General features: G+C 34.0%; 2 protein-coding genes across 2 annotated transcripts; both read right to left on the bottom strand.

Annotated features, from left to right (window-relative positions):
- Nucleotides 1-9262: 9262 nt before the first annotated feature.
- Nucleotides 9263-16062, bottom strand: LOC123541177 (tripartite motif-containing protein 66-like). Its single transcript, XM_045326581.2, has 4 exons — nt 15574-16062; nt 13848-14377; nt 13029-13217; nt 9263-11533 (listed from the first exon to the last, which is right to left on the bottom strand). The coding sequence occupies exons 1-3, from the start codon at nt 15930-15932 to the stop codon at nt 13123-13125; spliced, it is 984 nt and encodes a 327-aa protein (XP_045182516.2). The 5' UTR covers nt 15933-16062; the 3' UTR covers nt 9263-11533; nt 13029-13122.
- A 10890-nt stretch (nt 16063-26952) lies between these two features.
- LOC123541501 (uncharacterized) lies at nt 26953-33837 on the bottom strand. The gene is made up of 9 exons (XM_053526890.1): nt 33770-33837; nt 33461-33521; nt 32229-32308; nt 31822-31893; nt 31031-31136; nt 30262-30356; nt 29361-29435; nt 28471-28558; nt 26953-27072 (listed from the first exon to the last, which is right to left on the bottom strand). The coding sequence occupies exons 2-9, from the start codon at nt 33519-33521 to the stop codon at nt 26984-26986; spliced, it is 666 nt and encodes a 221-aa protein (XP_053382865.1). The 5' UTR covers nt 33770-33837; the 3' UTR covers nt 26953-26983.
- Between the last annotated feature and the right edge of the window lie 26922 nt (nt 33838-60759).

The raw sequence follows: 60759 nt of genomic DNA, 5'->3' as shown, positions 1-60759 counted from the left end.
GAATTTCTATGTAAGGTTGTGAACCCGTTATTACATTTGACAAATTACTTATTCTCCGAGTATGCGATCTCACCATTCCCCAATTCAAAGGACAGTCATGTTCACCTGGTTCTATAGTTAGGTCTGATCGTAAAGAGTACTGCATTGACGAACGGGAATCTGTAATTACATGGAAAGAGCCAAGTTTTTGACTTATTACCAGATTTGTTAAAGTTTTTCTTTTTTCTTGTTAATGGGGTTGCAGATTAGCAAAATTATGAATTAGAATGATATGTTTTGGTATGGCTGTTTGGCAGTTGTTGTAGGAAGCATACAAGACCAAAGTTTCCAAAAATTGATGAAAATTAATTATTCTTATGTTCCATTTTTGAAAACTTTGTTGCTGAACACTTTGTTAAAAATGAAAATATCTGGTTAGACCAGCTGCATAATGCTTCGAAATTACACTTTAAATGCACAATATCATTGTGTCTCTTCTGCAAGATTGACCCTTTTACAGTACATGTATTGCCTATATGTACATGATATTTGAGGCATTATATTTATGAAAACGAATTATCCCATGTTGGGTTGAAGCATAATATTTTTAGTGCTTTACATAGTATAGCTTTTGTGCTGTTTGATATTTTTAGAATTTTACCTTACTCTTTTTAACAGTCTCATTTTATTTCTAATATCATTTACATTTTTATCTATTTACATGTTTACTCCTTAACCTCTTTTTATGGCAATACAAAAAGTACTTTGTCGTTTTTGCTGAACCTTAGAATACTCCTTTATAAGCAAGCATACATCTTACTCTACACATTGCATATAAATATGTTGTGTTGTGCATTAATTAATTAAGAAGTATATTTGTTAATAGAAAGTCAGTTGCAATATTGTGTAAAATCAGTTTTTTGTGTTTTTGGGAAAAGAGAAAAAGAAAATTTTATTGCAGATAATTCAAAAGTGTGGAAGGTGACCAAAGTATTTACAAATTCATTTGATTTGCTTGAAGCACTATTTTAGGAAAATTATCCCACTATGTTTTGTTGCATGTAAATAAATTGTATTTAATGAAACCAAATGATAATTTGCAAAACTTTCTGATTGTAATTCAAATGTATTAACAGTTTGATCCGTCCATTTCATGTTTTTGATTGTTAATAAATGTTGTTTAGACGTTAATGACCCCGTTTTTATGCATTTTATTTATGTATTGAGAGTATTATACATGAAGGTATTTGCGTTACCAGTTAAAGAGAGATTTTAGATATATTTTAATGTAATACTGTATAAGTCATTAATTTTGTGAAATGGAAGTGCTAGCGATAATTGTAAACTTGGATTTTTTAACATACTTCAGATACGCTTAGGTTTATGGAATTTTGTGTGTATCAGGCGAAACAGTATTAATTATGTATGTTGGCCATGAATTAGTATTTATTAGTATTAACTTTTCTAAACATCCAAGCAGCATAAAAGGGATTTTTTAAATTTTTGACTCGCTTATTGGTTTACTGTGCCAGGTAGGCAGTACCTGTTAAGTGAATTCACTTAATAGACCATTTAATTGTGAAATATTAAAAACATCATATATCAAGCTATAATTTTACTTGTTAAATTATAAATGGGTTACATGCAACGTTTTGACCTTCTAATTAGCGCTATGTTACTGCAGTACTTAATTTCGGGAGAATGTCAATAAATGATGTATCACCTATACTACACGTGAAGGGTCTTCTGTCGAGCCTTTGTACATTTTTTGTAACACAAAAATATTGACTTATACAATAGATCTGTAATGTATATTTATTGTTCTACTTGGTTATATTTTTAGACGGAAGTATTTTATCAAAAGGAATTCTTGCCATGAAAAGCACACAGACAATAATAGAAATCGTAAAATTTGTGAAAAGTTCTCCATTCAGAAATCTGGTTTTCAAAATGTCATATTATCTTATTAAATTAGTTGCAAAAAAAATTTATTCAAAAAAAGAAAATTATGTATTTCAATGTAACATATTGCGGGTTGATCACAGTACTTTTATTACACCTTTGCTGTATTTAATATAACTAACAAACCAAAATCCAGATAATTGTGCATGCAGAAACAATAGCTGTATGAGCATGTCAGTACAAATGTAAAAGTAATAGTCACAAGAATTTCATTTTCCGTCCACTCTCTAGTCGATCGAAATCTGTCTTTAAATATTTAAGAAACTGTGATAAAAGTTCTGATATTTGTAGATGTATTACATGTTTTCAGGGCTTAGCGAGAAACTGTTGTAACTGTATATAAATATTGAATACGATACAATAGTTTTGCGCTCAGCCGTCGGTGTATAGTTTAACTTTAAGTATAGTCGTGCAGAAACTGCTCTCTCACAGATTGGGAAATACCTAAGATTGTAAAGAAGATTGTCACCAAATATTTTTAAAATATTATTTGTTACGTATAACTTCTTGTTTTGACATTTGTCACATTATGTTATCTCAACAGCATAGTTTTGAAATATGTGATTATAACGCTGATATGCGCTTTGCAAAAACATTGCATTGCAAAAAGGTACTACTTCCGGTAGGGGTAACGAAAGTAAGTGAGCTTTATTTGATGAAACAACACAACATATTTAGCTCATACAAGCTTTTTAACATAATTGATTATGTACAACATTAGCCTTATTATTACTCGGACTTCACCGTAACAAACGTGTTTAAATTTTCTGAATTTGATTTATTCATTCTTATTAAAAGAAACAAATAGAGTCCGAGAGGTCGAATTAAATATTGCTACTATTGTCACCCTGCGGCTGTGAAATTGCGAAATTTAGACAAATCCAGATTTTGGCTATATAACTAGAAGTATTTTACTTTGTCCATGGTACAATTGAGTGAAATTAAGAAAAATATGTGTAATATTACATTTTATAGCCATTTTCAGATGTTACTTGGACATGGCATACATAAGTCAGGTTAACAAAATCATGGAAATTACACAAAGTGAGATAGAAAACTTTTAACTCAGCATGTCAGTAAAATATGTGAATTATAGTATCTACAGTATATGAAAGGATCTTAAATTGTTGTACGCTATTCTATCTGCACAGCCCTTTACGCCGTAGATGAGGTTACACACTTTATACGAATTTTATACGTTTTAGATTCGAGAGTGACTGAAATGTAAATAAGGATGTTTTAATTGCTTGAATATTTTGGAAGTACAAAAAAAATGAAAAAAAGTTTGAAAAAATGTTGATGACTTGTATGTGTGAATCTTGAATAACAACGTACTGTAACTATGGCACTGAAAATGGTGAGGTTAGTATTTTTCAACCATACAATCTGTGAGAGAGCAATTTCTATTTTATCGATGTTTCTAATTACATTATGCTTTTAGACTGTTCTCATATTTATCACTAGACAAAATATTATAAAACCTGAAAATCCTATACAGTCATTTATAATTCTTTAGCAGTTTTCTGACAATGCCAGAAAAGTTGAAGAACTTTCGTCCCAATCTCTTGTTATATAGAATATTAATTTTGTATATCAAAATAAGTCTTGTATTTTTATGAAAAGTTCTATTGGCAGAAATGAATTAATTGCAAATGCTATTGTCTATGATGAATAAAATGACGACCGCCAATATTCAGAAATTACATACACTCACAGACTTTAAAAAATGCCTCATCCATATGTCAGTTATTTTATTCTTGAAACTTGCATTCAAGTATTATGGTATTCAGTAGTTATTATTCCTAAACCTGGTCCAGGGTCATGGTTTCTTGAAGCATGACCGTTGAAGCATATTAATTCATATCGTAAAAGATTCACTGCGAGCAATTGCAAGAAATAAATGTTATCACATATTGAAGCCGATTACAAACTCATGAGCAAGTTTTTTCTCTCAAAATTTTCTAACTTTAATTGAATTAAAGATATATTAAGTAACACCAGTATTGATATTTATTCTTCTCAAAACTAGGCGTTTCTCAAAATCTTTTATTGAAATGCTTCAAAGCAACAGTATCAAGCACCATCCAGGTTATTTTGTCATGGGAGATACTGAAAAGGCTGCTGCTCTATGGTTACACGTTTGACACTACCACCGCGTGAAATACATCAGAGTCATATATTTTGATGTTTAGTAAAACAGTTAACTTACTATCATTGGACAGACTGGTCAATCTTTTAAATGGTGTAATGACTTAAACATATCTGACGGCGACGCGACAGCCGTTTTTCCGTATATCCGAATAAAACATCCGAATATGATCTTCATGAGAGTTAGTCGCGCTTCGTTTACAACAGACAATTTACCTGAATACACTTATTTATAATGTATGTTTTCATAACTTTATGCAGTGCGAAATTCTTCAAAGATCAAATTTTCCTAATGTTTAGTTGGAGCGTTTTTAATGTCATTGAGTGTATGCAAAAATAAGTCGTAAAATTTGTACTTTGTCCAATACTTTGTCATATATCTTTGCATAGTTGCCTGTAGGTTTGCTTTGGGTAGTAATACTCTTTTTGACACAGATTCAACCTTTACTTTGATCGGATACATACGTACATATGTAAATTAGAAAATACATATAAAGCTTTTCGGGCCATCCAGTGCCAGTCGTGCATTGAGGAAATTTGTATATGTGTTAACTTGACAATAAACACTTGTATCCCGATATCTAGCCTGGCTCCCTGGCTGCACGGTTATTTAGATATATATAAATACTGCAAATATTTTGTTAGTAAATTTTAAGCCGCTAAAATAACTCATTTCTACCTGATTGCTGAACCATCACCTATGTTTGGAGCCGGGGGGAATAAAAATGTCATTATATAGAAACAACCTGCTGGAGTTACTTCCACTGTTAATGAAGAAAACTTATATCTGAACAAACATAGGGACGATAGCCAGTCTACCAGATATATATTTGAATAAAGTTGTAATTACGTTATATGCAAGCTGCATTAATGTGGGTTCAATTGTTCGAAACCTTAACCGGCTGTCAAACTAACCGCTGGTTAAATTTTGATTCAAATTATTAGTCTTGTCAGGAAACACTGGTATGATGTTCTGATTTTACTGTAAAAACTTCCTGATGTTCATAATTCTTAAGTCATACATTTGTTTTCTAAAATGTCGAACTAACTCTTAACGTTAATTAACTTTTAGCAAAATCGCCTGTTAAAGTTTCAAACAACTGGGTCCTGTCGTCAGCGAGACTACCTCAGTCGAAAGGAAATAAAGTACTCTTTATTTATGTTCAATATTCGATTTCATTTGAAAGTACTGCACATTGTCTTTTTTTGTTAGAAAGGTTTTCATAGATATATGTTTAATGCATTCATAGGCAGTTAGATAAATAAATAGAGTATTACCAATTTCCATGTTTCTGTTTTCGTCATTCCTTTTATTTGCTGGCATGAACCGATGTTGAACATTCCGCCGCAGCACCTATGTGCTGACCCCGTGTGCCTTCTTTCATGGGGTCAAACGCTTTTGCGAGCTGTATCTTCGACCATAGCCATTGCGTAGGGAAACTGTCTTGCTCATTATGATTCTCCAGTGCAAAAACTATAATTTAGCAAACACATAAAATGTTATTATGGTTATTAAAATGTTACGAGTTTGCGTCCATATACGATTTGAGCACATTCTGTGAAAATACACGTGTTCAGTTGATGACTGCTTTGTAAATATGCATCTGCCAACAAAGACACAGTCACATTGTTATAACATTTGATTTAATCATTCAGTGGTAGCTGTATAGCAACTGTCATTTCATCTTGCACTGTGAATTTAACGTTGATTAGAAAACTGTGTGCAAGTTAGCAAACACTGGAATATTAAAGACTGCGTACATTTCCATTTAGCTGCCATTTTTGCAACGTAATTATATCATTATAGTATATTTTCATAATTATTTACATATAACATAAATTATACAACTACGCCATTGGTAACAGCGTCACTGGTATCAGAATGAGATCATAATTATATATGAAGTAGAAAGCTGCTAACTTTGACAGTTACAGAAACCGTATTGATTGAAGTCAGTCTAAGCACTGCTATATTTTCATATTCTGAAAATTAAGTACAAACATCGGAGTTTGTGCTATACCAGATCATGAACTTTGATGTAGGCAACTATTGTTGTTAGTATTAATTTCGTTTCTGTTTTTTTATGAGTGATGTTAATTTATCCATAAAATGCCCCTATTTCCTTATTTCAAGCTGATGTTTGTTGAAGGAATTAAAGTAGCCCCAGGTTATCAAATCACACCTTTATCATTTCATTGCTCCCTGAACAGCTTCAAAAAGGCAAAGAGATGGTATAAAGTGCGCCCGTTAATTCTTTCGTCTACATTCAGCTGACTGCGAAGAATATGCAGAACTACCAGCGTTCATGGCAAAGCTTTTACTATTTTTCACTCATTTTTCAAACCTAAAACATTTGATACTGATCATCATCCGCATTATATGATATAAGGTTAATAACTCTTGCACATGTTTTTATTATTCATGTCCCTCTCAATTTTAATCGCACTGTTATAATTAAATGGATACATTTCAAGTGTGATTTAAAAATGTATTTCAAAATGACGCCACGAACATCTCTTTATTTTTTATGCCCCCGAAGGGAGACATATTAGTTGGCAACTGTCCGTCCGTTCGTTAGTTCGTTCGTTCTTTCGTCACAACATTAACTTTTTGCATGAAGGTACTTTACTCGCGAACCACTGCACCCAGGACCTTCAATCTTCACGTGCTGATAGTACTTACTGAGCACACCACCCCTACTGATTTTGGGGTTACCAGGTCAAAGGTCAAGGTCACAGGGGCCAACGTTAACTTTTTTCATGAAGGCACTTTACTCGCGAACCACTGCACCCAGGACCTTCAAACTTCACAAGCTGATAGTACTTATTAAGTACACAACCCCTACTGACTTTGGTGTCACCAGGTCAAAGGTCAAGGTCACAGGGGCCAACGTTAACTTTTTGCATGAAGGCACTTTACTCGCAAACCACTTCACCTAGGACCTTCAAACTTCACATGCTGATAGTACTTATTGAGTACACCACCCCTACTGACTTTGGGGGTCACCAGGTCAAAGGTCAAGGTCACAGGGGCCAATGTTGACATTTTGCATGAAGGCACTTTACTCGCGAACCACTGCACCCAGGACCTTCAAACTTCACATGCTGATAGTACTTATTGAGTACACCACCCCTACTGACTTTGGGGTCACCAGTCAAAGGTCAAGGTCACTGGGGCCAATGTTAACTTTTTGCATGAAGGCACTTTACTAGCGAACCACTGCACCCGGGACTTTCAAACTTCATATGCTTATAGTACTTATTGAGTACACCACCCCTACTGACTTTGGGGGTCACCAGGTCAAAGGTCAAGGTCACAGGGGCCAACGTTAACTTTTTGCATGAAGGCACTACTCGCGAACCACTTCACCCAGGACCTTCAAACTTCACATGCTGCTAGTTCGTAATGAGTACACCACCCCTACTGACTTTGGGGTCACCAGGTCAAGGTCACTGGGGCCAACGTTAAGTTTTTGCATGAAGGCACTTTACTCGCGAACCACTGCATCCAGGACCTCCAAACTTCACATGCTGATAGTACTTACTGAGTACACCACCCCTACTGACTTTTGGGGTCACCAGGTCAAAGGTCACGGTCACAGGGGCCAACGTTAACTTTTTGCATGAAGGCAGTTTATTCGCGAACCACTTCACCCAGGACCTTCAACCTTCACATGCTGATAGTACTTATTGAGTACACCACCCCTACTGACTTTGGGGTCAAAGGTCACCAGGTCAAAGGTCAAGGTGCTGCGGGGGCATTTGTCTCTGTGGCCATGCTTTGCATGTTTCACCGTAGGAGTTACTTATTAGTTTCGTGGACACCTAGTAGTGTTAAAGGATCTATTTTGGAGCTTTTTCTGTAAGACTTCTTTTTCTAAAACATATTACACAAAATGTATATCTACCAACAGAGTGGTATACAAAATAAAAGTATAGAGTATATGACAGTTAAACACTACAACATGTGTTTAGAAAGTACAGATATTCGACATGATATCAGATATTATGTAGCATGGCTAATTTGTAACTACGAATAGTTTTGTAAAATCCGGTACATGTTTACATGGTTGTGTAAGAACAAAATGACATCTGCTGAAGTACTTATGACAAAACGTCGACAAACTGAAGATATAAGATAATGGAACACATGGATGTTCGCATAACTTGTATTATTCTATACCTATTTTATCTATCCAATCGCGGACGTTCATTTGCAACACGTGACCGTACAATATATTACGGTATTTGGATGCGCGTGCGTACAAAAATTCTGTATTTTCTGTATTTGGACGCACGCGCGTACAAAAAAATCCTGTATTTTCTGTATTTGGACGGTTCAACAGTCCCATGTTAAACATACGATAAAGCCCGAAACGCGTGAAAATGTTCCGAATGTAAATCGGATGAAGTAGCCGCTCTATGTGCGTGTTGAAAGCTGGATTTAATTTGAGTTTTTTAGTTTACAACACACACAAACGATTCAAGGGATAACAATGCTTTCTGATTTAGATATTAAAACATTCGTTAATAATCAAAAACTTAAAAATACAGTTAAAAGGATCATCAGATGTTGGAATATTTGAAAAGTCGCTAAAAGAAGCCGTTCCGAACGAAACCTAGAAATTGTTATCAGCCCTGACTGTCTGAATAGCTACCTCAGCAGTTTTTATTAAACGGTTAAGAAACAAAATGGAGAAGATTATGAATGTCAGCGGACGGGCGGTCAGCATCCAAAACATGTCTGCTCTATAATTCAGTTTTCGTCGGATCTTCACCAAACCTGCTGACAATGTTTGTAGGCATTACATCTCGGCCAATTTCGATAACCAGCCAAATTGTACCAGGTACTCTTTGATTATAGTCCTTGAATTACTCGAAAACGGGGAATTTAGCCTTGTACGCTCTTTTAAGTCGAACAGTTTTCATCCGATCTTCACCAAACTTGCTGACAATGTTTGTGGGCCTAATATCTCAGCCAAGTATTATTACCACCCAAATCGTCAAATGGCTGTTGTACGGAGGTTGTACCATATACTTTTTTTAATGATAATACGCAGAAAAAACAACATTCAATGAATTACGTATATTACGTATGAAGTGAAATAAATATAGAATAAGAATGTTATTTAAGGTCTAGCATTGTTCTGTATAATATATATTTGCACTCATACCAAGCTGGGAAAAACTAGAAAAGGCAGGAATACAATATTCAGTGAAACATTTTTAATTTCAATTATTATTATAGTAAGATAAAATAGATATAGAATAAAAAGGTTATTTAACATTGTACTGTACAATACGAGATATATCTGGACTCGTACCCAGCTGAGAAAACCATATTGAACTCGCCTAGCGGCTCGTCCAATATGGTTTTCTCAGCTGGGTACTCGTCCAAATATATCTCCGTATTGTACAGAACAATGTTAAATAACCTAATAGTATGATATCTGGCTATGGATAAAGCAGTAAGATGCGAAAATGTAGTAAACGGGGACGACTCCTGCAAAAAAAGCTTGTAAATTACATAGTTCGAATGTGAAGTTGCAAAAAGTAGAAAACTTCTGTGTATTTACAATAATATGCATTAGATTAAAAATGGAACACACTGTAAACACAGAATAAATGTGTAACACCTCTACAAATCTTGATTTTTTACAATATGGCATTTAATTATGGATGTAACTCAATATGCTTAACTTAATTCATAAATTTAACTTAATTCATAAATGTAGCAAACTGATATACATTTGATGAAGACCTAATACAAAAGAAATTTGAAGTAAATATGAAAAGATAAAATGTACATATACATGAAAGATGGCCATTATAATATATCTTTAAGCTTCAAGCCGTAAATGATCAAAGTGAAAAAAACAATGATGCAGATGGCAAGGGCAATGGAACTAGCCAGTCATATATTTTATCATGTTGCCATACATAACTCTCGTACTATCAGTGCTTTAGGCAAATCATATAGTATTATATTGTCAGCATTGCCGCTACTACTTTTTTGATGTTCATCGATATCAGAAATTAATTTTAAATGTGTTCAGTACATTAATGGTAAAGTCGCTCCATTACGGCATATGATTTTCTGTTGCTATTTCATTCTTCAAAAGGCAAAGGAATGTATCTATAGAACGTTTTAACGGGCATATGATTTTTTTTTTGTTAAAAAGATTTTTTTCAGTATCTCACCAACTTGCATAAATGTTCTTTAGTTATCATCCGTTTGGAACAATTTGTAAATCTTCAAACGTTTAGGCCATATAGTGTCTTATCAAAACGTAACTTTTTAGGGTTATCTTATTACAAAGTTCCTAAATTTCTAAGTCAGTGAATATTAAAAGTTTTATAAAAGACGTTAGGACCAAATGTTTTTGAGACATACTGCACGTTTGTTGTTAATTACTTTTACAGCTGGATGCTTCGCTTTTCTTTTGTTTGTGTTTGACAAGACAGGTAGAACATTCTATGATAGGCAGTTTGTAAAACAAACTGGCTCCGAGCTGCTTTGATATTTGACCTTTGACCCGTTTAGTCGGGCCCTTAATGGCGTTTCTTGTACTGCTCTGCTTACTGCAAATGCACCGAGTACATGCATATTTGGTATTAAAGTTTTTGAATATTTTCACTCCAGCATATTTGTGTTTTACATATAGTGCCTTTAGTTACAAATAGTATAGTTAAAATACGTTTGTTAGGGAGATACTTTACTTGTCATACACTGTCTTGTAACAATGGAACGTGATGGGGATAAAGAGAGATAAATAGTTTGCAAACAAATAATCAGTTTGATCTCCCCATTGGTGTATTCCCACTGTCCGTTCCAAGGCAGTGCCCAACTATGTGCCCTCGTTTGTTTGTTTTGTCCATGGTGTCTTTAAATCCGCTGCCATTGGGTTCAATTTTGAGAGGAGGCTGTGTTCTGGGAACGTACATATAACTATGTAATCATCTTTTTTTAACAAGTTTTGCCTAGCGTAATCATGTCTTTAATTCTTAGTTTTCTTTTAATTTCTTTCTGCCAACCTCTGAACGTTATGCCTATACATAGAGGAGGAAGGAAGTAGAAAATTCGTTTGACTATTCAATCCGAGGCAGTAAAGAAAAAAAGTGAGTGCAAAATTTAAAGCTTTACAATATGCACATGTCCTTCCATATTTGTATGAGATTGCATATCACACTGACAATTTGGTATCTTGGATACGGATTGTTTATACACGTAAAAACATTGATAATGTTTCAAATGTTCGTCGATTTAATTCCGCTGGAAACCAAACTATTGGCGAACGAGAATGAATCTTGTCAGTTTTGTAATAGACTTCACATATTGAATCGTCTATCCAATCGTCCACAATACAGTCTACATGTGCCGATGCCAGACTGCTCATATTTGTAAGTTCCAAGACAACCACATTGTTTGTACGACTACATATACCTGCGATAGATAAATGTTTATTAACAACCCACATTATGATGATGTAAAATAAAAACACAAACAAACAGGTTTTAAAATTTAAATAATATTTTCAAACGTCATAAAATACTTAATCCAGCGTTTAATGTTTAAAGTAGCAAAGAAGGTTTAATAAAATATTTTAATACGACTGAGTAATAACGTCTTCAGGCTAGAGGGCGTGGACGGTAACATGCATTTCCACTACCGTCCATGAACAGGTTCAATCAAACCGAGCCTGCAACATTTTCGTTTTTGTCGTGTTGAGCAACCTGTGAAGTTTCCACTTTTTCTATTCAATTATTGGAACTAAGAAACACGTAACAGAATAACTATGTACACATATCGCCAAAATGCATATCAACGCCAATATATAAATAAGTAACTAATATTTGCCATTCATTTTAACAGCCCTTTAAAACGAAAGACCTGGTGTATAATATACACTTACTGAATGGCTTGCCATTCAATAATCACAACTATTGCCCGAAGACCAAAGGAATTAATTTCCAAGTTCTGATTTTAGCCCAACAAACCTGTGTTGAACTATAGACCGGTCCATAGGATAAACTATGGACCTGTGATTGATATAAGGGGTCATGAAATAACAAATTTTAAGCACAATTAATTCAAGCTTGAAATAAAACATGACATTTTATTTTCCCGGAACGCTTTTTGATGGCGATATATGTCTCTTATTTAGCGCTTTTAAAATGCAGTGTACATCCCATTTAGATATGATTCTTAATTCATGTTCTAAATTTCAAAATTTTTGAAGATCAACTTACCTAGAGTTTGATATGAAATCGTTTTAGCAGGTAAAATCTTCTAAAAATTTGGTTTAAATTTAATAGAAAGAGAAGTGCAATGGAAAACATGGATACTTGTTTACAATTAAGAAGAGCTGTCCGTAAGAGAGCGCAATGCACTTGGGTATAATGGGTCCAGCCCCTGCACATACTTTGTATGTATGCTGGACACTGTTTATGTGAAGCTACAGTAAGATTATAAACAATAGTAACAAAGACTGGATACCCATGATTTTTATGTTTTCGTTTCGTTCTAAGCCACTTATATATGTAGTAAAAAAGGAAAAGGTGTCCGTAGGAAAAAAGTGATATTAAAAGACGTGGTTTTCATTACATTTTAGTATAAATCATTAGGATTGTTCTAGGAAATAAAAAAAAAGTATTTAATCTTTATCTAATATCTTTAAAATTATTTTTAATTTATTTTTATTTATCCTGTCTATACCTTAAAGGTGAACATGGTGACATACTCTAATGATTGCTGAAATTTATGGAGTAAATATTGAAGTAGAAATGTGTATTTTGTTTTTTTATTCTGTCCTTGGAAATAAATTCTAGGAAATGTCCTTTATAGATCAAAGTACTATATATCCCTTTCCATTCTTCCAGTCCTAGGTTCTTTTCCAATATCTGAAATGAATATCCTAAAATGACATTTTACTGCTTACGTTTTATGTTCTTTTTCAGGTCCAAATGTGCATTCTTTTCACATACTACGATAGTGTAACGTCCCTTAACTACTTCCTTTGGTTGAATACATTTTCATTTTATCTTACTTCGTTTGAGCTCATCTTGCAGACTGCCAAGGAATGCACGTGTTACTTCCGTTTCCTCAGGAACCAGAACATCTACGTAACCTAAATAATGAAAATAAATAATAACTTATTATAAAGATATACTTTTCACTACTCACATTGCTTGTTTATAAATTGTGTCTATCTCATCTAACTTCCATCACAAGCGTACTATACCTTTACTTTTACTTGGATCTTATCATTTTTCGCACACATATGAATCAGTTATTCGTCGCGCTTGGAGGTTCTTAATCAGTTACAGTTATTGTAGACTGAACTTCACATACCGCTTTAATAATTGTAACAATGCATTATCAAATACGATATCAGAATTTATTTCAGAAATGATTTATAGCAAAGAGTGTTTTCACAGTATTTATGTACGATGGGCTGTTACGTCTGACATAATAATTTCACGAGGGTGCATCCCTTGTGAAATTATTTGTACGTCGTATTACCGCCCGAGTGTATAGTGTTAAAACACCGTTTTGCTATGAATTATTTCGATTCTAATATGCCCTTAATCTAAAACAGTATATGAAATATAGTAGCGCTCTTTCTTGTTCGCAATAAAAGCATTGACTTCACCGCACGTTAATGTGATGTCATTCTAGCGTAAGCGTGCTTTAACAGAGAAAAGCATATATGAATTTGTAGTGAAAAGATTAAAGAAATAAATAAAATAAATTATACCTGTTAACATTCCAAATGCCTGTGTGTCGTGCAAAATACTCAATATTTTAGTACTTGGCTCGAACTCAATTTGCTCAAACGACTTCTTGCTAGTTTGTTTTATGCAGTCTTGTCCCTGCTGTGCCTGTAAATTTCCAAACTTTATGTCTACGAACAGCTGGGCTTCAGTGATGATTTGATTTCCTTTTAGCTTATCCAGACGGGTCTCTACAGCTTTGAGCATGTTTTCAACTTTTTTACTTTGGTGATTTATTTCTCCTGATATTTCTTCATGTTTGGTTTCTAGTTCTGTGATTGACATCCTTTCCAGCTGTTCAACTCTTGCAATAATTCGTTTCTTGATATGGCGTATCTCAGTAATTGAATTATCCCGTTGCTTGTTTAAGGTCTGTCGGTCTTTCTGTAATTTGTACATCTGTCTTTGGAGATCACTTCTAACTTTCTCTAATGTCGCTGTAGTTTCACCTTTTTCAGATCCTTTCAACAATCCCTTTGCTATTTTTGGTATATAGTCGACGCCGTAGCAATTTCTGAAATAAGTATTGCGCTATTATATTCAGTAGACTCTTTCCAGGTGACTTACATTTATCTATGAACGTGTTTAGATAGTAAAGGTGTACTTTGTGGTTCTTAACACGAGGAAATGTGTCTTAATTTAGCTCCTCCGCTCCGCGCCTTAGCCCTCTCAGACACACATTTCCAATGGACAAGTTTCTTATTTTCATACCATATGTTTCGATGCCAAAATTATGATGCAATTTGCACAAATAAATATATGTATTGAATACATTGTCCTGCAATTACGAGATGACTTATTACGAGGAAGATCTCGTTGATACGAGAAAATATCTCATTGATACGAGAAAATATCTCATACTGACGAGAAAAGATCTCAAAATAACGGAAGATCTTGTAATTACGAGAAAGTAATCTCTTAATAACGATATATAAATTTCGTCAGAAAATATCTTTTATTTACGAGTTAATCATCTCGATATATTGAGAAAAGATATAAACTACGAGATAATGGATCTGATAAACTGAAGTTTTAATTTGACACAAATTTACTATAGGGCAACTTAGCTTACAGCTTAACGAACGTCATGTAAATTACTTGGATGCTGTTTCTAGAAATGACTTTGATAATCAATAAGCGGACTACTTTGTTACGCAGAATGCTAACAATCCTATCATCGTTGTTAAAGTTTTAACACATTTCAAATGTGATATTTGATAAATAAAAAAGAAACTCACATCAGTCTGTTCGGGATATATCCGAATTAAATCATTAAAAACTGTGTAGAGGATATTTCATTACTACATTGTAAGGTAAAAATATTTTACACCGAGAAAACACTATTGGTGCAATATTATAAGTATACAGGTCATCAGGAGTGCTGCAACAATCTTTACAATGTAATGATTATTGTTTAAAACAAAACACCTGGTGTTCGATATAAAATTCAGTTGAAATAGAGAATTTTGCGTAGGATATTTGCTTTTAGAGTGAGAAACAAATGTATTATTTTCACTAATAAAATACAAATTCTAGTATTCAAAATTATTCATATATAAATAAAAGGCAAACACATTTTAAAAAGGTTAATACATTTTTCACTCATAACTTAAAGCGAACCACCGTGAAACTTAATTGTATTAAGCTTGAACAATAACATAAATAAATTCAAACAGTCAAATCTTTTGACTATATTTCTTTAAAACTTACCTGTGTTGAACAGCTATGCAGACTGTACAACAGACAATATTATGTTGTCCGCAATACATTTTTATCACTTCCCCATGGTGTTGCTGGCAAACATCCTTCGGCATCTCACTTGAATCATAAACTGGTGTTTCTTTCCGACCAGCTCTGAATTTCTCCGACTTTCTATCAACAACATGGTGGTTTACCGTGAATTTGTTGTGGCCTGCCACACATCTTACACAATAGAACACTTGACACTCGATACACTTGTATAAAGCCTCTGTGTTTTTACTGTCTGCTGCACACGTAACACATGTATACTCGTAAAATGCGTCCGATGCATCGATTTGTGATCTACCTAAACTTCTTGCAGCTGCCATTTAAATAATGTAATCAAATACGATGTAATTATCCTTATCTGAACAGGAATTTACATTGAAACAGTCCTTTATTAAAGATATGTACTGACTGATATTCCTACATCGATGTATTTACACCTGAAAAATTGATCGATAATGGTAGCTTAAAGCGGGTAAATGAAAATAAACTACAATTTTTAAAGTGTCACGCTTTAACGACGATACTTTACAAGACCTATTCAAAATATATTTGTGTATATATCAAGTCAATAAAAATGTCTTACCCTAAATCCTCTGTCACAACAAGGGAAACAATTACTATATAGTGTAAAATTATTGAGGGAACACCGTTTCTCAATACTAGTCCTATTTAATCTTTCTAATGCTATTTGCTGGACACGGTGATACAGTCATGCACCTAACAGTCCTGAAATTGTTTTGTTTCATTTTCTCATAGTTTTAGATACTTTACCAATTTTTTTACGCATATATTTGGATAGCAGAGGTTGCACTCCTTCCAGCAAAAATTTTCTCACCATACTTTACCTTGTGAAATTCTGTGGACTTTAACTTTAAAATAGTCGTCTATTTATGGCAATGTTCACTAAGGACAATTCTTTACATATTTTCATTCTATTGAAATTACTAGCCACTGTACTACATATGCATGTTTTTTTTTTTCATGCCCAGTGGTAAAAAGTGCATGGTTTGCAGGAGGTAACTTGTATCTAGTATTTTACCCATTTTTTCAGTTCAAATAACTCTTTTTCAGAAAATGATACTTTAGTATATTTTTCAGACTGTTCATTTTGTTGCAGTTAACTACATGCACAACTAAGATATTTGTTTGTTTTTGTTGGGTTTAAAGTCACACCGAATTACAGGTCATATGACAACTTTTCAGCTTGTTGTGTTGGAGGAAGATCCTACATGACCCACTAGGCATTATTTCATCACGCGCGGGCGCTTGAATAGAACCACCGACTTTCCGTAAGCCAGCTGGGTGAGTTACTAAAATGAAAATTTATACGCCCCGAGTGAGGTTCAAACCCACATCCGTGAGGAGTAAGTTATTTGAAGTCAGCGACCTTAACTACTCGGCGTTTGTGATAAATAATACAAGATATAATTTTTTTCAAATTTAAATTATACAGAAACGTATAACACAACGATTAAACCTACCCTAAAAGGAACTGTTGGTAAAAGAATATGTAAATTATACGAAACAGCATTTAAAACGCTTTACCTACAATGAGAAGAGGAAAAGCAATCATTTGATTATTTCATGACGATATCCGATCTCTTCAAGGCAGATCACTACCAAATCAAATGTAAGCCTCCGTTGGTCTAGTCACAAGTAGTCCAAATATAAATAGTGCTAATCTTTCTCCCTTTCCTCGTGCCCTTTCTCAATAGCATCGTCTTCTCTTTTACTCTACCGCGTTTCAGTATGTATCACTTAGCATTCTGTCGAAATCGGCATGTTCCTATCGCACGCTAGGTAGAAATGGCAGCGTAAGAATTTAATGTTTTGAAATTAAAAGAGAAATTGAAAGAAGCGAAAAGGAGTTATTTCAGCGGGTTGTATTTAACGAACTGTAGTTTTCTTATATAAAACTTAACACTTCCTTTTCTTTTTGTTTTTCTAAAGTAACGATATAGCTCTTTGTGGGAATATAAGTCTTTGAAAATCTGATATGCTAAAAAATGTCGAAAACCCGTTATGAAGTGAGTGGTTTTTTATGAAATAAAGAACAGTCGGATTTAGTGGTGTTTAGCCTTCAATGTAAACCGAGAGTTAGATAAGTTGATAAGTAATATAAGCCGTCTGGTCATGCTTATCAATTCAGCCGGCCGCATTTGGTTTGCAAAAATAATATGACTTCTTATTAAAAAAGAGTATCAAAAGTGATCCTCATGTTGGCATATTTCTACCAACTATACTTTCACTTGTATATGAAGATAGTTTCTCTTAAAATGTCAAATATCCAGTTATTATCTGGCAAGTGGAAAAGTTAAGTTTCATGTTACTCAAATAAATATCTTAACAGGACAAAACTGCACGTGCTCACTGCGGCCGCCGCCTAAATAAATAGATAATTATTATGAATGTTTTTCTAAAAGCCAGTTGATTTGAAAACGGTATATAGGGATGAACTAGTGAGAGCATTCAATTATTTATTATCAATACCAGTAAGTAAGGTTACAATTAATTCTCTTTAAATACATGTCATATGCTTGATATATATTTATTTAAATAAATATTGAGACAACTCAAAGTGTATCCAGAAAGGCAGTGGTCATAGACCGCCGGCAGATGGGGTTTAGGAAATTTTGTATTTTCATGAAAACCTACTTAAAATGTTTTCTTCCTTTGGGATGATGCACAGTACTGCATTACCCAAAGCAAATGCCTTCTGTTTCAGAACATAATACTAGGGGAGGTGTTATTGGTGGCCGGCAAACAACCGGTGTCATAGTATGGGACTGTAGACGGATGCTTAGACTAGTTTTATAGTTAAAATGATGTTATGCTTATAAAAAAAAACTCAGTATATAGCCAGCTATTATATAAATTATGTGAAAGAAATAATGGCATCCAAACGAGCGTATTTGGCGACAGTGACAAACGTGCAGTTGTGCGAGATGTACACTTCTCTGGAACCACCTAGACTGATATCAGCGGTAGTCAACTCTCTAACAATGTTGTGAGAGGTAGTGGTTATTACATCTGGAATGTGTCCGCTTTTGCTTTAAGTTAACAAGGTTTTTTCCAGATGTTTGAAATAGTTGAACATTCATCGTGTTCGCCAAAGCAGCGGTATTGAATGTCCAGCAACAGGAAAACCTGATGCGTTGTTCTTTCAGCCAGAAATATTTGTCGGTAGAGATCCCGCTGACAAGTTAGAGTAGATGCTGTCCGCGACCACGTGTTCGAAGTATCCGAAAGATTCTTGATACTGGAAAATGCATTTGTGAGCCAGATGAATGTGCGCTGTACAAATAAAAGACAGTAAACGTTTTTTATCATACTGTTTGATTATCATTGAACAGCTGGTATTAAGTAATTCCTTCAACGCATTACAAATTTTATCATTAGCAGAACATTGAATGGATTTCCTTACAAGCACTAAGAAATGAATGCTCAAACTAATGAATGTCGAGTAGTAACGGTTTACTTAACAGAGTTCATGTATCCCAGCAACACAAAATTTGAAATAGTACCTGGTATACGAAACGCGTACTTCAAATACTTTTCTGTTAAAACATTATGCGATGATCCAGGTTAAATGGGTTGTTTGTTATTGAAATCAACAATACTGACATTCTGTAAAATCTGACAGTAAAAAGATAATTATGATAGTGTTGGTCTTGGAGAGTTTTACTTGACTGAATCTTCTGTTTGTTTGTTTGTTTGTTTGTTTGTTTTGGGTTTAACGCTGTTTTTCAACAGTATTTCAGTCATGTAACGGCGGGCAGTTAACCTAACCAGTGATCCTGGATTCTGTACCAGTACAAACCTGTTCTCCGCAAGTAACTGCCAACTTCCCCACATGAATCAAAGGTGGAGGACTAATGATTTCAGACACAATGTCGTTTATCAAATAATACGTCACAAAGAACATACGCCCCGCCTGAGGATCTAACTCACGACCCTTCGATCCTTAGACCAACGCTCTACCTACTGAGCTAAGCGGGCGGGCGACTGAATCTTCTGTCATAACTAAATAATTGTCACTGTTTAGGAGTTGATTAGTAAAAGTGGGAGAACTTATATTTAGGCAGTCGTTAGTTCGCTCGGTAGAGCACTCGCCCTTTGTGCGAGGGGTCCCAGATTCTAGCTCCAGACTGACTGCACCCATTGTCAATTTGAGTACAACGTCATGGGGCGGTGGCGGTAACTGTATATATTCACCTTGCTCTCTGAAAACGAATTTCTCATCTTGCTCTTTGAAGACGAATTTCAAAATAGCGGATGAGAATGACACGGTATAGGATTTGAATACTACAAAGGGTAGAATTTGTGAAGGCATCCAGTAAATTCGGTCGATAGAACACACGCCCTTCAAGCAATGGTCCCGAGTTCGAGCCGAGAACTGACTGCAAGTTGTGCTCACTCTGTGGCATAATCATTTAACAAAAATACCATCAGTACCTCTTTATGCAAGGAGTAAATTGGACTATTTTAATATTTATTAAAATATTTAATTGACGACGACAGCATTTCCAGTTTATTTGATTCGTAAGTTCTTTACCTGTCCTGTATTTATCTGTCGGCCATATTTATTGGTTTAATTTAAAACGTGAATTCCAATTGGTCGGAATAGTTTATTTAACGACGCGCAAGGGTTTTCGCGCCACTTCTTGAAAATTCTTGAGATCGTGTCACAATCTCGTACAAAATTATTCCCACCCGCCCTTCAATTAAGCCCACACTTAAAGTTTGAAAAGAGGATGTTACCTTTGTATTTAGTAAGTTATGAGCTACTGCATTTATTATTGACAAGCATGCTGCATTGTGTTAAGTTATTACTTATTTGTTTTATTTGAATTACATGTTAAATGACAAAGTTTATGTCTTATTATCATGCAATATTTCATCTTTATTCATCATTATTTTCTTTAAGTTTTTCCCATTTACACATTGTTCCATTTATTCTCATTGTTCCATATATTCTTCTGACACTACTTTGTCATTTACATTGTAATACACTTACATTGCTTTTTTTTACTATTGATAAGAATTTGTTATGTAGTATATTGTAACCTTAAAGGTTTTGAATTGGAAATGTGTATGGATTACATTTATGATATACATGATTCATTCACATGATGGACATTGGTGAAATTGCGCGTTACTCAAAGTTGAGGTGTTATAACCGTGTTTAAGTGTACATATATTAAGTGATGGATAGTTCTTTAACAGTGATGTAACGGATCATGTTACATACATAAATAATGACAGTGATTAGAAGTGTAATGATTGTGGAAATAGTGCTTGATACCACGAACTGAATAAAAGTGATGTGTGAATCATAGACACTAATATATGTGAATTATAATGAGATCAGAGACATGGCGGGTTGTGATGATTATTTGTAAGTGTGTTTGTTTTATTACTAAGGTTCAAATTATTTGATTGACTTTTGAACTTGAGTTTACTAATGTGACACGTCATTCATTCATTAAATTTAATAATATAATTGGCGTCTTTCTTATTCTCTTTATGCAAGGAGTAAAATGACGGGCACCTGGAAAGAGCCGCCTACCTTCCGTAAATCAGCAACATGACTTCATTGAACCCACAACGGCAAGTAATTTGAAGTCTATGACCTTAGCTACGTGGTCGCGGAGTCCCCTTCAATAACAAGAGGTATCTTTAATACATGTATATAAACTCACCCAGCTTGCTACGCGCTAATCTTCATATTTTTAACTTCATTTTAGACGTTTTATGTGCAAAGTCTAGCATGTGTTAAAATGCTAGTAAACAGAAGCGGTCAAAATAGCTGCATAAGACAAGTAACCACCTAACACATATGTAGGATTTTTCTAGCCTCTTATATATATTGTGATATGATTCTGCATATATCTTATAACTACAAGTACAGAAGGAATTTGGGAATTTTATTGAACTCCGAGGCTTATGTTAATGAAATTCTACGCGCATCCGTACAAGTATGAATTTAAAAAATAAATGCACGCTGTTTCCTAAATGCATACTTTCAAGCCTTTTGTTTTTACACTATAGGTAGATTGCTGAACGTCTGGTTAACAGAAAGAAATATTTCTGTAGAAATGTATAACATCTCCATATTGTTCAGCAAGCAGATCTTTTAGTGAAACGAAAACAACCAATTTATGAAATCTTTCGCCCGTGCATTTCTGTTATCATTTTCTAGGAAAAAAACAAGGACATTTATCAAACAGGGAATGCCATGTGCCAAAAACAAAGCCTCCGCAAAACGAAATCCACAGTATGCAGACGTGCACACTACAAACACACACACGCACACGCATACAAAGCAAACACACGAGGACAAAACGAACAAATAAAGGAACACAGTGGGGCACAGCCTTGGAACGGTCAGTGGCAAAACACCACTGGGGAGCTTAAACCGTTTTATGGTGCGCACCCAACCTCACTCTTACCCCCACCATGTTCCAAACAGTGTACATAAAAGTAATCCCCGCCAGGTGAATTTCTAACACACGTAATAGAAACAAAAAGGTATAGCATGTAAAACACAAAAATGCTCCTGTATAAATATATAAAAACAAACCTTAAAAACCAAAAACGTATGTACTCAGTGCCTTTACAGAAGACAGAGCAACAAGAGAAACACCCTTAAGGGCCGACGAAACAGGTCAGAAGACAGATATCAAAACAGTTCAGTCCTGGTTGGATTTAAAAACTGCTTATCATAGAGTTCTCCCCCACTTCCGTCGAGTTTAACATTGCTATCTTTAGAAGCATTCCACATTCTTACATAAAAACTACTTTTTTCACTGGATCCGCAAATGTATTAACGGGAGAAAATTCGTGTGCAAACAAAGCAATTAATGTGCTGTTAATACCCGATTTTTATTTTTGAAATGCTTTCCCAGAGACGTGTGTATTTCTGCGCAGACTGACATCTGGTATCTGCGTCTTGTTTCTATCATAAAAACCTCTGCTTGTAGCATAAAAGATGCAATCTAATCCATAGAATGTTTTTCTGTATCAGTTACCAAAGCCAAATGACTGCCCCCAACAGTGTTCGTACTCGCTTCTCCCCTTGTTTACTCCGATCCCCTTTTAGAAGTCGGCGTTGATTCAGTTTTTGTATGTAGCCGTGGTAGTTTCAGAATCGCGTGTAACTTGTGCGATTGTTTGTTTTTAGAAATGATATAAATGATTTTGGTAAGTATCAGTCGGTATGTTTTAATCTAATTTCTCGAAGAACTTACATAAAAAGCTTGAAAGTTTGTCACTATGTTCGTACTCTTCCGTACTCAAAGTGTGTTCGTACTCAAAATAACACGATTGTAAAGTTATTATTCTCGGAATTGTGCTCCTGTTTACCAAATGTTAAGTTATATGAACAAGTATTCGTAATGTCACGTTTGTAATAACAAGAGATTTAAAAATCGTTTAAAAACATTCATTGTTTGTAATTTTGTTGATTTCTGAACTCTGGTTATGGATAATTAGTTTAAGAATATTTTATTGCAAATGTTACACAAGATACATTCATACACATACAGACAGACATAACAACACAAGCAATAGGATATTGACGGAAGTATTGAAATACTTATCGAGTCAACCTCCGGAAAGATAATATTTACAATACTATGGATGGCTGTTAAACTAATGTGTAACACATTCTTAGTTATTCATGAAAAGGAAAAAAAGCAAAATGAAAAACCAAAAAGAAAAAGGAAAAACAACAAAATGCTCAGAAATGGAAGGTAAAGATGAAATAAAAGTATTAGTACATCGCCTTTTTAGTATTTAGAATATTTTAGCAAAATTAGGTAACCATAATGGTTAAAGTATGAAATAGTACATAGAAGAACTATATTCTCTAGAATGAAAAGGGAAGGAAGAAAATATGTAGAGAAAATGTTCAGCTGCCCCAAACCACTCCTAGCTTTATATACTTAACAGTCTTGTTGTCTGGAGATAATGACAGTGTGAAACAGTATAGGGGTCAGATCACAAGTCAAGCGAACCTATGGCTTCCAAGGATAAATTGTTGGACAGCTGTGAAGATTTGTCTGTTGTCAGTATCAGACAGAGAAGTATCACCATAAATCATTATGGATAATTAAACATGTCATACTGGAGGAATATTGATAGTGTGTATAATAATGAAGGAGGTTTGAGTAACCACGCTAAAGCAGGACGTGTTAATTATAAAAGTTACTACATGATTTTACTACAAGATGCCTAAAAGGGACACACCTCGAGACTGAAGATAGTTAGTTTTAGTATAGATAAACGGTCCGGCGTCCAGCGTTCATCGTTCGTCTAATTGCGCCAATCATCAACATTTTACTTAAAGATTTTCTCCTCTGAAACCTCTGGTTAGAATTACACCAAACTTGGTCAGTAGCAATCCGGCATAGACCTCTATCAACTTTATTCAAATGGTTACCTTGGCCCCATTTAGGGGCCGCCGGGGCTAAAAGTGTATAAAACTTGAAACAACTTCATCTCGTGGACCGCTTTTTTTCATCAAACTAGCATCATTATAAGGTCCTCTCCAAATGTTTAAATTGGAGCACATGGCTCTTTTATTGGTCTGTACAATTATTATAAGGTCGTATACTAAGTTTTGTCCATTTGGATACTTGATGACTCCCAAGATGAATTTTCCTCAAACGTGGTCTGTTGCATGATTATATGGTCTATCCCCAATCTTATTAACATAGAGACACTTGGCCCCTTTATGGGCTACTGAAATAGAAACACCTTTAAATGACTTCTTCTCATGTATCGCTTGATTGCTCTTCATCAAACATAATAATAGTTCCATTTGGTTCTTTTTAGGAGGCAAAAGGGGCCGCTAGGGTTAAAATAAAATAATAAAAACAAACCAACATTTAAATGATCGGTTCTATCGAACCGATGACAGGATCTTCATCAAACATTGTATGTAGCATTATTGTAAGGTCTCTCCTAATTTTGTTTAAATTGGGTCCCTTTTACAGGTCACTGTCTAGAGCTAGAAATAATGAAACCTTTTAATGACTTCTTCTCATGAACTACTTGATGGATGTTCATTAAACTTGCACTGAGCACAATTATAATAGCCCTTTTAGAGGATACAAGACAAACGAGAAAAAAAACACTTCTTATTACGAAATTTGCTCTAATCGTTACATATTTTGGATCCTCGCAGGAAAATTAGAAAAAAAGAACTTTTAATAAATTCTCTTTTATTATTAAGCTGTTCGAAAGATGTTAACCACCAACTTGGTCTGATGCAAGACCAGATAGACCAGGTCCTCTTCAGTGAGCGACTTCGGCCATATTAGGACTCTTGCCTTAATTGTGCTCACTTTAATCCAATATATATATATATATATATATATATATATATATATTTACACTCAAGTGAGCTATTGAAGCTTCCTTGTTACTGTATACAAATAAAACAATAGTTACAAATGGTTCGCTCAAGCCTCTGTACTGAAGAAATACGCTGAATTATACGAATTCATTACATGTTTACATGTCATAAAATCAAGCGACAGTATGCTCGGTCGTAACTCTAGTGTAACTTTTACCTATTTGTTTTGAAAACGATTAACTTGGTCCCAGCATAGTGTTAAAGACAACTCCATGTCAAGTAAAACATTAGCAATTTACTTTATAATGTTCTCTTTAAATATCATGTTACTGATTTATGATGTTTTTATTTATATTCAACACAGTTATTAAAATGTTGTTCATCTGAAGGCTGCCGCAAGGGAGGTGACTAGTCAATAATTCAATTAGTGCTAGTGCATGAAATACATACTTTTGAAATCGTGGTAAACGTCAAATTATATTCTAGATCTTCAGAATCTGTCTTTAGCTGAAATTAGTGTCTTGAGAAAGATAGCCGTCAATGGTTTCTACACGAACACTTTTAGTTTTATCACATTGTCTGTTTTTTACTGTATCTAAGAAGAAACATTTCTATCATCAGGAAAATATTTGTAACGGTACACAAACACGACATTTTTTCCGAAGGCTTGTATTAGAAATGAGATAAAATTCATTGTTGTATTGGTTTTCAAACTAGTATTACATTTGGTGTGATTATGGAAAACTTTATTTTCATCAGAAACCATAAAGAAAGTAGAAAAGCTCGTAGACGTTATGAAAGGTTCCGTCCGAGTTTACGTTAAATAAGGAATAGATCTAGAATATTTATACAGTAAGTGCCGATAGATGGCATAGCACTGAGATTCTTTTTTACATGTAATTACTATCTCAATAAAAGTGGGAAATTTATTATGTGTTTGAACAGATTGTTCAGTGTGAGTAGTATTGAAAATGAGGCACAAGTTCGAGGACTCAAAATACTTTAGATAGAAATGTACATTATGCTTTTAGTGTGTCGAATCCGTCTTATTTCTTTCAAAGTTTCTACTGTTACCAACAATGTTGATGTAATATAAAGAAAACAGAATTTCAACGCTAAAAACGAAGACGGACTAAGAACAGAAATGGTTATTCAATTATGTCGTTAAATTTGGTTCGGATTTTATTGGGATTTTTTCTAATTAAAGGCAAATACACGGCTTTGTCAGTCTTTTCATTGGTACCAGCAATGAAATAAAAGTTAAAAATAATTTATTGAGAGACCTTAATTAATGCTATTTTCATTTAAGATATATATCTATTTCGAACTGGGTAAAGGGTAACGTAATGTTTTCTGCGCAAAATACACATACCCACATCTAAATTACAATGATGTTTAGTTAAAATAAAGCCGATTCTTTACCGGAAAATAATGTTTAAGAAAGGTTTAAACCCACTCGTATGTCAGGGGCCGACATTTTCATGTTATGTAGAATCCAATTTCTAAATGTAAATGGGTTTGAGCATAACTGACTTTATAACTGTCATCAGACCTGCCCATTATGTTTATTGATTAAACAGTGTCAAAATAAAAGGGTGAACAATTTACAAAATACCTTTTACGCTTATTCTGAAGGTCCAAAAATAAAATAAAAAAAATGCACCATATTGCTATTAAGAATCAAGATACAAAAAAGTAATATTTTGATTTTACTATCTATATCGCAGACATCCTTTGGTCCCCATTCATAACATTTAGAAAACGACGAGGTGTATTATTTCTCATAAAAACATAACATTTTTGGGCATTTTCGACGCAACTGATACTTAACTAATTTTTGGAAATTTACATAATAATAATCTTAAAAGAAATGTAATATCTCGATTCAGGCGATATGGAATATGGTACAAAACTACTATAAATATTTCTAAATGTTCCTCGGATATTGTAGAAATATAACAACATGATACTCACTATAAAGTTTATTTAAAGTGAGTTCTAAGGCAGTGTTTAATTGGCAATGTAATCAGATTGGGATGTTCCATTGCAGTTGTTATTACACATGTCGGTGTCGCAGCACTTCATCAGACATGGACCACCTTAAATATAATCATACTGGTTATCTTTAGTCACACATAAGATACTTTTCAAAACTTGATAAAACATAATACGCCTTAATGGCAATTCTGCACGTTTGAAATAGATGTTGTTCTACACTGTTCAGTACCTGTACATAATTTTGTTAAACCATAGTTATTTTCAAAGCAAAGGAAAACTAGATAATAAAACTGGTCGTCTCCTTTATCTATTTTTTTTGTAAAACCAATTTGAAAATGTTGGTCTTCAGTCAATTTATATTTTTTGTAAAACCAATTTGAAAATGTTGGTCTTCAGTCAATTTTCACAACGGGTTTCTATAGGGAATATGGCTTTTTTTAATGACATTTCCGCGTATAGTAAATGTACCACAATGTAAATTTTAATGAAACTTTTCACAGTTATAGATTTACTTTCTTTCAATAATTTTGCCAAATGGAATGTATAAGATCGTCCACTTAAATTTTCACAATTCGCGAAACCTTACATGGCCGCATATTCCGTAATATTATTTTGAATCATTTTACACCAAAACTTGTCTGTCGTCAAAATTGACAGTCGGTGTGACTAACATTTAATACACAGGATGTAATAGATCCTTAGCAATATTTGTGCTACCTGTATAAAGGCTACCTGGCATTTTGCTAGGTTTACGGATATATGACGTTATGTCGTCACTTTCAGTTAATCGAACGTACAGAACGGCCTTTGATGATAAAAATTAATTGCTATTCAGACATGAACTAATTGCAACATTTTCTTAAACAACGAAAGTGAGCTCCCCATGTAAAGCTCGTATCATATATTCTCATGTATAAAACCAACGTCGAAAGACTAGAATTTGTCAATATATGGTAATTAAAAGGTAAGCATCAACACTAAAGTAATGCTAATTTTACAGAGTATTTTACCAACGTTTTGGCGCTATGTCTATTTCAAGACAAATAAGTGAAACGGAAGTTACGTTACGTCAAAAAGACCTAACGTTATATGACGTGTTCAAATGTGTGATAAATATATATTGTTACATAGTCAACAAAATATCGAAACGAAGATACAAAAAAAGTAATATCAGATCCGAGACACAAGTGTTTCCTATTTCTTTAAGTTTAATTATTATCACTCGAATACATTTAACTAGGATAGTCGGGCCCCTTTAATCTTGCCAATGATATACAAAAGTACTGTTGTATTATATGATGCGTTTTGCTGATGAGATAAGTGTTAGTGAAATTTAAGTTTAAATATGATTAAATATAAACACATAAATTGTTCTTTTATCTCTAGAACTTCACAAATACTGAAATTAAAGACGTCTATCAGAAATATACACATGCATATCAAAGTAAGGTGCTTTCAGTTAAGAGTAGTCACATAAATTTAGATTGCTATGTACATACCCCCATAACGTAGAATGTTCTGTGTTTGTCGCTTTCCAACTATTGATTCTATTGCACGTTTGAGCTTTTGGATTTTGTCATAACAGACCTATATCCAATAATGAAAATAAAATTTCAAGTAAATTTGAACGAGAATCTGTATAAAAAGTATTATGGATTGCTGTTTTAATATGACTGCAGAATGTCAAGATAGAAATATTATATTTGATGATGCCGTTGTTCAATAATCATGATGAAATGTGAATCCATTCACCAGTTCACTTACAGACTTTGAGCTTGCATTATATAGATACTGAAGTGTATGAGAAACTGATGTTTATAAACATTGTCACAGTAAATACAGTCCATCCTCAGAGGTTCGACACAGTCCGAGAGCAAGTTTCAGAAGCGGACCTATTATGTTTAAATATAATGCTAATGATTAAGGTATCCAATCCGCAAATAGATAACATTTCAATGCTTGGTAACCCCATGTTTTCGTATCATTTGAAATAGTTGCGTGTGCTGAACAAGAATAAGTAAATAAGATCATCATGATAATATGCATGAATCACTACAGTCATGTATTTGACTGCAAAATGGTAAATCCTACACTGTATTAACAAGATTTCTGTTAAAGTTTCAATGAAAACTATAAAGTAAAAAATACAATTCAATAATATATTCTTTTCTTTTTCAATAGACAATACACATTCAAATGATACAGAAATTAAATGAGCTTACCAGGCATCAATATTTGACATATTTTAATAGCGCTGTTATTAGAACTTGCTTATTTTGTGGATCGGACACCTTAAAGGAAGGCAGAGGCCTGTAGTCTTTGTTCACCCGGGGGTTTCACCTCCTGTTCTCAGCACTAAGATAAATAGAACATACATAAAAACGCTTACCGCTTCTTTTTCGCAGTGTGTTTTGTACCGAGACTCATGTGTCGCTGGATTAAATGCTTTCTGAAGCATGCAAACCTACAAAATATAATTATATATCATATTCTGAAAGTGTAACTATACATATACAAATATACTAATCTCCAGACTTCTGACGCACCACTGATAGTCTTTTACACTGCCAGTTGTACATTTATTAAATGTATCACATATTTAGAATAAGCTATCGTTAATAGAAATTGCAGCAAAACTGACTTACGAAATGATGTAATTTTATTCATATAACAACCGTTACCCATTTTTAAAAAGTCACAAAATACGCCTGAATGTTTTGTAATAAACGTGCACGTTTCATTTATAAGGATAATGAGTGTATTTCTGACATACGGTCAAATATCAAGCCATATTCAATTTTCTTTTTATATGTCACAGGATAAAAAGGTTATTTTGCTTTTGTCAGTTTCATTTCATTTTAAATATGGTATCTCTATCATATTGTTGTAAACATACGAAACACTGTATAATCATACTATTTTCAGTGTGAAAGATATTGTACAAATATCGAGGGTCATTTTAATACATTTCTATACTTTTTCCAGACTGAATGAAAATGATAATAATGGTAAAATAAAATTTTGTGTTAAACACAAATTTCAAATCATTGATCAAATAATTAATAGTATTTACCTACACGATCTCCTGTTGAATAAAACTATCTATTTGGATGCTAAAGCATGTTTTAATTTTAGCCGTAAAAGTTATGAAAATAGAGATGATTTATATTTTAGTATTATCAATTCACCTCATATACATGGTGTATCATGTGCATCGTTAATAATATATAATATTATTTCATATATGTTGTCTTTTTCCTCTAGTACATTTAGATATAATACTAATGTACCTCGTCCTGTTGACACATTGTTATTTTGTCACAGTCATCAATATCAGCTTGCAGCGCACAGTTATTACAGATCGGGCCTCGAGGAGATGGATAACCTTCATAATATAAATAACAGAATTCATTTTTTTTTTCAACTGAAGTATATAGCTACAAGATAGAAGGAGGTATGTTTTATTACAAGATCGAAGGGAGTATTTATTCTACAAATTTTAAGTCAATCGGCCTGTATAAAACTAAGTAAGAACGTCATTTGCTTAAATGTTATGGCGTTAAATCAAATAAAAAAACGATCAATTTTACAACTGTTGGCAAGTAAAATTAAAATAAAGTTTTATTGCAGTCAGACACAAGTTTTGCTTCTTGAATTTAAAAAAGAAGCCAATATGTGATGCGTTTGTCATGTGTATTTATTCTTTCATAAAACAATTTATTCTGCCAGCACATGATTTGTCACGTACAAGAATAGTGATCTATCATCTTAAAGAGTCAGTGTATTGAAACACAGTGTTACATGACTCTTTATATGAATCGCCTGTTTGTAGTTTGTGTTGTATGTCTGTCCTTTTTCTAAAACTGGGCTAATAGGTGAAAAATTTACAAATGAAAGTGGTGTGACGTTTAATATTTCCTTTGGAACTAGGGTAAAAGTTTTGACAATTAATCGGCAAGACATCAAGCAATTGTATATGGCCAAAGGCAAATTAGTTGCCGATTTGCTTAATAAAAAACTGAAAATTGTATTGTTTTCTATCCAGAAAACAAAAGTTACCTTTATATTTACATCCAGCATTGTTACACACATTTCCAGAACAGCATTCACTACAGATCATGATATTTCCCATGTCTTCAAAGTCCGCTTGTGCGCGGGTACATTGCTACATGGAAAAAATATGACGGACAGACAAAAGCATGACATAAATATATCATAATACAAATCATACAGCAAACAGTGGTGAACATCACAATACAATGGTTACTGATACATAACATGACGACGAGCGATAGAGAATACAACTCACAACCAAAACACACAAACACGGAGAAAGTCATCTTTTTGACAATTTAAAAGAGTTGTACTTCTAAAAATAGAACTATACAAATCAACAAGAGAAACATAACTAATGCTTAAATATGTAACTTCAAATACAGAAGCAATAAACAAAACAGACTGTTTATATATGGACCTAAAACATGATCTTCGCTCTCTTGATTAACAGAATTCTCTGTGAAAATTGAGCTCAAAAGTTCCTGGTGTGAACCATAATCCTTTTTATATGTTTCTTTTGTAAATAATAAAAAATATCACTTAGTTACTTTATTATTGCCTTTTTCTTGTACTTTTGGATCATGCAGTCGATTCAAATGTTACTTCAAATGACACTCTCCTTAAGGCGGTGATAAGAAGCGCTTGGGTTGTTTCATATATTTTACCTCCCATAAACAGTCTAATTCAAACATAATCTCCTTTAACATTACCTAGTTTCATTCTAGGCATCGAAACGATCCAAGTTAATGAGTTGTTTATCAAAAGAAAGAGAAAGTGGCAATATGTCTTCTTACCCTTGTATCTCTACAACCTAAGTTATATCGTGTACCTCCGACTGCAGTTACATACATGTCCGTGAAGCACTCCTGCAGTAAAACAAATGAGTACCTGCTATTTTTGTTCAGTCAGTTTCAATTAATTGTTTTGTTATATTGTTAAATTAATTGCTTGATAAGCACTAATTTGTGCCACGTGTAAACTTGCGTTTGCTTTCCCCATTAACATGATTAAAGAAAGTACTCTGCTGCATCAAAGTTTGACGGTCTTGAAATATCTAAGTTGATGTCACTGTTGCATTTGAGCTCATAGGTCATGTAAATGCACCATAAAATTACATTTGTTAAATTTATGCTTATCTACCAGCTGAAAACGTCTTATAAAAGTTTACAAAGTTGTCAGTTTACCATTATGTTAAACTTACCTCATTTGGACCACATCTTTGTATTCTTGAGCAATCAGTTGGTGTCACCACATCGGAACAGAACAAACAAGACTTCCAAGCTAACAACGAATTATTTTTATAATTACATACGCTGTAATTACATTGAAATATGCATGCTGAGATCATTGGAACATACATAGTCTTTGCTAAAATACTCAGCCGATCTGCAGAACTGCGTGTGTTACTTTATACTGTTAAACCTTAGCCTGCTAAATTTCTAAAATGGACTGGTCGATCATTCAATTTGGGCAGTATCATTTATTATTCGAAGGGGTTTTCACTGAAAAGGGGTTTTGACTGAATAGCGAAGTCATCTTTGTGTGCACTGGTCGCAAAGGCAGATTCACTTGCCAACAGCAGGCTAAAGGTTAATATACGCGTGGTACTTTGATTTTAATTTACAAAAGCATTAGGGCGTTTGAATGTTCTCTGAATAATTGTCACTGGTACTATCTGTAAAACGCTTATTACTGTAACATTTGATAAAATCAAATATTCTGGATCAACCTCCTATGACCTGGTTAAGTTTAAACTTATTATAAACCGCAATCGTGTGATATAGCGAAATCAAATGGTTAGATCTGTATTTTTTTTCAGGATAAATAATGCCATAATTTTCGATAGTGTAAGTATCATCATGTAAGTTATTAACTGTGCTGCTTATTGAAATGTGCTAAATGCCTGTATGGTAAGTCCTTAATATCATATATAATCTAAACGAAAATGTTGCTGTTTAATCCGACCGGATACGATTCACCTGGCAACTTCAGAGAGTTACGGCACTCTTAATCACATTAAGAAAGTCTTAATTATACCATATTTTCAGTTTCATGAACGAAAAATTATATTTATGAAAGTATGAATCATATCACTTTACAGACAAATTAGGTCAAGAATAACGTCACACATCCGATATGATTTTCTACCCCGATTATCTCATCTGCGGTCCGGTTGTTGATAATCGAAGATTACAATGCGATTGAAATAAGTATAAGGATTTTGTCGGAAGTTATTTTAGCTACAAAACATAGCTCTACAGTACGCCATACAACCGAAACTAACAAAGTTGCATGCAACGTCACAAGCAGTCCTCTTTACAGCATTATCGCACATTAACATAGTTGATTTACCTTTTCGAGCAATTTAATTGCGTCGATCATCTTGATTAGACTTTTGTAACATATCTATGAAAAAAGATTTAAATGTGTTACCGTTTAGCGTCTGAATACTACAATCAGCTATCAAAAGTAGAAGCAGCATAGTTGGGGTCATCTGTAGATAAAAAATGCAAACAATTAGACAACATATCTTAACAACAGACATGCAGTGAAGTAAATATTCAAGTTCATTTACGCCTTACAAAAGAAATGAACAATGGATTCTATCCACTGTTATATAAGCGCTGCAATGCCCAAGAGGGATTTATTTCTTACATTATCGTGTGTTAATTGTCTGAAAAATTCAAAACTTGTAAACATACTATTAAATCTACTCAGGCACACGTAAGAAAACGCTCTTACCTTGGTACGATTTCGGCAATGATTAATGTTTGATATATAATTGACCTTTCTTATCTTTAGCAATTAACAAACTTATAAAGACGTCATAATACTGTTCGAGTTCACTGTGGCAACACATTCGCAATGTCACGAAAAATGTATGATAAAAATGCTGCGCAGTCATTAGCCTTTATAAGTGGAATAGATATCTTAGATTTTGGCGAAAAACTCAATCCAATACAATATGGCTGACATATTAGGTGCGTCAGTTGGAAAAATATAAACTGTAAGTGCCACTTTTTAAAAAAAATCGTCATTATTTCCCCTCAGTGCGGATTCAATGTACAATTCTCCAACTGCGGATGTACACAGGTGATTTATAAAAGATAGGTGGCCTTCCTGTACGTGAAAAATGCTCAGACGGGCATCCGTTGTATTCCTCCACCATAAAAATGCTGCACAAACATATCTATCGATACGTATCTAAATACCTACGGATGTAGTCATATGGATTAGTATCAAATTTTCAAATAAGGGCCTCTCTTAGCTCTTAACGAACGAGTGTAATGTTGTTCGTAAAGTTGTTATAAATGGATTTGATGGCAATATTGTTTGATTAAATATATGTTACCTGAAGGTGGCATAAACGTATCAATTGCTTAAGACGCCATTTTGGTCGCAATCTTTAATCCTTAATAAAAAAAAATCCCAATGATGACAGGGTGTCATCAAACGGATTCAACTTCTTCACCACCAGGTCAACTAAAAATATTTTGTTTTAGAAAAATATTTTCTATCTACCCCAAAAACAAGGTCTGGACGTCACGAGCGTTACAGGAATGTCAGTCATGGTAGATGGCTATTATTTCCAATTCCAAGCTCATTACAGCGGTTACATTCCCTTGCGTTCATTATATCAACTGCATTCACAAGATAGTACGTGACGATTAGAAAAACACATGCCACTGTAGAATGGCGGAGACGCCAAGGAAACTATGAAAAACAAAGTCCGGGAGCTTGTTTCATTTGTCAAACGTCCAATAGATATTTTTGACAAAACTCACTTCAATTTGCTATTTGAACTATCTATATCATATAGATGCGAATAATGCAATTTAAAAAAAGATAACCAAATCTGATTAAACCGCTCAGTGATTGAATGAACCGTAAGGGAAAGTAATCGCTGAGGGAAGTTTGATTTTTTTCACCAACTCCGTCAACATCATGTTCATCACTAAAATCATCCGACGTCTTATTGACAAAGTACATTTGTCATTACTTCTTGGATAAGGTGATCTAATACGAGGTTGTTTGACAAATGTACTTTTAACAACATCTCACGTGGCCTGATAGTATTATTGTATCACCATTTGCAACATTTCGTGACCTAAAAGAAATATTTCGAGCTAATAGTAACAGAGTCATCATAGAAAATGACTTCATTAAGTGTGTAAATAAAGATGCGATGTGGATATGTTAGGCCCTGTGAGCATTAGAAATGTACATCAAAAAGACTTTTAGTTCTTCAAATTAATGTTGATGTGTTGCAGAAAAATCAACCATTATAAATACATTAAAGCTAAAATTGAGGCTTGCATTATCAAATGTAAAACACTTAACATTAAAAGTCAAATTTGGTCAGTCAATAACTGAAAGGTAAAATACTTGGGTTTCTACGGAAATTATATTATGATCGTTTGGAACGCTTGATGAATGACAGAAACAGTCGACAGATTTGAATGGAAGTAAACATTTTATTGTGGCAAAATACGTGTTAAAAATCATAACCATATACAAGTAATTTGTGTTTGCCCAATGAGATACTTTCAGCTATTCAGTTCAAGGACACAGTCAGTCGTAGAGGTCAGATGCTAAATAGGCACTTTATTTATGGCTATGCAGATTGTGTATAGTATTTGAGAGCAGATGTGTACGCCGTATGTTTTGCGTAACAATCAGTTTTTGCTATGTCGAATCTTTTAACGTATTTCATTAGTCCAGATAATACCAGATTTGTAGTTAGTATTGCATTTCGTCATGAAATAAGAAGAATGAAATCTAAATCTTTATAAAAAATTGTAGCACCGCACTACTAATTATTCATTTATTTTGTTGGGTTTAACGTCGCACCGACACAATTGTAGGTCATATGGCGACTTTTCAGCTTTGACGGTGGAGGAAGACCCCAGGTGCCCCACCGTGCATTATTTCATCACGAGCGGGCACCTTCAGCCTTCCGCAATCCAGCTGTATGGCTTCCTCACATGAAAAATTCAACGCCCCGAGTGAGGCTCGAACCGACACAGATTAGTAGTAAGTTCAAATCGTCAGCGACCTTAACCACTACAAAGTTTAGGCGCTATCAAAATATCAAAGACAGAACTAGTTTGTATAAATTGTTATAAATGTCCTATATCAAATAAATCGCACTATTTGATGACACTTGATGTGTTGCAGTTTAAACGGTAATCAATAAGTTTAATATTTTTATTTCTGAAATGACTTTAAGTGTAACTGGTTGCTTAGAAACAAACATTTTCAGTATCAACCACAAAATTGATATGGAAGGCAAGTAAAATGCTACTTACACACGTGTACATGTGCATTATCCAATGTTTCTGATGTGTTTATAGACTTACAGACTTCATCGTTTCCCGAATGAAATGTTTCAGTGGAAGGTTTCTGAAAACAAGATGCGTCAATGTGTCAATGTCGTCCGATGTTTAATCAAAACAAAATATTTCACTGCCCGTTAACCGTTTATTTTCTCACAATCGCTGTATTTACTTAATAAGATCTGTTTTTGTCGGTCTTTATATCTATTACATAAAGATCAGAGGTTTTACATCACATCGGCAGATGCGAGCGAGGAAAATACACGACACTAATAACAAGAATGTTATCAATATACATACTGTTACAGCGTGTACATTATGTATCTCACAAGTAGGTCTAACCAGTCGTCTAGAACGGTCGTGCTTTGTTTAGGTGAGATTGCGTTTCCCACTACTTTTTCGCACTCCTTTAAAATAAAATCGGTCTGTATGTCCTCTAAGTTGTGGCGAAAGTTTTAATATCTTATGTACCTTTGGAGAAATCAAATTAGGAAAAAATGTGTTATATATAATCAAAATAAATAAAAAAAACAAAGCTGTGTTTGTCATTTCAGGAGTACTTTACCCGTTTTATTTCTTTGTTAGCATTATTGTATTGCCATACATTGATATACAGAAAACGTTATATTAAGATTGTATCATTTAAATTTACATTTGCTAACCTGAGACCAAGCACTCACCTTTATTGTCCTTGGGTCACACGTGTTTGTCCCTGTGTCGTTTACATAATTTACACAATTGTATGAAAATATTTCTTTTGTACAAGCTACACAATGAATGCTCAGTGATAAAATTCCGCTCATGAATAGAGGAAGTCAACTGATTTGAAACTTTCAATGATTGAAAACCAGTCTAGTTTTACAGTGAGAGTGCGGGTAGTCATTTCAAAATTTTATTTGATAAGGTGAGCTTGGTGTTTTAAATATTATTTTAAGAATGCTGACTAAAAGAGACATGTCACACTTTGGGAAAGTTTTTTTTCCAGTCCTGTTATTGATGTGTTTCTTTTTTGAGCCCGTTTGAACTGCGCAAGACGGGTGAGTAATCTAAAACCATCATAGTCTGCTTACTTTAAAAGTATTTGACGGTATTCTTAAAACAGAAAAAAAATCTTTTAAAACACAGTAATCAAGATGTGCTTAATGGTTAGAAATTAACACAGAAAAAGTATAAGTATAAAAAAGATAAATGTGCTTGAGGTAGACAGCCTTTGACACCGGTTTGTGATCTTTATACTATAGACAATTAGTCATTCTTCACAACCTAAAACGCTGTTCGGATAATGAATTGATTGTAGATGTTTTTTAAATGTTGATGATGATGGTTAAATTCACAAGTGCATCGTGTCAGGGCATACAGCGTTAAATGTTAGCAGACTCGATTTGATTGTCATAAAAATTCTCAACACCCTCTACGTATGTATACATGTCCTAACACCAGCCAGAGTAGAATGATATTATATAAAGATATCAAATGGATCCCATTATCCAAATTTAGCACTGATTTTTCTTTGTTCCATGTAAAGTCAGCATTTTTGACAGTCTGTAAGTAATTGTAATACCATTTTAAAAGCTTTATCTATTAAAGGGAATGTAAGTTTCTGCACTACATGCTAATTGAGAACGGCAAGAATTTATGCACACAAACATGGATTACCTCACAGCTGTTTAAAGGGAATTCCAATAGATTTTTATGCGCATCTTTCTGTGCAGCCGACACTTTCTATAGAAAACTGAAGTGAAGTCAACATTTGTTGAAACATGTGACAGACAGTCTTAAATATGAGGAATCTTGAATGAAATAACATTTTTGATACGTTTTATCAGTAATCAAATATTGATACTGGTTTATGCTGTATTGACAAGTATCATGCCTGACAGGTATCTTGCCATTTTTGTGGTTGTGTTTTTCACATCGCATTTTAGTACAAAGACAGTGCAGTTCATATTATGTAAGACACTTGAATTCGTACTGATAAGACAATATCACCTTTCAGATTATTTAGTATTCAGTTATAGATTTAAAACGTTTTTTTTTTAATTTTGGTAGATATACATTTAATCAATTTGGTCAGGTTCGCGCCATTTTTCGTCCGAACAGGTGTTGTATTCAAGCGGTCTCAACATAAAATTTAGTCCGGTGACCCATACATTTTTAGCCATTTTTATGCTCACAATACAATTATTCATACACAAGAAAAACAAGAAAAAATTCTATGAAACATTTTTTTTCAAAATTTAAAAGAATACTCTTCACTTTCGGTATTTTTCATTGAAAATAGTTCACAAAAGTGAATAGGGAACAATTTTTTTTTCATTTGTACCCATTATTGTAAGGATATATTATTACAAATATGACTATGATATCAAATAAGTATATAATAAATTCTATAAAAAGAGTAAACCTTATTGTGCTGTCTTGATGTATATTTTGTTGGTATTTATAAAAAAGCAGAAAATTATGAAAATGTTGAAAAATCGCTAGCAGTTTCACCAACAGTGGGTGTGTTCAAAACAATTTTCACAAAAACAAGCCTGGTGACCCATTGTTTATATTTGTTCATTGTTTTCACCACATATTTTCCTATCATATATGTGAATTTGAAAAAATGTCTATGAAAGGAAAAAACTATAGGAATTCTCTTTAATTACAATACATATTTTGTTAATCTTTCAATATTGGACTTTGCCTGTGCAGCATGTTATTACGAATTACCGAAAACCTCATTTTAAAGTGTTGACTGAAAGCACTCAAGACACATAATGTAGTTATGACCTTAATGATTTTGATATTATACATCCTGTTAATAATATGTTTTGTTGTTACCAATATACTTAATATTGTCACGTAAAAGACAAAAATAGTTTACTTACATCATAACATAATATTTGATGCTATGTAACATCAAACCTGCTGTCCGGCAAGTTATTCTGCCTTTGCGGCCAGTGCAGACCAAGGTCAGATCAAGATGCACATCTGTGCAGACTGATCATGGTCTGCACTCTTTGCTATTCAGTCGGTAAATTTTCAGTGAACACCCATTCGAATAATAAATAGTATAAATTAAATGATGGACCAGTCCATTTTAGAAATTTAGCAGATAATGGAAAAGAGCAAATATAATTTGACTGTATTTACTGCGAGATCATGCTCACCTGTTTTTCTTCCCTTTAGAAATTCGAAGACGAACTTTGCATAACGGGGAGTTTGTCAAAGTATAGGACTTGATTACCCAAAAAGAGAGAATATGTGTAGGTAGGGATTCGTTCAGTCAGTAGAGCACTCTTTCTGTAAGCGTGGGGTCCCAACTTAGATCTCCAGACTGACTGTAAATTCTTCTTACCTTGTGGCGTTTGGCGTCCAACGGAAAACGGTAGCAGGGGTTATTCCGAGATCATGATCACTTTTTTTAATTCCCATTAGAAATTCGTTCGGAGACGAATTTCATTGAACATGGAAGTATGTTACGATTTAGTGCGGGCTTGATTACTAGATAGCGGGGATTTGTCTCTAGCCAATTGCAAAGCACGTGTTTGAGTTCTTGGAAAGACGGATTGATATAGAATGTTTTTTTTTTTCAAATATGAAGATGTGATTAAGGTAACGAAATATTTGGTAATATGCAGTAAATACTTTGCATTGGAAAATCTGTACATGTGTCTGAACATATGCAGTAAGTATGTTCACTAAATTGCTTTTACTAATAGCCTATTTTTTAAATTCTGGCATCATTCTGCATATATCTTATTTCCGTTAGTGAACATATAAAAGTACGGAAGCTTTCATATTTCTTGCCTTTTTTTGATATTTATATCAAATTAAGGTTTTATCACACTAAATAGAGATATAGATATTTTGAACATAAAAGGCTAAACTATTTGTGAATTTAACGGAACTCCGACGCTTACATAAATAAAAAAAAATGAAATCATACACAAGAATTAAATGCTCTATTTTCTTAATTAGATATTTAATACTCTTTTGTATTTATATTAAGAGTTTTTAAGTGATATTTGTGTTCAGAGGAAGAGATTTCTCTATACAAATATACAATATCTCCAAACTGTTCAGCAAGCAAATCTTTTAAAGCTGCAGGAAGAACCATTTATTAACATAAAGCGCGAGATGACATTCCACTTATCTTACATTTAATTTACATGTCAAGACAACATTCTCCTACTAAAATTATTTCGTTGATGGATAACCCGAACAGGCATGCTCAACAAATAGCAAAATTCCACGGGTGAACATTACAAGTTTGCGATGTCGCGAAAATATGTGACATGTGCTCCGTGGATCTATGTAAAATAATCCGATATTAGAAATGGCATACTGGAACGACACGCCTCTAGATGTCATTTTCCTAAATTTAGAAATGTGCACACTTTAAACTAGAAAAGTGAACATAGGAGGATTCAGTGAATCAAGTATTTTTTTTACCAAAGAAATATTCTCAAAACAGATGTTCAATGTTAAGGTATGTGCTATTTTTGTATGTCAAAATGCTTTAGTTACATTGAGCTCTAATTCTGTTTTCAGTCAGCAACCGAAGACAAATTCTACCTATTGGTATATTATGAGGAAAACAGAACTGCAACTCAACTTTGAATTTGACAAAGCTAAAATGAAGGCGGGCTAGGTATAGATATAGGACATCAGTAATGTCGTTCACTGGTTAAGGGTTTTATTGTTATGCTCAAATTTATGGCAACCAAAGGTCTTTTTTTAAATCTGTTCTTTGGTACCAGCACTGAAATAAAAACAAAACAAGCTTATGAGAATAGATTGCATAGTAGTCAACTATTGCTGATGTTAATGATACTGTCAGTCAAGATATTTTTATTTCTTAACTATGTCGAACTGGATAAATTTTAAATAAATAGATATTCAATAGAGGGTAGTGCAATGTTTTCTGAGCAGAATGACATAATCCCACAACTAAATTACACTGTCTGTTGGAGCTGAATCTACAACACGGAATAAATCCACTCATTTGTCATGGGCAGATAGTTTTATAGTATGTACAACGTTCTCCAATTTTCAGAAATGCCCTTGAGCATACATGGCCATATATTTACCCTCAGACCTACCCATTATGATTGTTGATTGAAGAACGTCAATAGAAATAAAGAGGGTAGAATATTTTTTTTTATTTGTTTCTTTTTCATCTTAATTCAGCTGTGTAACAGCGGGCAGCTAAGCAAACCAGAGTCCCTGGATTCTGTACCAGTACAAACCTGTTTTATGCTTATTCTGCAAGTCTGAAAATTTCATATGTTTTATTTGATATTGCTTTAGAATCCGGTGGTGTATCTTTTAAGAGTTGACTTCTTAGATGATACCATATTGATTTGACCATTCATATCGCAGAAATACCCGTTTTATCATATCCCCGTCCGAAACATGTAGAAAATAAAGATATATCTTATTTCATTTCTCATACAAACATAACTTATTTGTCAATTTTCGAAGCAACTGACCCAAAATTATTTTATGAAATGCACATGCAGCAATTATTGAAGAAATATTATTTCTAGATAATGGTGATACGGAATATAATACAAAACTGCCGAAAATAATAAAATAATAATGCATAAATGTTTTCTCAGATGTTGTAGAAAACTAACAATAATTACTTACTAACATTCCTTTGTGTTCCCAGCAGTGTTTAATTAGCAATCTAATCAGACGAGGATGTTTCATTGCAGTTGTCATTACACATGTCGGTGTTGCAGCACTTCATACATGCATGGCCTTAAATGTAATTATTGCAGTACTTGGTATTACATAATTCGTCTTTATGCTAGTTATGCACGTTTGAAACAAATAAAGATAAACATTGCACAGTGTACCAAACTTTAGTCAAAGCAAAGAACATTTAGACAATAAAAAGGGTCATGCGCTAGATTTTTGGTAAAACCAGTTTGAAAATATCGGTCCTTCAATCAATTTTCACAACGGGCTTTTAAAACGTAGGCTATAATTTTGTCTTTTTTGCTCATTGCTACAAACAAATAAAATGCAGGCAACTGATAACGGACGTACGACCAGACGACGGACTTTCTGTGACTATAAGCACTTCAAGCTAGTGTGCATGTGATTGTCCATAAAATCCTACCACCTGTCTTTCTGTTTTAAGCAAGATTTTATTAAAAATATTTTTCAAAACCAACACAAATATTCCGAAATCCAAACTGCTTCAACAACGTAGGAAATCCGTAAAAAATTCAAATGAAGAATGTCTGTACCCCATAGCAAAGAACGTAGATGTATAAGAAGACAGCAACATGTTCAAGCTTTACAAGCGGCTTATTATCATATTAAAGTGAAGCAAGATCTTTGACATAGTACGGATGATGTATACTGTACTTCTTTTATGATACCGCATCTACATTAATACCAGACACTGAATCTTCGGACAATATGCCAATGCCTCTGGGACGGAAACACTTCCTTGTGCGTCTTTTTTGGGAAAAATAATTAATAGTATAGTATTTTAACTGAATTTCACTGATAAAAACAGCAATGACCAAACCATATGTTTGAACTTGAAGAATCGAGTGATTTAGGACGAAACATTACATGAAACAGTATAATATATTGAGAATATAAAGTTGTGCAGTAAATAAAGAAATTGAAAGAGCTAGTTGTTTTGATATGTATTTAATAAAATGTTTCGGGATGCTCCCTGAAATGACAGCTGGGATATTAAATAATTACCTGTTTCGGCATAATTCGCAAATGTCTAATATCATATCCAAGATACAAGCATTTCCCATTTCTTTAATGTAAATTTGTAACACTCTAACCCATATTACTAGGATAGACACACCCCTTTTAAGCTACCAGTGATATTAAGAAGTATTGTCATACGACGTAAAGCGCTTAGTTGACAAAATAAATGTTTGTGAAAATCACTTTTAAAATCAAACATGATTAAATATAAACACATGTCGTATACATCATTTATTTCTAAAACTTCACCGATAAAAGAGAAAGAGTAAAATAAAAGGTCTAACAGAAATATGCAAAAGCATATTAAAGTGATGTACTGTCAGTTAGCATAAACAGTCACATGATTTAGGTAATGAACCACTATAAGCAATCGGCAATTTCTGTGGATTACTTCTGACATAACAGGAGAATTTCTTGATAACAGTCGAAGAATGCCGAAATCCCGCAAGGAAAAAATGTGAAAAAACGGAAATTGTCGACATATTACCCAATTTGAATGTGTTCTGTAATTGTCGCTTCCCAATAATTCCAAACATAAACCTCAGGTGGTGGAGATTTCTATAGCAAACCTATATCAAATAATAAAAGTAAAACATTTAGCAAATTTGAAGAAAAAGTTTTGTTCATCAAAATATATTTATATGGCTGCAGAATATGAAGATAAAACTCAATGTGACAATATTTAGTTTTGGAGGAATGTACATTTCATCGAAGGAACATGCCTCCAGATCAACATGAAAATTAAAAGAAAATTAAGACGGATTATAATTGAAATTAGGTATTAAAATTGGTAAATCAGTATAACTTAAAAAGGTATTTGACACAAAATATAACTAATTGTATTCAACTTTATATCCAATTGCAATAGCGTGACTAACGCTTTTGAACGTGTACATTGATTAAAAGTGTCTATTGGAGATAAGAAGTTCCTAGAAATTACGGGATCAATGCTAAACTACAGAAGTTTTTTCTCTTAATTTCCAAACAGTTGACTTTAATCTTAACAGCTTTAAGAAACAAACCCTGTTAGTATTGAACCACTGGGGTGTAAGAAAAACTGATGTTACAAGTCATTGCCACATCAAATACAGGTAAATTTAATATAATTATGTACATCAGAGATTCGACACCGCCCGAGAACATGTTTCAGATAGTGTAACTATTATCTATTTTTATATTTTTAATGTTTTTTAATTTTTAATATTTCACATGTTTAAATGTCATGCAAATGTTCAAATAGAAGGTGAAAGCACAGGCCTTCAATGTGTTCTCTGGTCATCCGGCCGTCTGTATCACATGTTTGACCGTCATAGTCTCAGCAATAAAACACACAGAATACACAAAGGAAAAACGCTTACCGTTTGTTTTTCGCATTGTGTACGGAAACCACCGAACTTCCCATGAATAAGCGCTCTCCGAAAGTCAAGCATACATACCTACAAAAGTTTGTGACTGCAATCAGAAATCAACACGAAATTTTAATTGCAATTCCAATAAAATTACAGCTTTTTTAAAATGAATGAAAATATGGGAGCATGTCATTTCCATTTTACGTCTTATGAAGTACAGTTACAAATTTAAATATGTTCATGAGTAAATATATTAATCAAAACAACTAACCCATCACTTGCTATCTACTAGGCAATATCTATTTTTTTCTACTTAGAATACATTTAGACCCAGATGTTGTTAACAACATTTCAAAATTAAAAAACTACGCAATGATATATTTTAATTCATTTTACTACTACATTCTGTTATTCAAAAGCCACAAAAAATGCACAAAAAGTTGTTTTTAGAAAACGAATTATTCCAATTTATCACAATACAAGGGGTATGGATATAGATTGTTTTACAAGGAAATGGTTAAATAGTATACAAAAATCAAATTTTAAAATGTCAAAAATTAAAACTACGCCAAGATATATTTCAATTCATTTTACTAAAATATTCTGTTATTCAAAAGCCGCAAAATATGCATTAAAAAACGGATGATTACAATATATAAGAATACAGAGGTATGTATATAGATGTTTTACAAGAAAATGGTTAAATATAATACAAATATCAAATGATCCGTTTTGAAAGGGCACAACAAGGAAGTTATTTTGTTTTTGTTGTCATTTTCTTCCCTCGTGATATTTTCTCTGTAACTGTACGCGACATTTTATTGTATTGTCGTGACTTTTCAAAAATGGATCTAAGTCGTAAAAATGTTTAGGCTTATTTGATGCCACAGTTTGATATCGTATAGATTTAGATATAGGCAAGATTGGTAGGTTAGCTGTTTTGTTCAGTGCATCATTTTGACTTTGAATTTATTTACGAACAAATGTCACGATACAAGTAAGCTTATGATTTAGATCTACATTCTATAAATGAACACTGTACTTTACGATATATCGAAATATTATTTGACACATATTGTCTTTTTTTCTCTACAGCACATTTAAATGTAATACCAGTGTACCTCATGCTGTTGACACATTGTTACATTGTCACAGCCATCCACAGCAGTTTGCATTGGGCAGTTAGTGCATATCGGGCCTCGAATAGAGGGATAACCTTCATAATATAAATACATCTTACTTTTTCAACTAAAGTATGTTACTACAAGTTCGAAAGAGGTATTTATACTGCAAATTTAGAGTCATTCGTCCGGTAAAAATTTAAATAACGATAGTTTTACCTTACAGCTACTGCGTTTAATCAAATATTAAACTATTAACTCTATAACAGCACGTCAGAAAGGTAGACCGTAAGTTTTTGTTGCAGTCAGACACAACTAAGGTTCGCTTCATAAAAAGTAGTCAATATATAATGCGTTTTTCATGGGTATTTATTCTTTCATAAAACTATTTATTCCACCAGCACAATATCTGTGACGTAAAAGAATAAAGTTCTAATGTATAAGAGAGTCAGTGCACTGGAATATGACATGGCTGCTGCGTCGGTCTGTATGTACTGTATGACCGCTTTTTATATCAACATATGTTTACTGGGGTAATAAATGAAACATTTAAAAATGAAACTGTTACAGTTAAATTTTTCTTCGAATCTAGGGCCGCAATAATTTTGACATCTGATCGGAAAGCCATTTAAAAGTGTATACTATTCACCTTTAAATTTGCATCCAGCACTGTTACACACATTTCCGGAACAGCATTCACTGCAGACCATTGTTTTTCCGATGTCCTTAAAGTCAGCTTGTGAGCGTTTGCATTGCTACATTGTAAAGATATATACTAACTGGTTTACTTTGAGTAAAAACTGATTGGGCTAAACGCATAAAGGTTACTAATAGACAAAAATAATTGCGTTCTAAAAACAAAGCATAGAATGTATATCGTCGCTGTTCTTCGAAAACCGTTTAAGTTAGTTTTGGTGGGAAAACTTTTATACCAGAGCTTCGTTTATTTAACTGCGAAAATACATGGGTCGATAACTTATTGGAAAGCATCCAAAACCATACATAACTTTAGAAAAATTCCGAACTTATGCGTTAATGTAATGTTTGCCTGTTACTAAAATATTACTATAAACTGTTTACAGTCTGCTTGGGCTTTTTCTTCCTTTTGTCCAAAACAAGATTTATATAAACTGTGCAACGCCATAAAATTAAAACATGAAAATAGAACAAATATGGCAAAGAGAAATTTCTTACAAAGAAATAAAGCGGTATATTGTCTAACAGCAATATTGTCTGATTACAGACAAAATCCCAATAGAAAATGAACTGAAGTGTTTGATTCAGCTACTTAAAGTGAAAAGTGGCGACCAAGACTTGCCCAAAACAGCCGTTGTTACGATATATCTTAATCTAGATCAGAAATTTGAATTGATAACTAGGTAATGATCCAAATATTTTCAATCTTGTTTCGTTATGTAACATTTTGCTTATACATATAATTATGTTTTGCATTAAGCTTGGCTTCTTTAGTCCCCTTGCGTTTTTGTCTTGCAGGGATTGGTGATAATGTAAAGAGAGACATCGTGTAAATAACCTATGACTAATGATCATTATTTTCATAAAGCCGTCGGCTTTCACATGTATAGATAGCATGACAGTATCTGCATTAGGCTAGTGAAGCGCGCTTTAAATAAAAACTTCCGTAGTCACGCACCTTGAACAGGAAGTAAACCCCAGCTGATCTCATTCGACATTTTGCGCTGGCGAAGTGAAGTCGTGTCTACGGTTTATAGAAACTGTTTGATTGCACGAGTTGTTTTTTATTTTTTACACTTTATTTGGTAAGTGTAGGGTTCCCCTATTGCCCAGTTTTGTTAGCGCTCTCTCGAGTACGCAGTGCCGAGAATATTCTTTGCAAATATTAGTGCGAGTGAAGACGAAGTCTCCCACTCTGCGGACGTGCCTGGTTCCATACACGTGGTGTCGGACAATGATAACACAGAGTTTTCGGGTTTTGACTTTCCTACTTTAGGAGCAAATGAAGAAATACGTACCTCTGATTTGGGTCCTTCTATTGGTAATGTTAAAAAAACACTCAAAAAAAATGTTGCCAAAACACCAAAAGAAAAAACTTCAAAAAAGAAAGTAACAAAAAATGTGAAAAAGGTAAAAACTCTATTAAGTCTAAGAAGAATAAGAAAAATTCTTCTGGCATAGACTTTGATACCTTGTCGGCAGCTGACATTAGTATATTACGTGAAAAATTAGGAGTGAATCCGACCGTGAGTAAAAAGTCTAAAAACCCAGACATTTGTTTAGTAGTTGATGAATCTAGTTTTGTTCCAGACTATAATGAGTATTACTATAATGAGTAAGAGTTTGACAATGATGAAAATTCACGTCCAAACTTGAGAGTTGAGATTGATCGTAATGACATATCTGATGCTGAATTGGAGTATGATCAAAGTAAAGCTAAAAATAAAAACATGTCCAAAAGCTTATTAACTGCTACATTTGGCAGTGAATCTGAGGAAAGTCAAGAGAAAACCTCCGTTCAGGACGATTGGGTCATGCCACAATTGAAGTGTGTTCAAAAGGGAAAATCAATAAGTCCATCATTGGCTTCTTTGATTAATACAGCTTGTACAACTGCTTGTGAAACTGATAATGTAGTACAAAAACATCCAATACCAGAAAATTGTGACAAAATATCACCTCCATTAGTAAACCAGTAAAGTGTGGAGAATTTTAGACAAGAAATCTAGGAGTTATGATCATTTGTTTGTAGAAATACAAAGTTTGCTTGCAGCTGGAATTGTTCCAATCATTAAGTTAGCAGAAATTTTGAAGGATATTGTTTCTAAAAATGAAAAAGCTAAGGAATTGATCTCTGAATGCCTTACTCTTTTCGGACAAGCCCAGTATCAGTTGTCTTTGCGTCGAAGATTCTTAATTCGACCAAGTATCAAGAATAAGTACAAAAACTTATGTAATTCAAGTACCCCTATTTCTTCTAAGCTTTTTGGGGATGATATTGGTAAAGAGATAAAAAATTGTGAGACACAATCGTCCATAGCCTTGTCTAGGTATGATTACAGACCTTATAGGGCTAGAACTGGTCTTCGCAGTACTCGAAGAGGCAGATATGCATACCATCCATATAGTAATTATGGGAATTTTCGGGGATCCTATCAACAAGATTATCAGTTCTCCAGAGGCAGTGGGTATTTCAGGCCAAGTTCCAGAGGACGTAGACGTGCCTCGGCCACCATGACCTCTGTCAGTGCCCCAAACGAGTAGATATGGAGCAAGATTTACCTCAGGTAGATAAATTGAAATATTTTTCAGATGTTTGGAAAACTTTTACAAATGATGTTTGGATTTTAGAAAGCATAGCAGGGTATAAAATTGAATTTGAGCAGACACCTTTTCAGTATAGCACTCCCTCAGAAATTGGGTTTTCTTGTCAAGAGAGAGAGGTTGTTGAAAATGAAATTTTGGAATTGAGTAAAAAAGGTGCAATTATTCCATCAAGTCAGGAAGTAAATCAATTTATTTCAAACATTTTTGTTGTGCCAAAACCAAATGGGAAATTTCGACCGATTATCAATCTGAAAAATCTGAACAAGTTTGTCAAATATGAACATTTCAAACAAGAACATTTTAAAGTTGTTTTAGATTTGATTCAACAAAATGATTTTTTCACATCAGTAGATCTGTCAGATGCATATTTCTCAGTACCGATTCATGAAGACTATCAAAAGGTTTTAAAATTTGAATGGAATCATATCCTCTGGAAATTTGTTTGTTTACCATTTGGTTTAAGCTCAGCACCAAAAGTGTTTACAAAAATTCTAAACCAATTTATGCATGGTTGAGACAACAAGGTGTGAGATGTTCATATTATATTGACGATTCTCTCAATATGAACAGAGATAAGCTAGTTTGTCGTAAAAATACAGTACTTATGTGTGACACATTGTCATCTTTAGGATTCACAATAAATAAGCAAGCGCGCTACCATTGCGCCACCGAGGCTCACAAAAGTGGTAAGAATTTAAAAGAGGATGCGTAATTCGGCCTCAACCGGGATAGCTGGTTTTTAAGATGCGTTGTTTTGCCACCGCAATTAGAAGAATTGAGTGATGCTTGCAAGACTGGTGCTTGCAAGTATTTTTGACGTCGGTCGACGTAATAATGGTCGAATAGTAAAGATACTGTATTGCCCCGATATTTGGTATTCATATACAAGGACACCTCTCCTTCATTTTGTACGATTCCGATCTTTTATATTCCTTTGTTTAGCAAAGGGCTGTTTCGTACAATTAATGAAAAATTGAAGTGTCTGGAGTAAAAATGGCTTTTTTTTTCGCTGGATTAATTTCAAAAACAACATTCGGATGCTCTTGACAAGGGAAACAGAATGATATAAGTCAGTGTTGTCAACCTGAAATTTCATAAAATGTCACTCTGATGGGGGTTAAATTTCTAAAACTTGAATTCGCGATCTCAGTAGCACCATACGAGCTTCGGTGGACAATTTGGTCGACGGAAACGATTCAATTTACTTACCACTTACGCTTTCTTGTATGCTTTGAAAATTCCGAACTAGTTTATGAAATAAAAAAGGGGCTCTTTCCGTGAAATATTTCACAAAATGCGGTAGAAGCATATATTTGCATCGCGTGCATCACTGAAGTACCCTTAACGTCAACCGACATAACACAAGTTTCAACGTTACAAAATCTTAATGTAAAGGCTGTTTGTGAAAAAAATTCACGGTGAGACCCCTATTTTCTATTAAATAAATTTATTTATGTCCATATTATTCATATTCAGTTTAACGCCCTCTTTTAGGTAGCCAAAATCGGCTAGTTTTCAGGCGGCGAGGCGGCGAGGATGCCGGGTTTCAATCCAGTAACGCTGGGTTGCTTACCAGAACTCCTCTAGTTGAATGGGAAACATGTGTTTCATAATTTCCAGCTTCCCCGCCCGGGAATCGAACCCGGGCCGCTGGATTAGGAGCCAACGACCTTAACCACTCGCACTCCAACCAAATACTTAAGCAAAATCACTGTGAGTGACAAGTTGTTTGAATCATTTTCCGTAGGCCAAATCTCTCTCCAAAGTTTGTATGGTGAGGCTTTTGCTTTATTTCTAAAGGATGATCTCTATTGCTATCAAGAAAACATGAACAGAATAATTTCAGATGACTAATAAAAGTTGATAATACACTGTTCGTAAACAAAACAAAATTATCCCCCAGTCTAAATATCGGTTCTCTCTATTTCTATAGTAACATGAAAACGACTTAGGTATCTTCTATTATTGTAATACTTCTCTTAATGTTGCTTTTTCCGCGTTACCACCGGCACAAATATTTACCCTGAGTGGAAAATCGCGATGATTTTTCTCATTGAATCATTACTTAAGACTGTGATAAATCGCGATGATTTTGTAAGACCCCGCGATCAATAATAGATAAAGTGTCCACGGCGACCCGCGATGAAAAATCTCAGCGGGTCGCGTTGAATCGCGATGGATCGCGGCGAATCACCGGCAGTCACCACGAAATCCAGGTAAGGCTGGCTACGGGGCATATTTATACACTTATCGAAAGATTTTATGAATTATTTGCAGTCGGGTTTATTGCAAATGGCTAAATAACTAATGAATGTATCTTAAAGTTTATAAAATTTTACTTTTATCAAATACACTTGTAATATCTTAGATGCAATAATATTTAAAATGATGATTTTACATTGATCATGAAAACGTTGTCTATAATAAGAATTAAAATAAAGCGGCACCGTTAATTCAAATTAAGTTTATTTCCTTTTAATTAGTTTGCTACTATACTTGGTATATAAAAGTAGTATTTTATTTATTTTCATATAAGTATATAGAACGGAATACGATGTTAATTAAACATATCACACATTACGAATTAATAAAAGTTATTCAATAGTTTATCTGGACGTAACATTTAATAGATTCTTATGTATACTAATTTAACCAATTTTCAATAACTGTTTATTAACTACTTTATCAAGTTTAATTTGAACACAATTTAATCTTTACACTGGTAACATATAAGATCCAGTTTATAAAATATATAGTGTATGAGTCATTATTGTTGATGATAATTAAAAAAAAAAACATACTTCAAATGTTTAACAAATATAATATAAGGAAAAAATGTGCATTTCATACCATGTGTAACAATTTTTTTAAACTTGATCAGATATCGGCAAAAGTTGTCAATTAACTCCTTATCTATTGACACGCGTTAAAACAACATTGAAATACCTCGTCACTGCGAAGAGTGAAACACGTAGCCGCCGGTATAATAATGTATAATGTAACAGTACACTGACAAACTTGCAGAATTTACACTTTCTTAAATATTATAACAATACTGCTGAATTGATCTATCAACCACATATTCGGCTAAAATTTGATAATTTAACGCCTGCATGTAGCTTACATTTTAATTTGAAAGCAACACCTGGTACATAAATAAACTTTTTGTTTTCTTATAATTGTGTTTATTATTTAAAGTACTTCATTTAAAAGACAAAGAGTTTATGCGCCAAATTTAGGGGTTATCTTCTAAATTTTTTATTGCAAAAACAAGAAAAGAAAAATGTTAGGCATTTTTGTATTTTACATCCCTTTATTTCAAAACTGTCTTTAACTTTTAAACTTTTAAAGATTATTTCATCTTGTAATATTTATGTACTGCCTTAAAATTTAGTTAGTAATAATTTCTTAATTGTGAAATGTAAATTTTGAAATGATTTTGATTTGCTTTTGCGCAATTATTGTGAATTTAATTATTGATTTTATACATGTATCTAGCAGAATGTTGTTTTAGATTCACCGATTTAATTTTAAAAAACGCGTAGACTGTTTGTTTTGCAGTATAAAGCAACTGCATACGTATCATTAATCTAAGAGAGGTTCTTTGATATATCTGCGATTTATCTTCCATATTCATTCATATTTACTAACTATTTACTATCTAGAGTTTTGACATTTCTTGCACAGGTGAAACTCAATAATCTGATTTCATCCTGTTGTGTTATATTTCTGTAGCTATGCATGATTGTACGTTTATGATAAAATAACCATTTTTCTGTAAACTTTTTTTATATCAATACAAAAAAATCAATTACTCTGATGTGACTTTTTTGATTATCTTGTTATTATGATAGTGAATTTAGTTCTTACTATATGTAAATATCTTTTACATAACACGGTCACATTGAAAAACAAACTTAACATAATATTATAAATAGTAACACAAAGAATGCATTCGTTATATAAAGATAATTGTTATCAAATATTGTTAGCAAGATCGGTTTAAAATTATTATTATTAAAGATAATGAAAAGCCATTTACTTTTTTATTTTTTCCCACTAAATAATTCATGTTAAATCGCCTGTCAGTTTATAAGTATTCTACACTGTATATTGTCATTTATAACGTCGTTCCCTTACCTGTAAATCGCGGCGATCCACCGCAATTCACCGCGAACCACCGGCACTTCACCGCGACACGCTGCGATTTGTCTTCGCAATACACCGCAATCGATTTATTGCTTTTGGTCGCGGTGGAAGCTGTAAAATATATAAAGGGGATGCAAGAAAAAACGCGCATCCCCGCGGCTCATAAAAGTGTCCGCGCTAGGGTCGAATCGCGGGGAAGCGCGGACTTTGAAAAATCCGCGAGCCAGGGACTGTACAGCAATGATAATTCAAATGAAAACCCTTTTAAATTTCATTTTTCAATAGATGTACGTTTATTTCTTAACGGGGCCTCTAAGATATACTGCTGTTGTGTCAGCTGTAGACGCAGCAGCAGCAGTAGCAGCAGCAGCAGAAACAAAACCAACAACAACAACAAATATAAGCAATAGAAATACGACAGTGACTTGAATTGATAAAGAGTATGTTAGTAATAGCTTAGGCGGGAGTCAATATTTTATAGATAAAATCGGGGGGTCATTATTTTATAAGGGTGTCAGTATTTTATAGAAAAGGGTCATTATTCTATGTAAAATAATGACCGGTGGGTCATTATTCTATGGGGATCAGTTTACAACGTTACAGGCCGGCAATTGATGTTAAGTGCTTTGCAAGGGTCGTTGTCACTACTCAACTCACTGATAATTTTGGTTTGTTGTTTTATGCTTCTGGTATCCATACCTTCAGCGTTCTGTTCAATTGTTAAGCCAGATTCTGCTTAGAATCCTACCTGAAGCTGCATCTATATAAGCTCATCTCACCCGATATATAATTAACTTGGTCGCTTGAAGTGTCTTGTGATACCTCAGAAAACATATGATATTGTTTTTAAATGCGGAATTGCCATATATATAACGCTCAATCGTTACCAATAAAGTTGCATTCCCAAAAGGAAATTTCGGTCGCATGTGCTTTCTGGCGTTGTTAGTCAGTTTTTCATTGTATATAATAGCGAATGACGGTTTCCAAAGATCCCGCGCGAGTTTCACACACACACACGCGCATGCATGCACGCACGCACGTTCGCCCAGTGAGAAGGACCGATTCAAGCGAAGCCGTCTTTTCTGGGAAGAACAAGTACCTGTTTCTGATTAGGTAGGAGGCATTCTTATCTCAGAAATTTACGATACCTAGATCGGGATTCGAGCCCCAGACCTCTGGATTGACAGTCGGACGTGTTACCACTAGACTACCGGACCATCTATATTATGTGTTTTGACGACGGGTTCCTTCGAAGATAACATAATCCTATGTTTGTTAGATGGGAACATATGTCGGACAACCGGTATAATATTTAACATTATTCTATGTTACAGTAATAGTTAGATCATTGATGATGCTGATGATTATGCAAACGGACGTTACCAATTAAATATGCTTTCCCTAAGTCGATTTAATTAAAAATTGAATTTTCATATCAAACTTTCTAACACGTTTTTGATGTTGATTCTTTTGTTGAGTCTCTAGGTTTCGTTTCAGATGATATGAGATCCGATGTGTTGGTTCTTTATAATGTAGGCGCATTTGTTCTGCAAGATACTCGCATATTATGGTAGTTATGGTTTACATGTAAATGTGATTAAGACATGCACTTTCTTTGAGTTTTGCTCTTGATGATAAGGAATAAATGAGGGCCAGAAAGTGTTAAAATATTAAGGACGTTGTAATAATTGAGTTTTGCTCTTTTTCTCGATAATATTGAATGTCAATAATTCTCTTTAAAAGATGACACTGAATAAATAAATGAGGGTCAGAAAGTGTTTAAATATTAACAACATTGTAATAATATATAAAAACAAATATGACCTAGCTTGATGATAGAAATATTTATAGTTTTCATTTCCATAAAACTAAACTGAAATCATACATCAAATCTAGGAAACGTTTACGTGGAATGAAGATTTTTAAATATGCAGACCAAAACTGCTCACTATTTCTTTCATGGCCATTTTCCTTGTAGTCATGTATTTCAGTACCAGTAGGAAGTTGGCAGTTAGCAGTTGCAGCAGTTACAGCAGTTAACTGCTAAATCTGCTGGCAGTTGTAGCAGTTAACTGCTGTAATTGCTGGCAGTTGTAGCAGTTAACTGCTACAACTGCCAGCAGTTACAACAGTTAAACCTTGCGAATGTATGAAATGTCAATAATTACAAAGCTGAAAAATATCAAAGCTTTTAGTGAGAATGTAACATCTATATACACTTTGAAGAAGCATAAACCACCGGATCGCCGAAAGTTTGCACTGGATTAGTACTTGCAATTTTGCTGCTTTGATGTTTTGATAGCAGTAACAACATTCTTTATTATATTACTGTTGCAACAACACACATTAAATTAACAGAATCCATGTTACTATTGTATTCCCAATTTTTAGGGCGAACTATATATACTAGTAGCTATTTTTATTTTGGAAATAATATCTAGCATAAACATACATTGTATTTTAACACAAAAAATATATAAACAATACGCAGAGTATAGTGCCTACACCTGCGAAAGAATTTCACGGGTATTGTCCGAGCGAATTATCCACGCAGCGTGTAACTGTCTAGAATTGTTTGGATGATTAAAACATGGTTCTGCTGTTTATCATTTCGATCGATTGTAATATGTTTTTGTAATGTAAAAACGTAGATTGAAGGATGGGGAAGTACTATTTCCACGTCTCATTTAAGGCACCAAATAGTGTAGGTGAACACGTCACCGTGCACCGTGTAATTGTACTAACAACGCTGAAAAAAAGTAGTGGTGCGTAGAGTGAGTTATATTCTGCGTGCTTAGTAATCCATACACTATGCGTAAATGAGCTTTTAAGTGTAACATGCCTTTCAAATGAAATAGTAGATTAAATGTACATAATTATAGCAGCTCTCTTTATTCGTACCTGTGAAATGTTTTTTTCATATACTTGGCGTCATTGAAAAGTTACCACTTAATATATACCATTTTTCTTGTTTATGCAATATCGACGTCACTTTTTCATGGCCTGTGCGCGGTCTATTACTCATAGACCCTGTCTGTTCATGTCTCCTAAATAATTTATGACTGTCAGGTAAGAACAGCTTATACGACGTGCAATTTCACGACATGAAAGTTCGACGTCAACCATGCAAATGACCTGATGGCGTTGATCGTGCCTTAAACATGGCATTCTTAGCAAGGATATTCTTGATTTTTTAACGTATTCCTTTTAGTCTGTCGACTAGCTTTCAAGTGCGATGGAAGATTTGCGATAGAATTTTCGCACATGTCGACATTGCTGGAAAAAGTCATTTTGCACGTGCAGCCCGTGCCTCAAATGAAGTTAATCGAATTTGACAAATCTTTACACCAGTGACGTCTCAGCTGCGTCAAAAATGTAGTCGTGTTATGCTTTTAACACAGTCCAGTGCGATTTTTAAAATATAAGGGCCATTAGGGTGGTAACTTTTCAGTGACGCTGAGTATATTAGAATCAAACTATCATGTATTGCTTCATTAACGGATTGTCAGTATGCCAGAGACCTTAGTACAAAATGTGCATATATTTAGTGCTCTGTTACTATACAGCATTAAAAAGCTTTTCTTTTTCTTTTAAAGAAACATGTTGGTTCATGTTGAAAAAAATGTTACAGTTTTAATTTGTTGCGACATCAACCATTTCTGTCAATTCAGCATACAACACCAACATCATGTCTCTGGTACTGAATTAATAGAATTATCGTGTCTAATACATACAGATTAAGACTTCTAGACATCAATTTGTTTGAGTTGTAGTTACATTAATGTAATTGTTATGCTATTATATTGTTATAGTACGTAACTTGTATCTTGTCAGACAAATGTTGTCTTTTTTCTCCTAGTATCGTGTGCGCTGAACTAATGTGTTCCAAGGTTCCAATTTCACTGGTTGCAGTGGTTTTGTCTTTAGCCTGGCATTAAAAGATAGTCACGAATACAGAACACAATGTCATGAAGTTAGTTTTGGCTAGTGATTAATTAAAAAACTTGAAACGGGGTCAATATTAAGGTGTTTGCCTTTCGATCCTGGGGTTGTAGGTTCAAGCTCTTCTGGGGGTCGCGACAACACCTTAATCTTACTTTTTATCCAGGCAGTGGACAGAAAAAGTGTGAATCTTCATCACAACTAGTGTGAAATAAATAGATAAATCGGGAGACCATGTGAAACGCAGTAGAAAATCATTATTACTACAAAATCTAACGTAAATTATACTTTGGTGATGAAAAGCGCATCTGTCATCATTCCATTTACCTAGACTCATTTTATTTTAAATCATTATTTTCTGTGTGTGTGTGTGTGTGTGCGTGTGTGTGTGTGTATGTGTGTGTATGTGTGTGTGTGTGTGTGTGTGGCGGGGGTGGGAGGGGGGAGGGGTTACGAGATACCGGTATAGCTTTATATTCTGAAAACCTCTCCTCGGAAGTGAAAACATGGTGTCTTCAGTCAAAACTAGACGACGACTATCCCTGAACCATTAGAAATAAGCAAATCAAAATAGGACACAGGAGCAGGATTTTAAGAGAAACATTTTGTTGACTTGGTGAATAAATAGGGATCATCAACCTGACAAGTTCGATCATCCAGTTAAGTTTCAAAGTTCTAGGTCAAGTGGTTTTAATGTTATGGATTGAAAATGGTTGCCAATGTTCTGGCCCCTTAGACCTTGAACTTTGACGTAGAGACCCAAAAACACCAGTTTCTTCTACGGTTCCGGCAAAGCAATCAACTGCTTGAGGCGAAATGGCGTTTTCGAGCGTTTCCGGCCAAACACCAAAGTCCACCCTTGCTCGGAAACCAGACCTTAACCAGGATGGCCACCACCCGGGCGTGTCGGGCGTCCACCCTCTCTACAACGACCACCCGGTGGCACCCCAATTTTTTCTACTGTTGCGGGACTGGACCCCGACCCGAAACTCGCCATTTTACGTTCTGCCCAGACTTTGAAGCACCCCACTCATTTGGTTTCTTTTGATAAATTATGTTTATTCTTTTTATCTCTCCTTTGTTCAATTATAATCATAAATAACTACTTGAATATAAATGCATGTAAAATGCATATACGTCTTATATATAAATTTAGTGCCCGGGACACATGCGAAATTATCGAAATCTTTTCAGTTTCCACTTTAGTATTTGGAATTCCCTACTTTCGTTTTAGTGAAAGATAATTATAAGGGAAGGCAATTCCGAGGAATTCTTTCTGATTAATTTCCCTCTGATGGACAATAACTTACAGCTGGTTATACAGGTAGCTGTAAACTGCTGCAACTGCCAGCAGTTCTAGCAGTTAACTGCTTTAAAGGTGATCGCAAAGTTCGTATAAATTGCTCATAACTTATTTATTTTTATTCCAATATACCTGAAACTGCATTATCAAAAGATCAATTTGATTGCAGATAAAATATTGAGCGAAATAATAATCGGCCAACTATAGCACCGATTAACGGTACCAATGTCAACGCAAAGAGCCGTAGTCGGTGCATGCCAAAGTACGTATATGTTTTATCATTCATTCACCTTAAATTTATTCATCATTCTTACCCTTTTCTTTACGGCGAAAATCCGCGCAAAATCTAACATATTAAACATCAATGTCATGACGTCATTTTCGTCAAATTAAACGTTGTTTGCTAAATCCAGTTTGAAAATAACAGCTTGTTTATTTGAACTGTCAAGGAAACCGTACCAGCGTCCTGACTTCAACTGGAGACATTAACTTTTGTGTCGGAATAGGAATGACACCAGCTGAAACGATTAAAATGGTGAAAACGTGCGATAATTTGAAGGAGTTTGACTACAAATGGAACAAAAGAACGGCAGAAAGTCGAAGTTGAAGACATTCGATAGTGGTTCCAAGTGTTCGAGAAAAAGTGAGGGGTATTATCCGGGAGGACAGACAAAAATCTTTGAGGCAGATTGCCAGTGAACTCGGCATATCCCCTTCAACCGTGCACAGGATCCTTACGAAAGAACATGTGCGCGCTGGGTCCAGAAATTGCTATCAGACGAAGAAAGGCAGACTCGTGTAAGGTGTTCAGCTGCATGCTTGGAGCGGTACGTTGCAGTAGGTGACGAATTCCTTGACAGAACAGTGACTCTAGACGGATCTTGGCTTCATCACTATGATCCGAAGATAAAGGACCAATTGTCGGTAAGGAAAGCTCCAAGACCACCAAAGAAGCTGCGGAAAAGAGGTGTTTATCTTTTTCATGGATTGCTACAGGATGATCCTTCAGAACACAGAGTCAAACACAAAAGACTATTACGCAACGGAAACGATGTTGGCAACATAAGTATGTAACTAATAAACTTATTAACAAGATATATAGAAATATAGCATTTACTTAATTTTATATTAAAGTACTTGCTTGTATTTAAAAATCAGCGCCATCATTGCTGATTGAAATACGTTGATTTTTATGTATTAAAAAATATGGATCTCGTCAATGCTCGGAAAAGGAAACGGCTGGCTTTGGACCTGGATCGGTTAATCCTGAACAAGTATAATGCTCCTGCAAGTAGGGACAACTCTACACTGTTCATTAGTTTAAATTAAAAGCAAATTTCATTACGTCTCAAAAACAAATGACCGCTGATTAAAAAAATCTAATGTTTACATCAAACACTTACCATTATGACACGTGCAAACAAGTATGACTTCATCTAACTTTGATATTCGCTGCACCTTTGATATGTCGGCATCACGGCTTTCTGGTAAGTCAATAAACATGAACATGTGTTAAAAACCATTCACATTCACAATGACATGTTTGAAATTTTATCGCATATTTTTCTCACTTCGACTTACCGAGATTACAAAGCATTTGAATTTTATTGACGGGAATGAAGAACCCTTTCGACAAATCCGAAGTCTCGGTAAGTCAAATTTTGACGTAACCGGAGTTGAATTACATATCTAAAGAAGGAAATTTGACGGGACTTGAAAATTTCTTCGACTTAAGGAGGTAGGTTACCTTGTTACAAGGGTAAATTCAAATTAGTTGAACCGCAGCATTTTTTTTTTTGTTTTTCGTGTAATATGAAGTTTTAACTGCTACAATCTCAATTTCGTCTGTCTCTATCCCTTCAAGTTCAATTTTTATCCAGGTTTGAAGAGCATGACCCTCCAAAGATATTTCATATTGAAAGAAGAAGGAAAATACGGATATTTAACACTTTTCAGTGTATTTTAGTTTTATTGATATCCGTAGAAGTCTGCATAATTGATAATTTTACTAATATGCACGTTAGCTTTCTAATATAAGCTTAAAATGTATATGTCGCGGGGCTCGTGTTTCCATGGTAACGCATTTTCTCTCATTTTTAAACAACTATGTATAAAAATAGGGGTTTTCGACGGCTTCAGTGCCATTCTGTTAATGACTAACATGGAATATTTGGGTAATATTAATAGCAAAATACCAAGCACTTTACATGGTACCCTATTTTTCTTAAAGTTTAAAGTAACCATGACAACAGAGGTGTTTAAAATAGCTTATATCTTGCTTTTTGTCGTAATTTCTTATAAAAAGTATTAAATAAGATTATTTGTTTAGCTGATGTAACTTTAAAACATATTATTTCTAAAGTAAGTTATATTTTCGTGTTATTTGCATTTATTCAAACAAATTTCACAGCTTAGAATACTTACAGCCGTACCCCTCGCCTGGAATTTTTCATGGAAAAATCGTTCAGGATGCTGCTATTATTCTCATGGATAT

The sequence above is a fragment of the Mercenaria mercenaria genome, chromosome 16 (assembly GCF_021730395.1).
Source record: "Mercenaria mercenaria strain notata chromosome 16, MADL_Memer_1, whole genome shotgun sequence".
Taxonomy (NCBI): domain Eukaryota; kingdom Metazoa; phylum Mollusca; class Bivalvia; order Venerida; family Veneridae; genus Mercenaria; species Mercenaria mercenaria.
Note: the sequence above shows the minus strand (reverse complement) of the source record. Positions and strands in the feature narration are given on the sequence as shown.

Bases quoted from the DNA above. Each gene is read 5' to 3' on its own strand.
- LOC123541177 (XM_045326581.2), bottom strand. From the start codon at position 15,932: ATGGCAGCTGCAAGAAGTTTAGGTAGATCACAAATCGATGCATCGGAC. The intron at 14,378-15,573 runs GTAAGTTTTAAA...TACTTATTTCAG, and splicing joins TGCATAGCTGTTCAACACAG to AAATTGCTACGGCGTCGACT. The intron at 13,218-13,847 runs GTATAATTTATT...TTCATTATTTAG, and splicing joins GGCATTTGGAATGTTAACAG to GTTACGTAGATGTTCTGGTT.
- LOC123541501 (XM_053526890.1), bottom strand. From the start codon at position 33,521: ATGACCCCAACTATGCTGCTTCTACTTTTGATAGCTGATTGTAGTATT. The intron at 31,137-31,821 runs GTAAGAAGACAT...TTTTCCATGTAG, and splicing joins TAGGTTGTAGAGATACAAGG to CAATGTACCCGCGCACAAGC. The intron at 30,357-31,030 runs GTAACTTTTGTT...TATATTATGAAG, and splicing joins TGCTGGATGTAAATATAAAG to GTTATCCATCTCCTCGAGGC.